Source organism: Marmota marmota, unplaced genomic scaffold (genome assembly GCF_001458135.2).
Source record: "Marmota marmota marmota unplaced genomic scaffold, marMar, whole genome shotgun sequence".
Lineage (NCBI taxonomy): Eukaryota > Metazoa > Chordata > Mammalia > Rodentia > Sciuridae > Marmota > Marmota marmota.
Window position 1 is genome coordinate 18,007,381 of NW_026000229.1, and position 72,089 is coordinate 18,079,469.

The 72,089-nt window shown below is 41.6% G+C and overlaps 1 protein-coding gene and 2 long non-coding RNA genes across 3 annotated transcripts; 1 reads left to right on the forward strand and 2 right to left on the reverse strand.

Moving 5' to 3' along the window:
- Positions 1-12,365: 12,365 nt before the first annotated feature.
- Positions 12,366-20,118, reverse strand: LOC125613312. The gene is made up of 2 exons (XR_007343840.1): positions 19,464-20,118; positions 12,366-12,588 (listed from the first exon to the last, which is right to left on the reverse strand). It is a non-coding gene; the product is annotated as an uncharacterized LOC125613312 (long non-coding RNA).
- Positions 20,119-21,502: 1,384 nt separating this feature from the next.
- LOC125613313 lies at positions 21,503-29,768 on the forward strand. The gene is made up of 2 exons (XR_007343841.1): positions 21,503-22,060; positions 28,163-29,768. It is a non-coding gene; the product is annotated as an uncharacterized LOC125613313 (long non-coding RNA).
- On the reverse strand, positions 28,993-55,707 carry Tpm1 (tropomyosin 1). Its single transcript, XM_015480585.2, is given in 10 exon segments — positions 28,993-29,835; positions 37,649-37,718; positions 38,028-38,090; positions 38,513-38,588; positions 39,361-39,431; positions 40,629-40,746; positions 42,943-43,076; positions 54,397-54,547; positions 54,549-54,640; positions 55,454-55,707. Coding segments are annotated over 10 exon segments (972 nt in total). The 5' UTR covers positions 55,568-55,707; the 3' UTR covers positions 28,993-29,752.
- Positions 55,708-72,089: the final 16,382 nt, after the last annotated feature.

Here is a 72,089-nt window from a genome sequence, read left to right on the forward strand (position 1 = left end):
TCCATCTGCTAGCTCAAGGGAAGAATTGATTTCCTTGCCTTTTCCTGTATCCAGAGACCACCCTTGTTCCTTGGCGCTTCACCTATCTTCTCCCCCACTCCTTTTATCGTAGTCACATTTAATTTTTTAAATTCATTCTTTTTAGATATACATGACAGTAGAGTGCATTTTGACAAATTATACATATATGTATGTAATTAGGATCCCATTCTTGTAGTTGTACATGATGTGGAGTTTCCCTGGTGGTGTATTCATATGTGAACATAAGGAAGTTTTGTCAGATTCTTTCTACTGTCTTTCCTAAACCCCCTCCTTTCCCTTCATTCCACTTCGTCTAATCCACTGAACTTCCATTCTTCCCCTCTACCCCCTGGTTGTCTGTTAGCACCCGTATATCAGAGAAAACATTTGGCCTTTGGTTTTTATGGGATTGGCTTATTTCACTTAGCATAAAGTTTCCAGATCCATCCATTTATGGGCAAAAGTCGTAAAGTCATTCTTTTTATGGCTGAGTAATATTCCATTATCTTTACTTATCTTCATGCCAGCAGCACATGTCTTCCAGTTTCTTTCTTTCTCCAATTCTGGTGACCCTTTTCCTTTTTTTGTGACATCTGTCTCATCTGGATAATCCAATATAATCTCTTTTATTTCAAGATCCTTAGTTTAATTATATCTGCAAAATCTGTTTTGCCACATAAAGTAAAATATTCACAGGTTCCAGGTGGATGAAGATGTGGGCATTTGAGGAAGCTATTCTTCAACCTCCACAGTTTGTCATTTTTTTCTCTGCCCTAGAGTAGAAAAGGCAGTCTATGATCAAGGCTGCCTGGGAGACCTGAAACTAGAGCATAGGGGTGTGGATGACTTTGGTGGACAGGGTCATCAACTGATTGTCAATAAAATTAGCTCTAATCTGCCTTCAGCCAACAGGGAGTGGAAAGTTCTGACTCTTGGGTTTCCTTCCTTTCTTGTAGAAAACATGCGTTTTTGTCAGATAGACTCTGGTTGAATTGTCAGGTTGCTGCATTACTTACTTCCAACTCTCCATTCCTGACACATTTATAAATCATCTGTTTTGGTTGCTTGATAAAAATTGTCCCGCCCTGGGTTCCCTTTAATTGTGCCCATTAACCTCTCTGACAGACTTTGCAAAGTAGTCTCTGTTGACAGAATGTGACACAGGTTTGTGCCCAGGACCTCACTGCTCTTTGCCCTTCTCTCCCACCTCTCTGACTTTTGGCCAAACATTCTAGTTTCTAACAACTGCTCAGCCTTTTCCCTGTAGATTTGGAAGCCTGTTAGGACTTTCCCCTCTGGATTTTATGCACAGATAATCTCATCCATTATGTGTTGAGTTTTATTTGTCTTGAAGTTTGGGAACACTTGCCTTCAGTCTTTCATTTGTGCATTTTTTTTTTTTTTTAAGAACTTGTGGACAGCTGGGGTTGTGGCTCAGCGGTTCAGTACTCATCTAGCATGTGAAAGGCACTGGGTTTGATCCTCAGTACCACATAAAAATAAATAAATAAAGGTATTGTGTCCAACTGTAACTAAAAAAAAAAAACTATATAAAAAGAAAAAGAACTTGTGGCTGGGTGAGGTGGCACACACCTGTAATTGCAGCTACTCCAGGAGGCTAAAGCAAGAGGATTGAGCTGGGGCCATTTAGTAAGATCTTGTCTCAAAATAAAAAGACTACAAAGGGCTTTGGGGTGTAATTCAGTGATACAGTGTCCCTGGATTTAATCCCCAGAATTGTAACAAGAAAACAAAACAAAACAAAACAAAACCTCACAAAACTTGGATTCTCAGTTTTCTGTGTTTCCCACACAATTTCTTCTTCTCTGAAAATCACTCAATAAATGTTCTGTGAGAAACCCAGTTATGTGCCAGGTGCCAGGTAAAGCCCCAGAGGTTCAATGGTGAAGGCACTTGGCCCTGTGCTCAGGGAGCCTAGGGACCAGTAAGGGAGGCAGATCTTCATCAACTAATCACACTCATAAATGTGTAATTATAAATGGACATAATTGCTCCTAAGGGGGAAAACATGATTAATGAAAGCTTAAAACAAAGAGAACTGCCCTAGATTGGGGGTCCTCAAGAGAAACTTTGCTAAGTACCATGTGAACTGTGATCATCAGACAGGGAGGGGATGGAGAGAGTGAGGGGAGCTAGGAGGACAGATGAGGAGTGGTCCAGGTGAGGCTGTGGAGGCATGAGGGGCCAAGGGAAGGGCTTTGAGCTTTAGCCTTAGAGCAGAACGTTTTCAGCAAGGGGAGGGTGGTGATATGTGATCAGATTTGTGTGCTGAAACCATCTTTCTGATGATAACCTGAAAAACAGATTTTGTGGGGAGGAGAGGGCAAAATAGGTAGAGAGAGAGAAAGAACAGTAGGGAGGTTCTGGTGGCTACAGAAAAGAGACATGAAGTTGACTTGGCCATGGTGGTGGCAGTGGAGGAGAGAAGTAGTTTGTTTCTTGGTGGGTAATTTAGAAGTAAAAATATAACAGGACATGGTAAAAGTTTGAATATGGGGTAAAAAAAAGTGGAGGTTTCAAAGATGAAATCCAGCTTCATGGCGTTGTAAGTTACTGTTAACCAGATTGATGTTTACACTGGATTGCAATGAAACATTTTTAAAAGAAGGAAATGCCAGCTCTCATGTATTTCACAACAGGCCTATGAGCAAAGCTGCCTCTGGCATGTGGGGGTTGCTCCATCCTGGAAGCTTCAGACATGACTGTGGTGGTGACTTCTGGGAGAAGTTTATATTTCCAAATTCAAGTCTGTGGGTGGTCAACATTGTTGATGCCTCTATCATCAGAATCCCCCTAACATTCTTTGTAGCAAGAAGAGGAACTGTCTCTAAAACCAAACCACCATGGAGAGGGGCTGACCTTATAGAGAGAGGCTTACAATAAATTAGAGAATTCTGGGAATTCAACCCTAGGAATGCTGGCCCCTTTTCCCAACTTGTGATACTCTTTTGAATTTCAGAATTTGGCAGTCAGTCAAACCAAATAACTCTGAGTGCAAGTGTCAATGGAGTTCAGAACAATCTGCCTCCCTGCTTCAGACTAGGTGTCTCTAATGGGCTGGTCTTGGAATTCTTGTCCTTTTCCATTTTCAGTTGGAACAGATTCTTTGGTAAAATGAGAATCTACACAGACATTTTTGTTTTTTCAACATACTTTACTATAACTAAATGTTTAGTTGCTTTATTAGGAGAAAATTTATTTTATTTTATTTTATTTTAAATTTTTATTGTTGGTTGTTCAAAACATTACATAGTTCTTGATATATCATATTTCACACTTTGATTCAAGTGGGTTATGAACTCCCATTTTTACCCCGTATACAGATTGCAGAATCACATCAGGTACACATCCATTGATTTACATATTGCCACACTAGTGTCTGTTGTATTCTGCTGCCTTTCCTATCCTCTGCTATCCCCCCTCCCCTCCCCTCCCCTCCCCTATTCTCTCTCTACCCCCTCTACTGTCATCCATTTCTCCCCCTTGTATTATTTTTCCCTTTCCCCTCACTTCCTCTTGTATGTAATTTTGTATAACCCTGAGGGTGTAAAATTTCTATGATCTCAAATTTGAGTCTCTGATTCTAAGCATCCTGGTGACACTACTTCGATGTCCTAATTAAAGTGACTTGTTAAAGCAAGTGGGCCCTGTGGAATGTCCAGTCAGATTCTGCTACCCAAGGGTCAGAGACCTGGCCTCCCAGCTCAGTAGAGCGGCATTGGGTGGGGACATTGGAGTATAAATGTGCCTTGGGAAAAGGCTGAAGGTCCACAACCAGGGAGCCTGACCAGTGGGTGCTGAACCTGCTGGTTATTTTCATTCAGCTGTGCATTATGGGAAGGGGAAAGGATGAAGAAAACAAATCAATGCTTGATAACTATTTTATCCAATGCACATCCAAGGAAGTTTCCAGAACCTCATACCCAAGTCCTGATACCACTCCCCCTACTTCATCATTAATGTCTATGATTCTCAGGCTTGCCTGCACCTTGATTCACTGAAGGAGTGGAGTTGGGAGGTTTGTTTTTAAAAATAACAAATTCCCATGGTAATGACTTTATTTAATACCATGCTATTTGAGTCACCCCAACTTAACTCCATTTGCACTTTACCTGGTGGTCTGTCTATAAGGCAAGTTGTGGCCACTTCTGCTCCATTTTGTCATTTGTTCAGCTTGCCCAGTACATACCTCCACCACAAGACACTGGCAGTATTCGAGGTCAGTGCCTACATGTTATCTTAGCACTGGAACCCTGAACCTTTGTGTTTGTTTACTGAATGTTTTCTTTGATAGAAGGAGGCTGACTCATAGCAGGATAGGGAGCAGGAGTATGGGAGGAATAGAGGAACTCTAGATAGGGCAGAGGGGTTGGAAGGGAAGGGAGGGGGTATGGGGTAATTACTGATGGTGGAATGTGATGATCATTACTATCCAAAGTACAGGTATGAAGATATGAATTGGTGCGAATATACTATGCATACAACCAGAGATATGAAAAATTGTGCTCTATATATGTACTAAGAATTGTAATGCATTCCACTGTCATAATTAAATTAAAAAATTACATAAAAATTATGGACCCTTACCCTCTGCTCTTTCCTTTCTGGCCTCCCCTAATTCTGGGCTCCAGGAATAAGATCTGGGCTCTGCAATGCTTGCTCAGCACCTACACTTCCCATAGGGGACCGTGGGTAGATGTTGATCCTTATAAGCAATCTGTGAAATAGAACAAATACTATTCCTGTTTTTCAGTTGAGGTCATCAATGCCCAGAAAGATTAAGTGATTCTTAGAAGACTCTGGAGTTTACTGCTTTTGATCTTGTTATCTGGAGAATCCATTATTCTAATTTTAGCAAAACCCAGCAAAAATTGTCATCAATTTACTTGGGTGGTAAGGATTAAAGAAACATAGATGTGTGGCCTGGTGGCACACACTTATAATCCCAGTGGCTACGGAGGCTAAAGCAGGAGGATCATGAGTTCAAAGCCAGCCTCAGCAAAAGCGAGGTGCAAAGCAACTCAGTGAGACCCTGTCTCTAAATAAAATACAAAATAGGGCTGGGGATGTGGCTCAGTGGTTGAGTGCCCCTGAGTTCAATCCCCGGTACGCTTCTCCCCCCCCCCAAAAAAAAAAAAAAACCAATGGATGCAAAATTAATGAAATTACAATAAATATGGCTGGAGTTATTGTGAGTCAATGAAGTAAATTGGGGGTATCAGATACTGCCCCAAAGGTTTTTATTCATCACCTTGGGCTGCCCTAAGGAAACACCACAGATTGGATGGCTTGAACAAAAACCAGTTACTTTCTCACAGTTGCAGAGGCTGATAGTCTGAGATCAGGGTGCCAGCATGGTCAGGTTCTGGTGAGGGCCTTTTTCTGAGCTTCCAGACAACCACCATCTCCCTGTATCCTCACCATGGCAGAGGGAAGGGAGGAGGAGAGAGAGCTTGTTGGAGCTCTGTGTATTTCTTCTGATAAAAACTCTCATCCTCTCACAGAAGGCCCTTCCCTAGTAACCTCATTTAGCCTTAATCCTTAATTGCCTTCTTATAGGCTTTATCTCTACATATAGGCATACTGGAGATTATCACTTCAGCACATGAATTTTACATGACACAAGTCCTGTAAATCCAATAGCACATTTCTAGAGAAATCACTAAATCTCAGAATTGAAAAAGAACACAAAGATCATCATTTTATTTGCACATTCCTCCCAGTAACTATATCTCTGCTCAGCCTCTTTCCTGAAGATGGTCCAAGTGGGTGGGAGGGCAGAGCCACCTTTGTGTCTAGAATCTGCACTTGGGCCCCAGGAAAGGCTATCCAAAACAGCTTCAATTATTCCTTTCAAAGTTCTCTTCAGGTTGGTTTGGTTTCTCACACACATGAAAATGATTCAGGGATTCCTCTCCCCAAATCCCCAATTCTAAAGATAGTGGTTTCCACTCAGGAATAAAACCTCTCTTGGCTTAGCCAATCTTGTCACCTTAAGAAAAGGGAAAAACCAAATTGCAAGGCAGGTTTTCTTATTCCCAGAGCTATAGGTGAAGAGGATGTTGGAAAAAAGATTCCAAGTAAAGGCTTGTAAGATTCATCCCAGTGATAGTAACGATCTCCAAATGCATCCTCCACAGTTTGAGGTTTGTGAAGTTCTCTGAAGAAGGTGGAACTATATTGAAGATACTGCAGACTGCTTGACCTTGACTGACTAAAACATCATGATCATAGAGAGATACAATGTTATAGGTTGAGAGCCAACCTTATCTTATGTTATCTTAGGGTCTTTAGTAGATATTTACCTTAACTTTTGTATCTGGCCTAACATTCTCATGACTATTATGTAAATTTCTAGGAATGTATCACTAAGCTTAGCACACCTCTAGCCTCTGCCAACCCTCATTCTAAGAATATTACAACATCTGAAACCTATAGAACTGATTTCCCCACATTGTGGTAGCCTTCAACCTAATGCTTCCACCAATGTAATTGGTAAATATATCAATTCATGACTTTCTTTTGTCCAGGTAACTTGAATCCTTGTTTCCAAGTCATGATTGCTCATATTTGGTTCAGAATTAAACTGTTTTCTTGAGTTGTTATTTTACATCAGTGGATTCAAGACTTAGCTTCTCTCTGAAAGAACATAACTTCCCATTCTGACATGTGATGCTTTCTCTTATTAAATTGTTAGAATTGGGCATAGATAGCTTAAGATGACTGTGATGCCAATGGACTTATCATTTGATTTTCTACCCTTTTTTAAAATTTAATATTATAGCAAACATTGCTCCACATTTCCATATGGCCTCCATGTTTATCATCTTAATGGAAAATTAATATTCCTTGAACTTAATCATGATTCCCTTTGGGTCAGGATTTAGGTTGTCTCCAGGTTTTCCTTTTGCTACTATGGTATTAATTCTGTTGTGACAGTTTCTTATATACAATTTTTTTTTGCCTTTGTTGAATGATAAATTCTCAATGGTGGATTCATTAGCTCAAAGGGTTTGAAAAAAAATTGTTTGTTTTTTTAAGATATACATGACAGCAGAGTATATTTTGACATATTATACATACATGGAGTATAACTTATTCAAATTAGGATTCCATTCTTGTGATTGTACATGGTGTCAAGTTACCCTGGTTGTGTATTCATATATGAACATAGGAAAATTAAGTTCAATGCATTCTACTGTCTTTCCTATTCCCATCTCTCTTCCCTTCTCTTCAATACTCTTTGTCTAATCCAGTGAACTTCTATTCATTCCCCTCCCCAGCTTTATTGTGTGTTTGCAACCACATTTGGCCGAGAGAACATTCAGCCTTTGGTTTTTTGGAATTAGCTTATTTCATTTAGCACAATAGTCTCCAGTTCCATCCATTTACTGGAAAATGCCTTAATTTCATTTATTATGGCCAAGTAATATTCCATTGTGTATATATACCACATTTTCTTTATTCATTCATCAGTTGAAGGGTACCTAGGTTGGTTCCATAGCATGGCTATTCTGAATTGAGCTGCTATAAATACTGATGTGGCTGCATCACCTTAGTATGCTGATTTGAAATCCTATGGGTAGGGAGGGGCTGGGGTTGTGGCTCAGTGGTAGAGCTCTCGCCTAGCACATGGGAAGCCCTGGGTTTGATCCTCAGCACCACATAAAGATAAATAAAATAAAGGTATTGTGTCTAACTACAAATAAAAAAATAATTATAAAAAATCCTATGGGTATATACTGAGAAGTGGAATAACTGGATCAAATGGTGGTTCCATTCCAAATTTTCTGAGGAATCTCTATCCTGCTTTCTGGTGTGGTTGCACTAATCTGCAGTCCCACCAGCAATATATGAGTGTACCTTTCCCCCACATCCTTACCAACATTTATTGTTTCCTGTATTTTTGATGATTGCCATTCTGATTTGCATTTCTCTAATTGCTAGAGTTTTTGAACATTTTTTCATATATTTGTTGACCATTTGTATTTCTTATGTGAAGTGTCTGTTCGGTTCCTTTGCCCATTTATTAATTGGGTTATTTGTTTTATTGATGGTAGGTTGTTTTGAGGTCTTTATATATCCTGGAGATTAATGCTCTGAGTTACGTGTGGTAAAAATTTTCTCCCATTCTGTAGGTTCTCTGTTCTTTTTTTTTGTTTTGTTTTTAGTTGTAGGTGGACACAATACCTTTATTTTTTATTTATGTGGTACTGAGGATCGAACCCAGGGCCTCACACATGCTAGACGAGCGCTGTACTGCTGAGCCACAGCCACAGCCACAGCCCTCTCTCATGTTCTTGATTGTTTCCTTTGCAGTGAAGAAGCTTTTTAGTTTGATATTAGACCCTTTACCATGAAAGGGTCTGAAAATTTTTTAGTGTTCTCACAAATGTTTCAACTGTTTTCCAAAAGGATCTTATAAATTATAATACCATCAGACATACTTGATTTCACTACAAACATTCTAGCGATGAGTGATTTATAATGAAATTTTACTAATTTAATAGGTATAAAATGCTATCTTTAAAAAAATGCTATTTTTATTTCCACAAAGGATAGAAAATCTTCAAGGGCTACTTTTTAGGGAGCAAACTTTGGTAACACAAAGATAAATCCAGGTAGCAGAAAAATATCTTCACTTAGCTTTTTTGTCTTGACCAAGGAAGTGGGAAAGCAGGTTGGTATTCAACCTCTTTTTAGAGGGTAAGAACAAGCATGTTGGCTCTCTCATCTCCCTCACATGGAGGCCTGAAATATCTAGTAGAGTGGATAGTACTGAATGTTTATATATAGTTTATATATATATATATTATATATATATATATATTATATGTTTATATATATAATATATATATACATATTATATATACGTAATATGATACATAATTTATACATATACTTGCTGCAACTCACTGATAGAGAGTTTGAGTGTTGAACTTTTAGACCACCAACATAAGTTAAGAATCCAGGAAGGAATATAAGATTGGCAACATGCAAGTTGATTACCATCCAACGACTGGCATCTAGTCTCAGTCAGAAGGAATTTTCAGGCAAACAATCTGGTGTGATGTTTAGAGCTGCTTAGAGGGAGCCAGGTCTCTTAGCATTACCATTTGCATCAGTTCCCTAGGGAACTTGAGTGGCAACAGCCCACTCCAGTTTTCTCAGTTTTAGGTTGCCCATTTGCCTGAAAAAAGTGATGTGAATTTTGAAAATCTGAATCTTGAACATATTCTGATAATCTCAGGTGGAGGGGACAACTATAATTGGGGAAGCTTTCTTCCTTAAAAAGAAAAATCAGATCCCCTTTCCACTATTTCATATTCTGGTTCAGATACTCTTAATTAAATGCAAAGAAAATGAAAGAGACTTAATTTTGATAAATGTAAAGTCAGTGGAAAAATACAAAAGGAAATAATTTATTGAGAGAAAAATTGGTAAAAATTGCTAAAAAAATGGTCATGTAAGCAGAAGTCAACATTTTGGCATTCAGGGAGATTTGTGCCCCATCCTGGCTTGTCCTTTACATATTTAACTCTTTGTTTTTGGTAGAAATGTGGATATAGGTGGGAAACTGTGTTCATTTCATCTTAATAGTAGTATGAGGTCGAGATTATTACTGTGGTTTTCATCTTACAAATGAAGAAACCAACAGAGAGACTGAAGGCCAAGGTCGCCTGGTCAGAAGGCATATCTTGACTCTTATTCAAGCCCTTTTTTGGCTAAAGGTTTACCCTTTCTGCTTTTGAATTTGAGCAAAGGTCAGAATTCTTTTTTTTGTGGGGGTGGGGGGTACTGGGAATTGAACTCAGGGGCACTTGACCACTGAGCCACATCCCCAGCCCTATTTTGTATTTTATTTAGAGACAGGGTCTCATTGAGTTGCTTAGCGCCTTGCTTTTGCTAAGGCTGGCTTTGAACTCGTGATCCTCCTGTTGCAGCCTCCCACTTACAGCCGTGTGCCACCCCACCTGGCCTTGAAATTCTTGTACTTAGGCTGCAGAACAGATCTGGGAAAAAGAGTGTGAAGATCTTGAGAGGATCATGTGTGAAAGTGTTGGAGAGAAGTGGTTGGATGGAGAATGTGTGAACAGCAGGTGGCAGCAGTGTCTTTGGAATTCAGGGTTGTCCCCCACAGTCCTTGGAAAGCAAGATCAATATGTATGCACCAGCGAAGGCATGAATAATACTTGACCTCTCATCTCTGACCTCTCACCCCTCATTCACCAGCTGAACCAGGTTCATTCTAGAAAGGTGTTTTTCATTCTCTGCAGTGTACCCTCTGCAGTTCAGGGAAGAAGACTGGGAAAGATGATTCAGTTGACATGTACAGTGGAAAGTCTCCTCTAGATACTTACGTAATACACAGTTTTGTGACCTTGGCATGGTATGTACCTTCTCTATTCCTTCATATTCTTTAATGTAAAATGGGGATAATAATGGCTACCTGACTCAAAGGGTCATTGAGATGATAAACCAAAGTTCTAGAAATAGCACAGTGCCTGGCACACACTCTGCACACAATACACATTACTTGTTGTTCTTCTTCTTTATAGAGGCTTTATTATTTGCAGTGGAATTTCATTCTTATCATTTCATTCCATTCTCCCACCATATTTTGAGATGCAATTATTATACCCATTAAAAGGGAATGACACTTAGGTTGGGCCAGAGGAAGTAAAAATAAGTACCATCTTTGAAGTCAGGCAGACTGGAAGTCAGACTCCTTTGAGGTGTTTATACAAATTACTTAATGCTTTGGAGCCTCAGTTTCTTCATCTGTAAAATAGCAATACTATTAGTTATCTTGTGAGTTTATTACAAGGATTAAATAAAACCACATATGCGAAGCCATCTGGTGTTGTTCCTTTCATATAATGATCATTTAAAATTGCTACAAGAATGTCTTAAAACAAAATTTATAAGGAAGGCAAGTAAAATTACTTACAATCCTATCACCCAGAAATAACCTTGTCATTATTGTGGTGTGTCCCCACTCCTCACCTGGAATTTGTAAGTGACATGGCTGAGATTGCAACACACATGATCAGGTAAATTGACCAAGGTGTTGCAGCTGTGCAAGTGGCAGATCTGGGCTTACCAATCAGGATAGCTGTCTCCAGGACTAGGCTCTTCCTGCTATATGATGCCTCGATTAAGTTAAGCTTAAATGCCTTTTGAGAAATTGATAAAAAAAAATACTTGGTCTTTAAAATGTGAGAATACACACTTCAAAAGCATGTAAAGAAACCAGAAGTAGCTATATAGTTAAAGGCTGGAATTTTGTCCAGAAAACAGTGTTTTGAGTGGAAAAATATTTTTAATTTCTATATATATTTATTTAGCCAACATTTTAATTGTTAAAACATTACTGTTCAAGCATTTACAACTACAATGGGTAAATCTTGTAAAAATCCGGGTGAATTAATCAGTTGACAATTTTATTAAATTGACAATTCAGTGGATTGGGTGTTTAGTTATACTGATTTTTTTTAGCGAATTGGCTTATATTTATTGGACATGAAATGGTGCTCAATATGCTTATACATTTGTTAAATTTATAGAAGAATGGATGGATTGTGGAATCTTGCCATAAACAGAATCATCTTTCCATCTAAAAATCAATGTCTTTGGGGCTGGGGATGTGGCTCAAGCGGTAGCGCGCTCACCTGGCATGCGCGGTGCTGGATTCCATCCTCAGCACCACATAAAGATAAAATAAAATAAAATAAAGATGTTGTGTCCACCGAAAACTAAAAAATAAATATTAAAAATTCTCTCTCTCTCTCTCTCTCTCTCTCTCTTTAAAAAAAAATCAATGACTTTACATGATGTCAGCACTTTTATTTTTTAAACTGGGGATTAAACCCATAGGTGCTTTACCACTAAGCTACATCCCAGCCCTTTTTATTTTTTGAAACAGGGTTTCATTCAGTTACTGAGGCTGGCCTCAAATTTGCAATCCTTCTGCCTCAGCCTCCCAAGTTGCTATATGACGTCAGCATTTTAAGAACCCTGAAAACTTCCTGAGACAGTTATTCTGGTTTAGGTTCATGAATACTCACTGCATGTGAACCCCTACTCCAAATCCACTCATTGCTCACTCAGCTACACTTAGAGTGGTGCTTCCTTGTTGCTTCTCAGGATTGAAGTCCATTCCCAGAAGGGCTTGGAGTCAGAGGACCCAAGCTTGGCTTATATGCTCACTGGCCCCAGAGCATGGTCAGTTCATCTTTGAGCTCATACGTCATGACACACGACCAGTCAGGGTCACTCCATGTGAATCTGGGCTGACTAAATAAAGACACAGACACAGAAAATACTTTTCTTTGGGTTCAGTGACCGCTCCTCAGCCACAACTCCCACAAGCGAGGCAAGGCAGGCAAGAAGGAGAGCCAGGAGCATGTTCTGAACCCTTTTATTGGGGAGAACCCATTCAAATGAGGCAAGGGGTCAGGTTTCAGGGCGTTGAGTCTAGCTTTGTGATGTCTTGTGGGTCAGCAGGTTGACTGACATCTTGGAAGGCCACGCCCATCTCATGTGCTGTATGGGGGTCAAAGGCAGAGCAAGCGAAAGGACACATATGTGCACAGCCCGGACAGAGTAACATCATCAGTCCAGTCCACTTTGTGTGCTCAAAATGCTCACAGCTCACACACACAGCCCATGGCTGGCTCGCCACACTTACAATTCTGGTGTCTGCCCTATTTTATTTCCAGCATTGCTACAAATACCAAATAAAATATGCAAATGTTCTCAGTGAGCAGGAAAGTGCTAGATGAATGTTAGTTCATTATTGTGAAAACCAAAGTGACCTGTATGCTTTGTGCAGTGGAGGGAGGGGGTTCCTCAGGAAGAACAGCTGGGCCTGTTCCCTGGGAGAGGGTTACTTGTCACCACCTTTGCTCTTCAGTCTCTACCTTTCTGGTCATTGACATCCATAACAGAGAGACAAACATAGCCATAAACTATCCCCGCCCCCACTTCTGCCAGTGAGGAGCAGGCCAACACCAGTGGCCCTACAAACACCTCCTCACTGGCCATTTCATCGGTGAGGTCAGGCCAGGAGCCATTTGGGGTTGATGGGAGGAAGGAAACCTGGTTTCTGTGGCAGCCAGGTTAGGGGGCACCTTCTTTCATCTGGCCTGTCCTCACTACCCCTCACAGCTCTGTACCCAGCCTTTGAGGGGGGCTGAAGGGCCATATGCATGTCACCTTCCATGCTGCACAGAAAGAAGTTTCTTGACACCCTGAGGAAACCTGGCTGGTGAGGGCAGGGGAAGAGAACACAGTTGGGCGTGACAGGGAGGGCAGGTGATGGTATAAGCCTGGAACCACATCAAAGACAAAAAGTGAGATTGGAAGAGAGATGCTTGGAGAACACTGTTTTTTTTTCCTTTTCCCTTTTCTCAAATATAAGAGTGAAATCATTAAAGGAAGAAAAAGAAGCCCTTCAAAGGAAAACTAGCATCAGTGTCAGACTTGAATGGGTAGCAGACATTCCAGCTGCAGTCAGGGACCTACCATCGCTAGGGGTCGCTGCCAGCCAGCGCGCTGGTGCCTGACCTCACACCCAGGTCACTTGCCACCAGCCACGCAGTGAAGCACTATTCACTCATTCTGGTTCACTCTCTTTTATGGGTACATCAGCCCCAGAGGGGACTTAACATAACTTTTCATTATACCTGAAAGGCATTTCTTCCTTCCGGAGAATTTCACATCTGCCGCTTATCCCTCTGAATGCTCTTCATGGGGGAAAGCTGTGTTCAGACTCTGAGTTGGAATGTTCTGAGGTTCATCTAATCCAGTTATTACACAGATATAGGGTCCCCATCTCACCCCTCAGAGATCTGGTTCAATTTAGACTGAACCCCAATTCCAGGGTCTGTGACCAGGGCTGATTTATTAAGACCTCTACAAGTGTTTCTTAGCTTTTTGGCTAAGATCAAATGTCTTGAGACCATTATAGGCCCCAGAGTCTTCTAATTATAAACTCCACATTTCATAGCACATTAACACACCAGCAAATACACATATTTCACATTAAATATAGTGTGTGTGTGTTTGTGTGTGTGTGTTTGTGTTTTGGAGAGAATCCAAAGGATTTTCACTATTCCTGCTTTTGGAATTATTTAGCTACTCTGGGTTACCATTGTACATGCACTGGAAAGTTTATACAGTGAGAAAATCAAACCTTAGCCTTATTTCCAAACATAGAATTTAGAAATGCTGAATTTACAAATGAACAAGATTGACATGATTATGTTTTATAGACATTTAATTAAAATGTATTGATTCATTTTTTAATTATTTTTGTGTTTTGGAGCCCAAAACCTTTTTTTGCACATGTCTCACATGTTCTCACAGGCCTTTGAATAATGCTTGTCAGCTGGGAGCTCTGTGCCAGGGAGGTCTATTGACCAGATGACTCTGCTTGTGGTTAATTGAGAGCCCTTGCCAAGATTTTGGACTGTCCCTTACCTCCCTTGCAGCACCTTTTCTAATTCCTTGCTCCTGATTACCTGCCTGTATTTTGTTGCAGCTGCTAAAACTGTAATAACCATTGTTACATTGTATTATAAGGTTAATAGCAAATTCTGAGGGCCATGGAGGGCAGTCACTTAGGTACCTTGTGACCTTCTACCATCTTGTTGGCTCCATCCTTCCCAACCAGTGTCCACCTTCTCTCATTCTGCACCCTCCAAACTGCCTCTGCCTGCAGCATGGCCACCCTGCCCAGGGCAGCTCTGCAGGGAGCCTGCACCACAGTGTCCTCTTCCATTTTTTGGCTGCTTCTTTCTCAAACAGCAGATCTTCCAGGAACACCTGCATTGCCTCCCTCTCTTGAACCTGCAGAATGACATTGTCTCCATCTCCTTTCATAAGAATTTGCTGATACATCTTATCTCCAGGGTAGGAGCTGCATCTGGACACTTCCCAGAATGGAGACCTCATCATCTATCAGGACAAGGATTTTACTTGCCCTCTGGCCTGTTCTCACTGATAGAAAGTAAGATAAATCTGAATTCTGGCTTCATTTTCGTCTGCTCCTAATCTGGTCTCTGGGCTCCTTTGATGTTCATCCTACCCTGTGAGCCAGAGCTGTGTCCCTGTGGGGCAGCTGAAGAGTCAAGTGGTAAAGCCCACTGAGATTCAGGCCTCTGGTCCCCAGGCCTGGGCTCTCTCAGGTTCTCCCTAACCGCAGCCCCACCCCACTCCTTTTATTACTGGGCTTTCTTTGGGAACACACTGCATTGTGAATTTCCTTCAGCCAACACAGGCTCTTTACTTGTTGAAGTCAATAGTGCCATGAGTGCAGGAGGAAGCAAAAGGGAAGGGAGCAGGGCAGCTTCTCCATTTGCTCCAGGAAGCACTGTGTCCGGGGCCTATCATACTCTTGGAAATATTTTAGGTTCTTTTAAAGTCAGGAGGAAAAAAACCTTTTAGGTTAAAGAAAAAGTTTAAAAATGTTCTACTATATGATATTGATTTATTTGTTTTCTTACCAATGCAGTATAAAATATAATTTATATATGTATGTGTGTGGGGAGGGAGGTATATTTTATGAAGGAAGGGACCCACAAAGGAAAAAAGTACCCATGGTCTATAATGTCATAATATGATCCTAGTGAGCAAGTGTCTTCTCTATGTATTTTTCATGTGAGGGTCTATTTAATGGATAGTTATGCTATGGAGGTGACAGAGCTGGCACCTCCTGGTCTATGAGTGACAAATAGCCTCTAGTAGATGAACTAATTATAAGGCCAGTTCTGCCAGTATGATCTGCATGCATTGGGTCTAGATGTCCAATGCTCCCAGGGAATTTTCCTTAAAAGAGACACCATACAGAGTATATAGAAGTTGTTTTTCTTCCTATAAAAGGAAAATAGCATAAAGCTTTGTTGTAGTTTGGGGTCAAATTGGTTCCTCATCTCATATCAAGGAAGCAGGTATGGGTACAATGTTGTGCTCTAAGCATCACAGGTGACAGAAGTGAAACCAGAGGCCATGCTCTGCAGGAACTGGCATCTTTGCTCTGGGCAGTTTACTTTGTCCTTCGAATTCTACACAGTGACTGCTCAGCCCAGGGCTCTCTGAAGAATAGACTGGCAGTCCATCCAAGGCATAGCTCATCCTCATACTGGCCACCCCCACTGGGCCCTTCCCCTCACTCTTCCTTGCAGCTCACCTGCATTCTCAGAAGAGAAGAGCACTAAATAGCAAAAAGGATGTGAGCTTTGCACCCCCAGCTCTACCATCCCCCAGCTCTGTGTTCTTTTTGAGCTTTAATATTGTTATCAATTAAAATGGGGGTAAATTGCCTACTCATATCATTGTTGTATTAAATAAGAAGCTATACAAAGCCCATAGAACCAGTGGGAGTTTAAGACTGGCAGTCTGAAAGCAGGGTCCAGGGCATGCTTCTTGGAGCTGGGTTTTCATGCTTTATATAATATAAAGAAATAGCAATAGCTTATATCAAAGATGGGAAGGGATTGACATTAGTATTTCCTGGCATGTAGGTAGCTCCTGTCTTCTTTTTCTATTTCTCCATTCACCAGTTATCTGCCTTCCTAGTTCTACCATTCTATCCACAACCCATCTCCATCAGCCAGGAAGGGAAGACAGTGCAGCCTCATGGGAAATGCTCTGGGTATCTTGTCAGGCACCCTAGATCATAATGTGCACCCTGCTGTCCCTTAGCTATGGGATTTTGAATGACCTGCCTCAACAATTTGGTCTCCTCCTCCATATCTGTAAAATTACTTCTCCCTTCCAGTTCTGACATCTTGAACTTTTTTTTTTTTTTTTTTTTTGACTCTGGGCAAATTTGAAGTTTCTTCATGTTAGGAAAAGATTCTTTGTCTAAAGGTATTTCATGCATATGTTCTATCATGCTTTGAAAGCAGAGATTGTACCCTGTATTCCACCAAACTAGATGGGGCAGAAAGAATGAACATTTGCTGCCTTCCATGAATTCTCTGCATCTCACAGTTGAAGGTGGAATTGATTTTTAAATTGCCCACCAGCAATTCTGTGTACCGCTAGAAGGCTCACATGCTGTTACAGACCCAAGAATTCTCTTACATTCCTCTGCTGGGACAGTCTAATGTGAGAAGGGAAAATGGAGCTTCATCTTCCCGGTGAGACCAATAAAATTCCTCTGGCAAATCCACGAAAATCTACAATTCCATGGAGCCTGGGGAAATCACACTGGATCAGACTTCATCAGCTTTCCTCACTGAGAGGTGATGTCTGACTTGAAAATCCTTGAGCTGGCAACTCAGCCCAAATTTACTGTCCTTGAAGTTGACCAGCTGCAAAAGCAGGAGTTTGGGGAAAGAGTTCATGTGGGGAAATGGGGTGACTAACACAACAACCACACATTTACCAATAAACTTGGGGTGGGGAGGATGGAAGAAAACCCACTTCTGGAATTCCTATCCTTGCCTGTTCTTTTCCCCTGCTCTTTGCAGCATGGAAACCATTTAGCTGCAGAGCGATGATTTCCCAGGCATGTAGTCGGGACTACCCAGAGTAAATCACTTCCTTTTCTACTCCTGGGAAAAATCTCTCTTTGCTTGGGTCATAATTCAAACAGTCTGCTTCCACTGAGCTGAGACTCAGAGATTGAGTAAGAAGTGCACCATCACTAATGGACCTGGTCTCCAAGAATTAGGAGCAGTGAAAAGACAAGATGAAGAGGAGGTATCCTGGGCTAGCATAGTCACTGCTTCTGACCAACCTGTCTCCCAAAATTCAAGCTAATGTTTTTATCCTCTAAACCTAAGTAATTATTTTTAAATAGAAGTATAAAACTATTTTTAAAATACTATTTTATTAATAAGACTTCTATTTACATAGAATTTCTGGAAATCAATGTACCTCTTAAAGAACCATTTCCCCACTAAAAAGAGATTATACACAAAAGTCAACTCAAAGTAGATAAAAACCCTAGGAATTAGACCACACACTCTGCAACTACTAGAAGAAAATATAAGCCAACACTCCAACATGCTGGCACAGACACTGACTTCCTTAACAAGACTCCTAAAGCACAAGAAATAAAGTCAAGAATCAAAAAGTAGAATAGCATCAAATTAAAAGGTTTCTGCACAGCAAAGGAAACAATTAAGAGTGTGAAGAGAAAGTCTACAGAATGAGAGATCTTTGCCACCTGCTCCTCAGAGAGGGGATTGATATCCAAATATATAAAGAACTCAAAAAACTTAACACCATGATTCATACCCCATAGACAAAGAAACCAATCCAAATAACCCAATTAATAAATGGGCAAAAGAACTAAATGTCATTTATCAAAAGAAGAAACACAAATGGCCAAATACATGAAAAAATATTCAGCATCTCTAGCAATCAGGGAAATGTAAATCAAAATTACACTGAAATTTCCTCACACTCCAGTCAGAATGGCAATTATCAAGAACACAAATAAGGGGTGGGGTTGTAGCTCAGTGGTAGAGTGCTAGCCTTGAAAGCGTGAGGCACTGGGTTTCATCCTCAGCACCACATAAAAATAAATAAATAAATAAATAAAAATAAAAATATTGTGTCCATCTACAGCTAAAAGAAAGATAATTTTCATATATTATAAACTATTTTGAGTTTTTTTATTTTGAGTTTTTTTTCAGCCATTTAAAAATTGAAAAACCATTCTTTACTCTTAGGTTGTACATGGTAGGCTGAATTTGACCTATTGACCATAGTTTGCCAAACTCTGGTTTACAGGGTTTCCAAGGCAAAAACATGAAGAAGTTAATATTTTGTTTTTATTAGTATCCCATTTCCCTAATGGCACTGATGTTTAAAATAAAACAACTGGGTAAGAAAAGTTAAAGTAAAATAAAAAGCATCATCATCATCATCATCATCATCATCATCATCATCTGTGCTAGAGGTGGAACCAGGGGTACTTTACCACTGGGGATGAGTACATCCCCAATCCTTTTTTATTTTATTTTTTTATTTGCAGACAGGTTCTTGCTTAATTGCTGAGGGTCTTGCTAAATTGCTGAGACTGGCCTCAAACTTGTGATTCTACTGCATCAGCCTCCCTAGTCTCCAGGATTATAGGAATGCACCACTGCACCTGTAGAAAATTTATTAATAAAGGAATTTCAAGAAGAGTGAGGGAAAGGGCATTTTGAAGAAGGTCCCTCAATTGATACATTGTAATTAACTACCAACTTCACCTTCAGGCAGAATGAGTTTCACCTCTATCAAATCTAGCAGACTTCTGTTGATTTCTATTATATTTCAGGGATATACTAATTGTAAAAGTGATGAAAAAACAACCTCTGCCCTCTGAGAGGGCAACTGCTGTTAAATAATGAAGGATCCTGTGGTAACCAGCTTTCTGTCTGAGATAATTATAAACAGACAGGTTTCATTTGACTTACATTTTTGGAGGTTCCAGTCCATGACCTGTTGGTGCTGTTGATTTTGGGCCTGTGGCAAGGCATCACACCATGGTGGGAGCACGTGAGAGAGCAAACCTCATTGCCAGGAAGCAAAAGAGAGAAAGAGGAATTGAGGAAGTGCTTCCTTCTCACTGATCACAGTTTCTGGGGATCATGGGATCTTGGACAGGGGCCTGCCCTGAAATGCACAACTCACTGAAACTCAGGGAGGCTCAAGGCTGGCCCTGCTTGTTCAGGAATCCTCAGCTAAGTGCTTCTTAGACACAATCACCTGATGCCCCATTGATGGCTGACTCAAAAAAACCCAAAATTATTTCAGAGAATTACCTTTAAGCAAACCTCTCTCCAGAGAAGCCCCTCTACTTCAAATATTTGAAACAATGAAGGCTGAAACTTATGAAGATAAAGTTTCCCCACAAAGTCCATCAGGCTAAGATGTGATGGTTATGTGCTTATTTCCTCTATAAGGGGCTAGGAGTGAAGAGAGAACATTGACAACCCTATTTTTATTTTTATTTTTTATTTTTTTGTACCAGGGATTGAACCCAAGGGTGCTTAAGCACTGAGCCATATCTCAGCCCTTTTTTGTATTTTATTTAGAGATACAGTTTCACAGAGTTGCTTAGGGCCTCACTAAGGTCACTGAACCTGGCTTTGAACTTGCGATCTTCCTGCCTCACTCCCCTGAGCTGTTGGGATTACAGGTGTGAGCCATGCTCCAGGAAACAACCCTAACATTTGTAAATTTCACCATATAGGCCCTGTTCATGATTTATCTTTTATTCTTTAATATAACCATAAGAGGCAGGTGCAGTCTTTTTTTTCCCTGGTACTGGGGATGAAGCCCAGGGGTGCTCTATCTCTGAGCCACATCCCCAGCCCTTTTTAAAAATGTTGAGATAGGGTCATTGAACAGGCTGACCTTGAACTTGTGATTCTTCTGCTTCAGTCTCCAGAATAGCTGGGATTACAGGCGTGCACCACCAGCCCTACCGAGGCATGCTTTTATAGAGGAGAAAACCAAAAGTCAGAGCCAAGTAACTTGCCTTACATTCCTCAGTGGTTAACTGGGAAGCATTAGGGATTGAAGCATACTATTACAGATTCAAAAAACAGACACATAATGTATAAATGTGGTCGGTGTTTCCTGTAGGTGATTAGTGGTGGCAGTGATGACAATGGCTCTGTGTATAGATATGTGGCCATATGTTGAGGGGAAATGAGGTGGGTCCTCGGGAGAGTTAGGGCCTGGGTGAGAAGCTTGTGGAAGAGCCCAGCACTTCTTGATGGTGAACTGTGACACTGATGAGATATGCAGTCAGTTCAAGACAGCATTTTCATGAAAGGCATTCATAATTCCAGATACACTATTACTAAACTAGAAAATATTTACAAGACAGCAAATTTCTATTTTTCAATGATGGCTTTGTTAATACATCATTTTGAAATATAAAATATAAATATTAATTTGCATTAACTATTAAATTCTATCATACTTTTTTCTCATTCTTTTGGGTGCCCTGATTGTGCCAGCTCACTCAGTACCCAGTCCTATAGGATAATCCAGCTCTGAGGTGCGCAAACTGACCTCCCACTTCTCTTTAATGTCAAATCTGAGGTGGCAACTGGCTCCTTCTGCTATCTGGAGGTTGCAGTGACCCCTCCATCTAGAAGACCAGGGATGTGCACCATTGTTAGGGTGGCAGATAGGGTACAAACTTATGTAGTCACTGCTCTAAGGATTTCTGGAGTGTCCATTATCCCCATTCCTGGGCTCCCAGTCAAGAATGTAATTGAAGCCCTATGACAATAGAGTGTGAAAGATGTCCCCTGGTGTCAAATACCTTGGCCAGCCAAACCTAAAAGCACAGAGCAGATGCTTGGCTTTATTCCTGGTGCTGGCTGGGTCCCTATGTCCTGCCCCATACCAGAACTACTCTCTAGGCAAAAGTCATAGCCAACTAAGGACTTCAAGCTCCTGCCTCCTCCAGAATGCCACAATCTGATCCAGTGAGAACAGCCTGCCTCCTCCTGCTAACCCTCCTGTTTAAAGGCTAAAGATATGGAGGTAGGAGCTGTAAGTCCAAGATAGGGGACCATGAAGCAGCATCTTATATGCTGAGGATTTCACCAGAGGAGGACCAGGATGTTGCTATCTGATGTCAGCTTTCAAGTGCTTTAGAGTCAGAGAGTAGAATCAACAAGCAGGTGAGCTGGGTTTTCATAGTGTCATTGAGAAGTCCCCAGGAAACCTAACCTGGAAAGCAAACCCCTATCACCTGGAGGAGACACTGGACCTGGGCACTCTGTTCTGGATGCCACAAGGGGAGATAACTCCCTGGACAGATGCTGATGGTTGCTCATTCAGGGTCTATTCAGGCTCCTCCTCTCTTTCCTGGAGGGGGGCTCTTAATGCTGTTTACCTGTGCTGGATTTTAGAAGCCTTGCTTCCTTGTGATTTCAGGGGAAAGATCTATGAAGCTATCTGGCCACTGCCCTGACCCATCATGATTTTCCTGAGGAAATGAATGTCAATGGTGGTCCTGAAGAGGAGAGCAAAATATCGCAGCCTCACAGTGAGTAGGGAAGAGGCAAAGGGCAGCCTTTCCTTTGAAGCCCGGGGAGGGACTATACAGGATGATTGTAGGGATGTAAGATTCAGGTGCGTTTCAATAACAACACACCAATGGGAGTTGTTCCTTGTTGAGTTTGCTGTGTCGGGGATTATACTAAAAACTTCATATGCAATAACATATTTAACCGTGTCCCAAATTTTATGATGCAGATACTATTATCTTTCCATTTGGCAGATGGGGAATCAATCACAGAGAAATTAAGTAGCTTACTTAAAGTCACAAAACCAGTATACAGTAGAGGTGGCTTTCAAATTCTGGTCTTTTTCAAAGCCTGGATTTTACCCAGTACCTAGGCTGCCTCCTCAGCCTAGGTACTGGCTTCCTTTATGACTGCTTCCTCCCACTATCAATGTTTATTACCTAGCACTTGAGGGTTCTCCCCAAACTGAGTACCTGGGCAGTGCTTCTGAGTCCACATAGCACATACCCATTATTTACTCATATCAGTTATGGGTCTAGACAAGGTTACAGGCAAGAAGAATAGGTAGCTGTGGTGAACACGTGGCTTAAAGTTCCATTTTTCATATTTGTGTTTCATAGAGATGAAGAGAGAAACAGAGAATAACCTGTGGAGCTAGATTTCTCTACCCCAACCAGTTTGAGAACAGTGTTTTGTTTCTTTCTTAAGAACCCAAAGTTGGGGGGGCCGGGGCGCGGCTCAAGAAAAGGCTGTCTAGTCCAGGTTGAAGCAGAAATCACACACAGTTGAGAAGCAGCTTAATTCTATATTTTACATTATGTCTGCAACTTAAAAGAAAGTTTTTTTTTTCAAAGTGCATGTTTATTTCCCACAAGTCATAAAATATCCGCATTACAAAGAATCTCTAATCAGCCCTAGTTATGAAAAATTAGAAACGACCCAAACGATCAAATATGAGAGAACAAATTATGGCACATTAGCTAGATGAATATCATATAATGATATAATGAAGACTAGCTTAGCAATATAGGAAAGTACTTATGCAAATGTTTTTGAATACAAAAATTTGAATAAAAAGACATACACACACTAGCAAACTACATGGAAAACAGAAAATCCTTCTTTTTAAAAGTGTTAAGATTACAGGTAATCTTTTTTGCTTTGTAGATTTTCTCTATTGTATGATTTATAGCAAATAAAAAACTCAAAATGTATACATATGGTATAGTATATGGTAGCTTTTACTTTAGGCTCACATTTTGCTTATTTACCTTGCAACTCTGTAACCAAATAGCTTTTCATTTGAACTTGCAAAGTATTGCATGAAATTTACATATTCCTTTAAATAAACAACACACATCTATTCCTGTTATACAAATTGGGATTAATTCTTTAGGTTGGCATCTTTTCCAATCAAATTTAATTATCCATGTTTATCAGTAAAATTTTCTTTTCTTTTCTTTTCTGTTTTGGATAGGAATAATCAAAATTAGAAAAGCAAATGGTGAGCTCCCACCCCAGCCCAGCAGTTCCTGCTAAGGCAGCAGTGAAACCCAGCACACTGCCCTACTTTTCATCTCTCTTGAAAGACTGGGAAATGGGTTATCTGGAGACACCCAGCACTCCTAACCTGTTAGGGAGGCTCTGAACTTGGCTGAGGCTTCTAAAGTCAGGCAACCCAAAAGGATCAGATCTTCATTATTCCAAGAAATAGAGCTAGGACATATCCCATGGAAGAGGATGTTAGTGAACATTCTGTTTTTGGTTTTTCCAGAGACCCAAGGCTAACTAGTGGTGTAGAAAGCTGATTTTATGGTCTCGGACAGTTTATGCAACTGTTTGCTTATATTCTATTCTTTCCCCTAAAGATTAAAAGTTGCCTTAGGACAAAAGAAAAGGTTTGATAGGTAAGACCAAATAATGGGAAATAGGCAAGAGGGAGTGTTAAAATGAGACTATGGGAGAAGAAAGCTACAACAATGAACAAAAACCTAGTGGACAAAGTAACTAGTAAAAACCAAAGCCTTTCTAAGCCAGTAGAGCTCATTTCTAAGATTTTAGAGGCCAGGGTGAGTCATGATTTGCCTGGGACTGGAGTGCCTTTGAGGAAATCATACAGCATGCCCCAGGGGTCTTGTTTTAGGGGTATAAAAACCTTCCCAGAAGGGAGTATGTCCGTTTCCCTTGTACTCCTGTATCATCTACTTTCAATTTGCCATGTCATCATTTTTTTAAGTGTGTGTGCATATATTTAGTTGCTTCCTCTGGATTTCACAGACTCCTTGATGCCAAGAAGTCTATTTTATACCTTTTCTGTATCATCCTGCAACTCCCAATGTACAGTTCCTCAAATAATGTCTTTTAAAAATAGAAATGGAATTTAATTCTTAGTCTTTTAGACCAAATTATAAAGCTTACTTTCCATATATTCCCTAATTAATAAATGACAACATGGAAGCTCTTTTGCATCTGATAGTGAGTAGAATAAGAGGTTAGAGTAATAAAAAATTTCAGGAAATGGTAGGGGAATGAAGATGTTCCAGATGGTTTTTAAGAAGGGGGTTAGCAACTCAAGAGAGGTAAGCAACTTTGCCAAGATTTGACACCAGAAAAAATTCATTGGGACTCATTTTTTTTTTTTACTTTATTATATTCTTATTACTAGACAAATTACTCTGCCTTTGTTTCTTCTTAATTTGGGGGGCAGGGGAGGCACTGAGGTTTAAACCTAAGGGTGCTTAACCACTGAACCACATCTCCAGCTCTTTTAAATATTTTAGAGACAGGGTCTCACTGAGTTGCTTAGGGCCTCACCAAGTTGCTGAGGCTGGCTTTGAATTCACAATCCTCCTGCCTCAACCTCCTGAGCCACTGGGATTGCAGGTGTGTGCCATCGTACCTGGCCCTAATTTGTTGAGAAGGGGCTGGACAGTCCTGAGTTGTTCTGGAAAGGAGTGTTGGTGGACTACAGCAGGAAAACAAAACATGGCAGTGAGCCTTCAAGCAGAACAAGCTAGCAGTTCTCATTTTCGAACTGCCTGGTCTCCCAAGAGGCAGATATGCCAGCACCTCCCTAACCCCGCCCCCTGCCCTGCCTCTCCCCCACCAATCCCATTGCATTGTTCCAATTTTTGTGTGGATCACTGAGCTTTTAGCAATACTCAGTCCTTTTGGGGGATAGATAGTGAAGACGTTCACATTATGCTCTTGACCAAAGCATGATCTTTTAAGTAGTTCCTTGACAATTGTTTTATGCGAACCATGGTTTTCACGGAGGAACTGAACTTGAGACGGGTATGGTGTGGGTTCTGGTGCAGGATCTAGTAAACCCACTGAAACTCAGCTCACTGGAACACTGAAGGGCATTATCATCCCCAGGCACCTGGGAGTGGATTTTCAATTTTTGAGTGTAAAAGAGAGTTCCACTGGAAAGGCAGTATTCCAAATCCTTAGAGTTGGAAATAGATTGAGACTCACCATCATGCAGTATGCTGGTGTCTCTGTACCCTTCCCCATGCAGCATCCACTAAGAGGAGGTGGCTTTTCATTCCTCTGGCCCACCCATGCCCAGCAGGCCCCTGGGAAAATGGAGGGAGAGCTGCTCCTCTGTCACACATACAAAAGACACCTTACCTTTTATGCCATCAGCTTTCCTCTGAACAGGGGCATGGATTCCACAGTGGTCCCCTGATGACTCCTCCAGAAAGAATTAAGGCTGCACTGCCTTCCTTTACATCAAAGCCAGACCTTGGCGCAGTATCCTGTGTTCTGTCTACTTGCAATCAGCAGAAAATCCAAATATAGTTTGAGAATGGTGTCACAGAAACCTATTCTCAAGGGTAGGCGTTTTGATTAAAAGTGAAATATGAACCTGTGACGTTCACCTCCTGTGCACAAATGAACAACTTTGAAGCTTTTACTGGCGCTTGTTTCTGGGTCATTTTTCCAATCAACAAACATTATATCTTTCATGTATGGGGCATCCTGGCCATACAATGAAGAGCCTCCAGGTCAATGGTACTGGGGATTTTCATTTCAAAAGAAAAAAGTAGTTTCAGCTTGGCTAAGGGCACAATGCAGAAGGGAAGAAAGCCCAGGGCTGAGGAACACATTGCCACATCTAGTTCTCAGCTAGCCCTGCTGCTGAGCTGAACTCAACCAGCTGAATGTCTTGGAGCAAGCCACTTAATCTCTCCAGGCCTCCTTTTCCTCTGGCCTTTGTGGTCAGAAGGGGCAATGTTTTGCTGAATCAGCATTTCATTCAGGGCATCAGCATTGGCAGGCTCTGATAAGGCCCTGACTCAACTCTTTGTTCTCCATGGCCTTGGAAACAGATGGAAATAAAATTCTCACAGGCAGCCAGAACCAGCCTTATCCTCTGGGTTGATGCCCATTTGTCATAAATTTGGCAAAGTTACATTCTTATTAGTGAACTCTCAACATAGCTTCATTCATTGTGTGACACACAAAATTTATGACATCTGTTGGAGGAATGTAGCTCTGAAAACCCTCAATGTCAAAAAGTATATATAGTGGAGGGAACATTTCTCATACTGCCTGACATTTCTGATTTCTTTCTAAACACCTGCTAATTTGGGAAATGATGACAAAAACTAATGGTTTTTGTTTTGAAGTGAGGATTCAGAATATTCTTTTCCTGTATACACATCTGATTGTAGACTTTTTAAAATTACATCTATAAATATTGTTGACAAGTTGAGAAAATGGTTAAGATACACTCAAATATTTGTTTAAGAAAAAATGATTTTTTTTTCCTGGAGAAGAAAAAAAAATTCAGGCCCAAAATGTTAAAATTATGGAGTATAAATACCAGCATACACAAAAGGTGAATTTTGTTTCTGTTAATGAATCTCTAGGAAAAGTAGGGGAACTGTTCTCTTCACTGCTAATTGCAAAAAAGTTCAGAATGTATTCACCAATGCTTTAATTTCCTCTTACTAATGGATTATAGAAGTCTCATAAGGAATTTATGTTTTTTGAAGATGTTTATATCCTCCCCTATACCCTTTTCTCTGTGGGTTCTATTGTTTTGCGCTGAACAGGGCAACTGCTACAGCCACTCATTCTGGAATTAGGCCTGGTAAGTTTCAGCAATTCAGATTCAGAGTTGAACCTTGAAATCTCTCTATATACTTCACGGGTCTCTATACCTGGTGGCCCTATCAGCAACGTTAGCCTTGGTCCTTCCATGATGGACTCCTAATCTCCTGAACCTGACTGCACAGGGCAGCCTGCTCAGAAGTTATCACACTGAGTCAGTGAAGGCGTGTGCCATATAAAAACAGGGCTGTTTTTAAAGTTTAATTTTGCAGATTAGGTAATCATTCTTGGAATTGGTATGATGCATAATTAATTGATCTCATCTGATACATAAAACCCATAGAGGAAGTTTGATGTTAAACCAGTTGTGGTCACAACAGCTGCTGAACAATAGACTATCTACATCTTCCGAGCCTCCTCTCCTAACTATTCTGCTTCAACTGTCTTCACCTGTATCTAGTCATTGCTTTTCTTCTACTGAATGTTTCCAACAAGTGGTACAAACCAAATAGAACTTTAGAGTCTGAAAGACCAAGTAGCTCACAACCTGTGAGCTATGGAACTGAGAAAGTTGACTTGGCCTCCTGGAGCCCCTGTTAGTAAAATAAGGACTGATGTGAAGTTTAAATGAAATAATTTAAATATATATGAAATGAAATAATTTAAATATTTATATATGCTCTTGCATATATAAATGCTATCTGAGAATATTAACTATCACCTTCATTTAGGGTAAAGGTAGTATAAGTCCCTGAGGTGGTCTTTAGAGCACACATAGCAAGTAGAGGGCAGTAGTAGTATGAACCTGCCTAAGTGCCAAGACCTGTGCTCCACCATTCCTTAGGTTACACATTACAAAAGAAACCTGTGTGCTAAGTGTTAATCTCACCTCCATTTTACACAGAGAGCACTTTAGATTGAGGTCCCTGACAGGTAGACAGCTAGTAACAGTAAATCCTGATCTGAAGTCTGAGCTGGCTCCCAAAGTGAAAGAGTGCCAGGTTTAAGAGAGGTTTCCATGACTATAGTAAAGTAGAAGCACTTTTTTTTTTTTTTTGTAGCTAAGGACTGGCAGAGTGAAACTGTGGACCAGAAGACAGTTTTTTGGAAGTGGGACTTAGAAGCCAGACCTCCAGACCTCCAGGCCTTTTTTTTTTCGCTTTATAGTCTATGTCTTTCTGCAGAGAGGAGCTACTTGATTAAAGATCACGAAGGACGCTAAAGAGATATTTGTACTTTTGAATGAAAATATTATACTTACATGCAAGTGAGTTTTCATTTATTTCCATTTGATTGTTTGCTTTTGGTGAGAACATTCTTTTTTTCTCCTATAGCACAACTTAAGCCAAGTATTATTGTTTATCACCTGGGTGTATTGGCTTAGTGTCTACAAAAGCTATGGAAACAACCAATGATATTTTCAGTTTCCAAGTCTAAGAAAGGAAGATGCAATGGAATTTGCAACCCATTCAATCTAGAAAGCAGAAAATCATAAAGACTCATGAAAGCAGAACTATTAAGTAGAATCACAGGGGTGTGGGCCAATAGCAGGTTTGGTATATTAACCCACCACTAGTTGATGTGTACATATTAGGGCTAAAGACTTAGCTGATATTTGAGCAAGAAATTCCCAAAGCAGTAAAAGCACTGCAAAAGATCTCTATGTCCATGCAGATACATACCAGTAATATGGAAAAACAACTTCTGGAAAGAGCCCTGCCTGCTTGCTATAACTTTTAAGAGACCAAAATCATGCTGCCTTTACTGCTTCTGAGAGTATAACACATGAGACCCCACTTCCCTCTGGCTTATCATTTTAAGAAATCTTGAAGGTCAATCATGCAGTCTAAACTTCACAAAGTAAGAACATACAAATGACAGGACCACCAAATTTAGAAAATGTCCTACAATGTGCATTTTATTTCATATCATTATACAATGTTTACATATAGTTATAACTCTCAAGAAAATGTATTTTCTTTACCAATTGTATGTAGTGCCTAAACCTTTCACTTTAACATGGACAATGGGAAAGAGTGGAAATCCACACTGAATGCTATTCTACAGTAGTTGTAATGGGCTGCAAGTGTGCCAATCAGAAAGGAATGGAAGCCTTAGAAGAGCAGTGTGGCTTTCAAACCCTTGGCTTCAGTGAACACAGGCATACTGGATCATAGTCTTATCTTGCAGTAAAACTCAAGACAAAATAGTGTTGTTCAAAATTCTAAATTGTACAATATTGAACAAAAGACCACAGGGGACATTTTGTTTAAAGTAGCACCAATCCACAACTGATTGTCTCTGACATCAATCTTCCTGTTGCCCCTATCATTGGCACTTTGAGTGGAAATCTTTCTGCTTCAGTGAGGAGTCTTCCACTGACTAAGCAAACTGTGTGGCTAAACTCTACGTAAAGTGTGGCAATGTCAACCTGGGAAATGGCACATTTAAACCATTATTGCCCTAACATGGGCTTGCCTTTTTTGGTGTTTTCTCCCTACCTCCTGCCCTAGCTGGTGTTTTGTGGATGTTTCTGTGATGGTGGTAAAAGTAAATAAAAATGCATTTAAGGGGTATCATGGTAAGCAGGTGTTTAGAAACAAAACAACAAAAAATAAAATAAAAGAATGTGGCCGCAGCTAAGGAGGTTTTCACATGTTGTTTAACTCCAGTAAAGTCTGATCCAGCATCTGATGCATACTAAGGTTTTCTTCTTTGGCATGAGCCACTTTCTCTGTGGTGGGATTAGAAAATTAAGTCATGAATAGCTGCACTTTGGACACAGTGGTGCTTTGTACATTCAGGCAGGCAAACATCAATCACAAACACAGAATGAGATGATTAGAACTAGGCATGCTTTTAAGACATTACTCATTTCTAGACAAGAACCTAAGATGGGGAAGACATCTTTAACCCAAAGGAACCACAGGCACAGCAGAGTCTTAGTGTGGTCAGAGATACCAGCACCAACAATCCACCCTGAGAATAAAATGCAGGGTGGGTTTGGTGAAGGTTCACCGATTGTATGCTGTGGGAACACAGAGAGGCAAAAACCAAATACAGCTTGCAGCATTATTATACAAACTGGAGAAGTTAATATCAGCAGATGCTTCTGAGTTACAGGCAGTTAAAGGTCTGAGAGACGTGTTGTAACACGGCCTCACAGAAAACAAAGATGACATAATAGGTTTTGGACAACTTTTAAAATGATTTATTTCTGTTGCTCATAAAGTTATCAACATGTTTCATGCACACTTCATTAGGACATTCTCTTAATATTTTATAGTATTCTATTTAGTAGTAGCAAGACATTCTCATCAGATTCCAACAACACTATTAAACTGAATAAAGCATACCTTTCAGACAACCAGGGACTTCTGATATAAGCTCCTGTTTTCAAAAGCTATTTTGCCCAAGCATAGGTACATTTAATTATATTTCAAACACTATACCATATATGAATAAGTTAGGAATACAAACATGTAATTATATATATACTTAAAGCAGGACTCACAGTTGTCTCTGTGAAATAGAAAACAAAAATTTTTTGGTCCTCATTATTGAAAGAGGAGGACCTGCTGTTGCAAAAAGAGTGCCGACTTGATTGTTATAAATATTTATCCACATATATAATATATGTATTTTATTTTACCATAAAAAATTGTTTTGGGATTAAAGAGAACTCAATTATTCCTGATATATAGAGGAAAAGACAGGCCAAGCCAGCGCCTTTCAGCCGATTCCTTTCATTTGCATTTCTGCAGAAGAAAGTACCGTTTTCCACCCTATTAGCTGAGGGTTGGACAGTCTTAGATTTCCTGCACATGGGCTCCATTCCTAGAATTCAGCCCAAGATTTTTTCACACTTTTTAATCCTCATTCAGGGCCAGCTTTAGTTCATTAGTTAGGCGGCGGTTTTGCTCAAGTTGCTGGTAGAGCTGGTCTGTACAGGTCGGCAAGTAGATTAGCAGAAAAGAAGAGGCAGAAGAGAGGTTAGGCAGACTTGGTGAGAGACAATTAATAGAGAACACAGAGATACCTCAGGCAGGACAGCAACTGGTCACTTGCTGAGCAGTCTACCCTCACCCCATTGTCATCTGTCCAGGTTGGTAAAAGGCCTGGCAGAAGGGTCAGAATTTCTCTCTTGTGGGGAGAAGGGAAAGGGAGGCACAGGAAATGAGGAGAAAAGAGTTATATTCCCCTTGTACCTTACTAAAATCATCTTATGAACTGATCCATGTGCAGCTTCTGGCAACAGATTTGGGAACTGAAACCAGGCTGGAGGCAAGTCCACATGTCATCCACCCCTTGCTAGGGCTCAGCAGAGATCCTAGGCGGAACTGTGACCTACCCATTTCTGCCCACTCTTCCAGGACCCCTTCCTCTCTGCTCACAGTGCAGGCTTTTCCCTCAGGTAATAGCAAGCAGGTGCCACTACTTCTGCTGCATTGAAACTTTTTGAAATGCACAACTGAGCTCCTGTTCTTCGGTCAATCACCAGGATACAGAGTACACATTCTCAGCTCTTTGGTAATGTGTTCCTCTATTCAAGTAGCAAAATAACAAGCATTTATCTCTAATCAACATTGATTTAGGAGTTATGTTTAAGAGGATGGCATTTATGTTTGGTGCTAATGTACGTGTATAAAATGAACAAAACCTCAAACATCGCCACAGAGACCTGTGTGATACCATTTCTATATACTGAGATGCAATCTGCTCAGGTGGCATAACAATCCGTTACCTGGTGATATAAGGGATACCCAAAGACAACCAAGAGACTGGTATCCACCAGTCTAAAACTGAGAAACATGATTAGAGTGATGGCGATCACCTGGACCTAAAAATTCTACTTAATCATCTTGTAAGCTAATAGTTTTACTCCTTGGGGAAAACGTGCTGACTATAGCCCCCAGGCCTATTGGGAAATTGAGCAGATTTCCTGTTAACTTTCTTTCCTAAACAGCAGGTGATGGGTAAGATGTTATGCTCATTGTTTACTAGCTCACTGTGAGATGCTATGCCCAACATCTGTTGCTTTTTTTCTCTTTGCCAATTCAAATTTTCCGAATATTTACCGTTAATTGTCACCTCCTCCAGGTAGCTCCCAGTTACAATCATTTACTGTTCCTTGCTGACTCAAAACACAAAAAGTCTATTGGACTCACCTCACTCATCTATCTCTGCACAAGATGGCTAGCTCATGGAGGGCAGAGAACACTTTCAGCTCATCTTTTTCCATACCCCTACTACCTTCCAGTGTCCTGCATGTAGCATGTGCTTTCGAGTTACAAAAATGTACAATCCCCCGCACCCCCCTCAGTATTGGGGATTGAACCCAGAGGCACTCTACCACTGAACTATATCCCCAGACATTATTTATATTTTGAGACAGAATCTCACCAAGTTGCCAAGGTTAGCCTCAAACTTGCAATTCTGCCTCAGTCTCCCAAGTCACTGGGATTACAGAGATGGGCCACCACACCCAGTGGGGGGTTGCAAAGTGTAACCCCATTACTATGTTCACACTATCTTTATGGGAAACTGACGCCACAGGCAGACAGGCTGCTGAGCCCAACCAAATGTTTGATCCAGCAGGAATGAAGAACTTTAGAGAAACCCCCGAAGATTCCGGAGGGCCAATGTAAATTCAGTTTCAATGACAGTGGTCCCTGTTTCAGCTTCTTTTGGGCTTGCTCCACTTATCTGTCATGGAGCTCTTGTGCCTATCTGACCTGAGGGCATATGCATTTGGAAGTACTTTCCCTCCTGTCTATTGGACTCCCAGATGTCTGAGGACTTCAATGCCCAGACTCAGTAATGCTTTTGGTTTGGTCCAATAGAGGCTCTTGCAGCAGCTGCAGCTTTGGCCTAACCCTCTGAACTAGAAGCCTGGCCTCAACAATTTCTTGATTAACTCAACTTGTGGTTTAACTTTCTTCTGCTCACCTTCTTAGGCTACAAGATCTGCTCTCTTGATCCATTGCCTTCCTATTTCCTTTGTAGACAATACTTGAAAAATGTGGGTGAAATCTCTGGTAGGTTTTTCAATAAAGAGTTGTGCCTCCAGGCTTTAGTGAACATCTGCTCAGCAGAACTTTCAGACTTGTCATTTTGTCTATAGCAGGATTACTCAGAGATGGGTCACTTTCATTATTCTGAATTTAAAAAAAGAACAAGGCAGGAATCATGGCAAAAACAGGTCTAAGAAGCCTTAGCAAAAGAAAAAAAAAAATTCAGAGGCATTTGTATTCCCAAGGGAAAGACGTTGTCCAGATTCTAAATTTAAAAATGTCTACCGTACCATTACTAAAATACTTTAATTCGGAGTCTTAAAAAAAAAGTACTCTCTCTTTGCTCTGAAGACTTTGTAAAGGGACTGACACCATTTTCAGAGTTTTCCAAAAATTTTTAAGTACAGTGGTATATGAGTCCTTGAATGCTACCAAACAGTATACAAAAAATAGATGAAGATGACCCATGTTTAAAACACAGAAGAAATAGAGCCAGACTGTTAAGGAAGGAGAAATGTTGAACATTTAGGAGCCAAAGTCTCCCATCTGTTTAAAGTTCTAATTTTGTAATTAAAAAAAAATTCACTTAACTGCTGTTTGTGAATTAAAATAGTGAAGCCCAAATAAAATACAACTGTGTTCTCAATAATTCCCACCAACTACTTTTTTTGGGATTAAAAAGAATAATAATAATCAACTAATGGCTACAATTTAAAAATGTTCATAAATGAAGAAAAAGCTCAGCTACTAAACAGGAAGATTATATAGTACATCCCCTAAGAAATACATGATATGCTTAAGAACACAAAAATAAACCTTGACTCAACCACAGCTGCCATATTTAGAAAACCTATCATGTCATTTCATGATCAAAATGAAGGATTCAGTAAGGAATAAACTAAGAAAACCTTGAACTTGTCTTTGTGTTATAAAAGGATAATCAACAATAATAACAATTTACATTGTTTGAATCCAAGTTCCTTTCCACTTTCCCACTATGGAAATTCCTAGCTCAGTGGGACAGCTGTGTAGCCATTCATCATAAGCCTTTCATTAGTGAGCCATGTCCTCTGTATCTTGCCATGGCCCAATCTAGACCTCTGGCAGAGGAAGACACTGCTCAAGCCAGATCTTCTGACTCCCAACAAACACTGTCCCCTGTGCAGAGATTCTCAACCCACACTTCATGCCAGAACTGTTTCAGTTCCTAAAACTCACAGAGGCCTGGCCCTCACTCTAACTTCTGGAAAGCAAAACCCTCAGAGGGATGCAGGCGCGTGTATTTTTTTTTTTTTTTAATATAAAAGTTCCAGAAGGAACTAACTGGTTTAGAAACTCTTGATATTAACACAAAAATGTTCAGAATAAAGAAAACAAAAACAAAAAACAGAAAAGCAGCAGCCAAAAATCAACCCTCATTATGAATGAAGCAGAATTGTAGTTTTATTCAGTGTTGAAACCAAAACGTCAATAAATAAGAAGTAAAAAGAATAGCAAACAGCAATAGCTTACACAGTGTTTATTTTACACTGGAACGAAGAGCTTCTATACAATAGAAAGCACAGTATGTGCCTGGCCCTAAGGCAGGTGCTAAGAGAAAGAACCAGGTCAGCTGGAGAACAGATAAGTGCAGAGCTGAGAGGTGGGATATCCAGCTTGATGAAGGAGTCTTGGGAGAAGTGAAGCAAAGAAATTTATCTGCATGAAGAAAAAAGGTGGGAGAAAGAGAAAAAAAAAGTGGCATAATGGAAAAAAGGAAGACAAAACTTACAGAGGAGAGCAGCACTTGAATCACAGGCAAGAGGCAGACATGCTTGCAAAACCCACTGCCAGCTGCACCCTGTGGGAGTCTGTACTGGCCCTAGTCTAGACTAGGGGCTATCTCGGGTCAACTTTTGGGGAAGACCCATGAACAGAATTTAAATCCTATTGTCAGGACTTTTCTTCATTTTTAACATTTAAAGTTTGTCCCATAGAATCACATTTTAGCACTAGAGAGCACCCCAGAGAAAAATGATCTGCCTCATCCCCTCATTTGCAAATGAGGGAGGAGGTTTTCTTTCTAGTTTCCATGGTGACAGCCATTCTATAAGGGGGGGGATGTGCCCCTGCCCCCCAACCCCACCCCAGTGTGGAGATTCTATACCTCTAAGGCAGCAGGCACATGCCACACTCCTAAAGTTACTGCTTTTCTGCATGGGTAAAGAAATGACAGGTGGGCCTAGAGAGCAACTTGTCCAGCTTTACTGGAAAATAGTGTGATATTAGAATGAAGAGCCCTCTGTGAAACATTCCAGGTTAGAATTTAAAGAGGCAGATAAGTTTAATGTTTAAGTTTGGTTAGTGATATGCAAATCAGTTGTGTATGCTTATGGTTCTCCTGAGAACAAGCTACCTACTCCAACTCTTTATAGCCTCTCAAGAGTAAAATCTGGGCCATTAACCCCCAAATTCATAATGTGTAAGCTGTGTTTTATTTACCACCTCCCCCCTTTTAGGTCACAGCTTGTAGCAAATGTTTACTGTGGGCATTTTAATTCCTTTTCACATAAACATAGAAATTAAAGGTGTGGTCACATATTGGAGCAATCACATTGCTCTAGAACTTTTATAAGTGAGGAAGAGAAGATCATTTTCAGAATCACTCCTTAGGCTATACTGGGTCATTTCCTTTTCCTCAGATCCTCAATAATCTGATATTTTGGGGTTTTCTTAAATTTACTTTTCTTTTATGAAAATGATCATATTGTACTTCATGGAATCTCAGGAAACTAAATTTGATATTTCTTGAAAAATCCCCGCACAATTACCTAGTTTTACTCAAATCTAGTTTAATTTCTTGAAAGGATAGTATTCAAGGTCATTCATATTCCAGTTCATCACTTGATGGGGACAATCTAATTCAGTGTTTACCAAAGAAAAGGATTCTAAAAGGAGAATGTTTTCCACAAAATGAATCTTCTTGGCCTTTCTATTAGTACGATGGTTATACAAGAGAGCAAACAGAAGAGTGCAAAGATGGAGGTCATGGAGCAGGAAGGGAGCGGTGGTAAGGCTATCACATAAGCATGAGGGCACAGGTGCGAGCAGGCGGATGCATGAGCATTTACATGGAAGTCATATCGTTGAGAGCGTGGTCCAGCTCCTCGCTGATGGCCTTGTACTTCAGTTTCTGAGCATACAGCTCGTCTAGGACCAGGAAGTGGAAGGCAGAGGTGCAAGGACATGGAGAGTGATCAAGAGATGGAGGGTGAGCGAGGGTGGCGCAGGCGCCATCCCAACACAGCAGCAAGGAAAGGGCAATGCATGAAGGGGTTGGTGCCGCAGCAGGTGCCAACGCAGGAGGCGTGCGTTTTGTTTTTAAATAAATTGAAACAAAAACAAAGAGAACAAAACCCATTAGAAATTAAAATGAGAAAGACTCGATATGAAAATCATAAATACTGTAGGCACATCAGTAAACCATGCTAAATCCTAAACAAAACTACAGAAGGCTGTCTCTCCTGGTGGGAAATGGAACATCTTTCTTTTTATAGAGCTATATTTTAATTATACCAGAGTAGTCAGCCACCTGTCGCTATAAACAATGGAAAAAATATCCAAAGGCAGTGTTTTGGAAGAACAACTTGGGATTAAAGCCTATAATCCTTATCTAGCTCCACCTTCAAACCACTGACTTCCTGACCAAACTAGACCATGGGATATTAATTTTTTAGTGTCATTTAAACTACTCCTGTGGTCTTCCCTCCAGAGCTGCTTGTACCTTAGTCCAGGAGCCTTGAAAAGCAAAGAAAGCCACACTTTCAATTGTACACCAGCAGACTGTTTGCGACCATATGTCATTCTTTTTCTCCACTATGGTTATTATTATCTATACCAGCCTCCAGTCCCTTCTCCAACTCCTTCTGCCCACAATAAACATTTTTTTTCTTCACAAGCCTCAGAGTTCAACATTTAGGATTTCTGTGAGATAGAGTCAGTGTCACTCAAATAAAACCTACATGCCTTGGGTGAGAAATGCTTAAGCATAATCTCAAAATATTATGCCCTATTGGTTCCTATCTTCCTTTTAGGATACAGATTATTGTACCAATGAATGACTGACAATACCCAAGCCCTTCCACTGAATTCATACTTGGGAGAAGATGGGTTGTGTCTAAAACCAATGCACATCATTCTGACAATTAGGAGGTATCACTAAAGAAATAAAATATACCAGAGTCTCTCTGATCTATAAGCATCTCACTCACGATGAAAATTAAACCCACTACCTTCTGAGGAGTGTAAAATGCTGGGGGGCATTTGCCATTTCAAAAAGAGACATGTGCTGCCTGGTGGCTAACCAGTCACCTGAAGAACTAAGGACTCAGGTCCAAGAGTTTAAGAGCCACAGATGAAAATCCCAGAGGAAGTTGGAAAAAAGTGCAGGAGCAAAGAAGTTTATCCAGGTAGATGCACCTGGATTGGACAATTGTATGCCAGGTCAGTATTCAACCATGAGGATTAAATGAAAAACAATATTTAAGATCTTACCTTCTAAGTCATCAATGCTTTTCTCCAATTTAGTTACTGACCTCTCCGCAAACTCAGCTCGAGTCTCAGCCTGTAATGATTTAATTTATCTAAGTCAAAGTTTAAGAAGTTTCACAGTTCTAGTAGCCACAAATACAGGGAAAACTAGAGAATGGACATGAGGCATCTCACCCATGAAATGGATTTAAAACTATCTGTCAGTTTTAGTCACTACTGTGAGCAATGGGAACTAGCATAGTATGTTAATTCCAAGACTACCTCTGAATAACTCTGGCTTGAATCAATAACTTTAAAAGCAAAAAATTCCTGACCAGCTTCATGGACATAAATGTGATTAAAATCCGGTTGACTTCATCCAAAATTCTCATGTTATTATTACCTCCTTCAGCTTGTCAGAAAGGACCTTGATCTCTTCCTCATATTTGTCTTCCTTCTGAGAGTACTGTAATTAGAAAGAGCATTCCAGATGTCAGGCTGTAGCTGTTTTCATCCCTTCTAACAAAAAGAACTCACCAGCTCAACCAACAGATGTTAAGGATCTCTGAGGCAGTAACAGAACCTCCAATATCAAATGGCATACTATAATACATTCTCTGCTTTCTAGCCTATTGTTTTACATGGGATAAGAAGATAACTTATCCACCTGGCACTCTGTTTAAATTAAATTGATGACTCACATACTCAACATAAAATATTCTCTATGAAAAAAATTATAAAAATACCCCCTGTATCCAATAACCACTAGAAATCATCTAAAAAATTTGCCATTTATTAAAAGGTCTACTGTGCCAGTGCTTTCATCAGCAGGGCCTCTTTTGAGCAGCTCTTAAAAGATGCCTTCCCCACACCATGCTCCTGGCCTACCTTCTCAGCCTGAGCCTCCAGTGACTTCAAGTTGTTGGTCACAGTTTTCAATTCTTCTTCAAGCTCGGCACATTTGCTAATGTTTTCGATCAGAGGCAGAAAGGGTGGGAGACAAGCCAAAGGAAGGAAGAGAGAAAAAGGAGAGGAATGGGAAAAAATGAAAACCAAGTCCTAGAGATGAAGGACTGCCTTAAAGTAGCCAAACTATCAGGTATGAAAATGCTCAATTTTGCCATGGACATTGCCTCCCAACTTTGCAACAGTGGAAAGGCAGGATCACAAAATTGAGCAACTGAAGTGTGATAATTTGGCTTCTTATTTGGCTGCCTCTAAGAGCATTTATAAAGGGAAAAACAAAGGAGCATAAAGGACCAAGAGAAAGCACTTAAAGCAAGATATAAATAGCAGAGGGTGTAGTGAAGGTGCAGTCGTTACATCAAACCAACCAGTAGGCATTGGAAGCTGAAAGACGCCTGGGTTTCAGTTAAACCTAAAAACCACACATGAGCCATCAGTACCTTATCCTCTGCAGCCATTAATGCTTTCAAGGTCTGATCCATTATTCTTAATTGTTCTTCCAGCTGTCGAACTTGGCTGTTAGTGGACACAGGAAATGCACAAGGCCATTCACAAAATCAGTGTGCAGGTAAGGCATGCAGTGATACACGCATTCATACATAGACACCCCACACGAGTCCTCCGTGTTCCATACTCGTGGCTCATCCACAACAAATGAGCACAAAAGGAGCCCGGAGCTGAAATAGGTAAATGTGCAGCTGCCAGAAGGTCATGCTGTTTAGTCACTGCTCTGCAGCACCCCACACGCTCCTGTTGCTGGGCCCACTTACCCTTCTGAGAGCTCAGCCCGCTCCTCTGCACGTTCCAGGTCACTTTCAATGATGACCAGCTTACGGGCTACCTGCAGCAGGACAAACACAGTACACACACACATTGTGGGGCTTGTGTATTTTGTATAAGGGTTGTTTGGGTGGGAATCAGGCTGCATCAGCCCCTACAGATTCCTGTCTACATATAGGATCCTCCCCATTTGGGGAGACTGAAGAGAAGCAACTTTCCCTCAGGAGTGCTGACAGACAGGAGGCCAGAGTCTTTGCTCACCAAGACCCAGAATGGACAGCTACAATTTTGCAATATCAATCTGAAGTCTGACCCAGGTGAAATCTACATAATTACATAGCAGCCAGACCAGAGTGTGCAATGAGAGAGAAATATAAAATCCAGTCTCAAAAAATAACAAACTGCTATTAGTATGCAGACATACTGCTCACCATACTTCTCATTAAGAAACCCATTTAATACTGAAAAAGTAGGGACTGCCAAGAAACCATGAAAATAAACCTAGGAATTCCACCAATACAGAGTTCTGTGCCACAGCCTCCTTTTTGTGGAGGCAATTTAAGAAGGCAAAAGAAATTAACATGAGATGAGGTGGTGAGATGACTAACAAGGTCAAATCTGTATTCAGTGGAAGAAAGAACCTGAGAGAAGGGATCCTCTGAAGCAATTCAAAATTAGCAAGCACAGTATAATCTGGAGAAAGGTCAGTGCTGTTTCAGGCAGTCATGATGTGATACAATGAGGAAAAAACTAAAACTTTGACAGTCATGTTGACTCTGTCATGGTAATATGACCAGGAGCTGATTCTCCTGAGAACCTGTGCTAACAGAGGATTTCCAAGACCTGGGAGGAGAGGCCTTCATGAATCTATTAAGTAGATGCTACTCAGTTGCCTGAACTGGACTGCTAGGTGGATCACACTGAAAGAAATACTTGCATAAGGACAGCCTGAGCATCCTTTCCCAAGGGTTCACCTTTCCCATTTCCTGGCCAAAGACCTTTTATCCTGGTCATTAGGGAAGGGAGTTTTAATTCTTCTTCCCAGTGCCATTGACTAGCTTCCTGATAAAGGCTGGGATCCCCTAGCTGGATCAAAATAAGAACCATTTTCTGGAGTCAAAGAAATTTGCTTCTCAAAACTACCCATTTCTACCAAGGAAGCAGACTGCTTCCCTCAGGAATCAAGGCTATGTATGCTCCCTGAACCCCAGAAGACCACTGCTAGGAATCAATGAGGCTTTGGGCGCTAGGATCTGACCTCTTCATATTTTCGGTCGGCATCTTCAGCAATGTGCTTGGCCTCTTTCAGTTGGATCTCCTGAATTTCCATTTTTTCTTCATCCTTTTGGGCTCTACTTTCAATGACTTTCATACCTCTGGAAAGAAAGACAAGTACAAAACCCAAGATTTAGAGTTGATCTTCCTAGACTCAAATTTCTTTGACCTTCCTAGAATCATACTGTCCTGCTGTGGTCTGAGAGGTTTAGATCAAAATAGAGCACAGATCTACTTTTAATTTTTTTTCCCCCAAAACCATGAAGCAAGACCTTCTAGTGCTAAAGGCAGAAAAAAAGACACATTTCTCTCTGCTCATTATGCTTATACTTTGGGTACTGCAGAACCTGTCCAGGCACTTTGTGTTAAATCAAAGGAATAATATTAGGGTCCCATTTGAATCTGGAAGGCATGGAAACAAGAAAAGCCAAGATTCTTTATTTGTTAAATAAATAAAGGAATTTCTTTCCTTTCCTGAGGGAAGTCTGTTTGAAAATGAACAAAAGCTACAATCAAAGCAAATTTATTTTTGTGTACCTCTTTCTACAAAAAAAGGGTCTTAACCCATCAACCACAAACAAAAACAGTAGACTAGCCCATAAGAAACTGCTGATGTTTGAGCATTTTGGACCTATAAAAGTAGCAGTTTTAGTAGAGTCAACTGAATTCTTTAGATAAGAAACCAAGTTTTACTTCTAATGGAACCCTCTCTAAATAGGGAGGTTGGGAGGGATTGATACTGGCTTCTACATCGATGTATATATTAGGGTCCTATGGCATGGTGTTACATTTCAGAAAATGTTAACTGATCTATGATATATTAAAGATTTATGGAATAATGAGTCATGTTAAAATGGGACTCATTTACAAAATTTAAGTAGGCAATAAATAAACCACTATTTTTTGATCTAGTACTAGAATATACTTGAGGAGACCCAAGGTCCAGCTTTGGCTTAGACGCAAATATGCTATCAGCCTTTGGGCAGTGACAGTCTCTGAGCCTTAGTTTTCTTATTTTTCCTCCAGGGGACTGGAGTAAATGATCTCTAAGTTCCTTTTACTCCACAGTCTAACATTATTAGACCATATTTACAGTTCACTAACAGGTATATTTCAGGAGGAAGTTAGCTACAACATTACTGTTATATATACACTGTAAGAGATAATTAGTCATCATGAAGAATTTCAAAACTCTTGGCCAGTGAAAAAACACTAACTAGTAGTGAATAATGAGGTGACAACTGAAGCTAAAAACCTTCTTGAACCCTAAAGTCTGAAATCACTTTTATACATGGTAGCAGGGAGCAGAGGCTTGCTGTAAAGATGCAGAAATGGACAAATGACTGACTACATTCTCCTGCCCAGGTTACAACACAGGCAGTCACACTTGTAGTGTTCTAACATATCATCCCTCAAGCAGAACTCTCTTACCTCACTGAGTCTTTCCTGAAGTTCTTCTTTGCAATGTGGCAAATACATTAACTTGAACAGTTGAGCACAGAAGAAAAAACCTTCTGGGATGCATGAGGTTAGTTGTGTTGCTGTATATGAACCATGGTTTCCCTTTCCTACCACAGGTGGCATCTTACAGTAATAAGCCAGGTAGAGTCATGTTACAATGGAGGTGGGCTCAGAGCACACAAGTTCCTGATTATATTTGTATGTTTGGCAGTGTCTTGTCTGCAATTAATCCTAGTCCAAAACAATTTACTTCTGCAGATCACATTTCTGTTTTATCCGGGCTTTTTTCTTCCACCTATTTGACAACTAAGAGCCCACAGTTTCTGACCCAGTCCCAAGACTCCTTGGTGTATTTTAAAATAAAGTAGTTATTATTATTTTTTTTTAAATGCACAATTGCTCTGTGGTCAGTTGGAATGAAAGAACCAGTGCATATCCCTGGAACTTTTCATTTCCAAGTCTGTCTCCCTTGTTGGGTGGTGCTCTGTGAGGACCAGAACAGTATCTGTTTCTTCTCTATAACTCTAGAGCTTAGAATAGTGCTTTGCACACATTCAGTATTCCATTTATTTTATTATTATTATTGTTTTTGGTGGTGCTGGGAATTGAACCCAGGGCCTTCTGCATGCTGGACAAGACCTCTACCATTGAGCTCCAGCTCTAGCCCTTTTCTACTTATTTTAAAGAAACAAAATCAAACTACACATGTGATCAACTGAAGAGATGACTTCACTGAGGGCTGTAAAATTGTTAAACCTCAAAGATCAGAGGAGCTTCCTGTTCATCCTGCCAGGAGGAAAGGCTTGTGTTAAAATGGCTGGATGAGACGTTCTCACCTCTCGCTTTCATCTGCTGCTTTTTCAGCCTCCTCCAGCTTCTGCAAAGCTGTTGCCAGACGCTCCTGAGCACGATCCAACTCTTCCTCAACCAGCTGGATGCGTCTGTTCAGAGAAGCTACATCAGCTTCAGCCTAGGCAGAGAGAGTGGAAGGCCTTTCAGAGCTGGAGAGAAAGTGAAGGTGGCACTTACAGAAAGTGGCTGATTTTAGACAGGACGTGTGGTCCTAGTGGTCAATTAAAAGTGCATTACAAGCCCTCATCAACTCTGGAGTTCTCAGAAATGTACACATGTTGAATTACAAAGTGAGCATCCATATTTACACACAATTTTTATCAAATAAATGTTCCATTAGCAAAGACTCATATGGCCCATTTCTCACCCTAGCATTACTTGTCCATTGAAGGAGAGTTTTATCACAGCCACCTCATTCACTAGGGGCCTGAGGTGTAGATAAAGACAACAAGACTTACCCAGAGATTCAGCCACTTAAGACAACAGCAGTACCACAGAAATTGGAACCAGCAGTTTCATTAAATTCTCTTTTTTTCTGAAAACACTTTCTCAAAGAAGCCTTACAAAGGAACTAAATACTCAAAAATCCAGTAGTTTAAAAATACATACCACATGGAGACCTAACACAATTTTAGAAAGCTTCCTCCTCTCACCCCCGCCTTTTCAGGAACTCCTTCAAAATAAGTGGTCACACCAGAACGAGGCCAAGACAAATCTCCCAAGAGTTTTTGTCCTAAGCCTACTGGATATTCTTACAATTCAAGATTGCTACAAAAAAGGTTTCAAACTCTTATGGAGAAAAGGAATACAGATAATGTTTTTACTTGGAATCTATGCTTCTTTTTGGGTACTGGGGACTGAACTCTGGGGCACTCGACCACTGAGCCACATCCCCAGCCCTATTTTGTATTTTATTTAGAGACAAGGTCTCACTGAGTTGCTTAGCTTCTCACTTATTTGCTGAGTCTGGCTTTGAACTCTCGATCCTCCGGCCTCAGCCTCCGGAGCCGCTGGGATTATAGGCATGTGCCACCTGCCCAGCTGAAATCTATATTTTAAATAAAAATTTCCTTCCTGGATACAGAGACTACCTCCTGTCATACACATTTGTTACTATATTTGAGAATACTAGAAATGTTGTAAAGGTGGCCATTCAAATTTTTACTGCATGGAAGTGAAGATGGAACTTACTAATTAGGTACTATTTATTCATCTTTATCCACTTTGAATATACATCTATCAAGGGGTGATGGGTTTTCAGGACATGTAGATTTCTAAATATTACAATATACACCTCAGGACCCACAGTAGTTCTTTATATACATCTCTGTCTTTATTGAACTATAAGCTACTCATATTTTATTTATATATATAAATACACATGCGCACACGCACACACACACATATATGTAAATATGCAATTCTCTGCAGAGTATAGACTCAACAAATGTCTACTCAATCAAATACGTAAAACCATTCTAATTTAAACAATAGCAATTTTCTTAGTTCATGGCCCCATGACAGAGTTTGAAATGCACATGTAGTTAGAGAGAGGTTGTGGTCATGGCCTTGAGTCAAAGGAATATGAAAGAACATTCAGCTTTTTGCTCATTTAGATTTGTAAGATTTTAAATGCCAAGTTTTATCTGGGAAGAGAGGTGAAAAAGGCACTTCCAACCATAAACACATTTAAATATACTTTTATCTCAACAAAAAACTATATGGTAATTGACAGATGGAGGCAGGGAGCAGAGCAAATGTGAAATGAATCCTAAAAGGAACATTTACAACTGAACTGGCTCATAAAGTCAATCCTTATCATTGTTCAACTAGCAACTAGGTACAGCTAGGAATGACTGGCAGGTAACCCTTGATTTCTGCTTGTTTTTGAAGGGTGAGGGCAATAAGGTAGGGAATTTTCAAAGTACAGGGAACTGCCTTTTAAAGTCATAGTCCTTTTTTTTTTTTTAATTGTAAGAATGTATATACATTAAAGGTGCAATTTTGGGCCAAGTTAAATTTCTTCACTGTTTTATATTTTCCTTTTCCAATAAAGTTCTATTCCTTTTATGACTAGAGGTGGGGAACAGGGACAAGCAGTCAATCCTGAATGTTGAAATAATAAGGGTAAATATCCCCATTACAGATGCTGTGGCTTATCAGATAAATGGCAACAAGATTTTCAAAAACATTTTTGTAGACACCAAAGTCTGAGTTTCCTGATCTGCTTTAGATCTGGGTCCAAACCTTGAGGACTTGGTGCTCACAAAAAGGTGACTGTTTATTCTTTGGGGAAAGAACCTTCTGGGTGACTACTGGGTCTATGGCCCCAGCTCCTCACACAGTTGAAGTCCCAGAGAGGAAGGAGCGGGCACCCTGAGTTCATGCTTGCCTCTGGTATGCAAGACTACCCCACATGAAAGGCTCACCTCAATCAATCTCTACTTCCTACTGCCCCCACCAGCTCTATCCTTTCTTTTCCTTAGCCCTTGACTCTGTTTAGAAGAATATTATTTTGAAAATATCACTTACACTTCTGCCCCAGGAGCATTTTGTAGAACCCTGATTCTCTGACAGTAGGGTATGTCCTCCAAAACTAGTCTTCAGGGACTTACATAGGGTGTCCACACAATGGCATGGAACGGAGACCTGTCTGTAGAAGCCAGTTTGACACAAAGATGGGACTGGTGCACACACAGAGAACCTACCTATGGACAGCTGGCTCTTCCTGAGAAACTGATATAAGTAAACAAAATGGGGATCTCATTTTTTTTTTCTTTAGCTGGAAGAATCCATGAGCATCATCTAGCTCCCACAACTGGCTAGGTGCCAGAATCAACTAGAAAATGTGTATTAAAAATATAAACTTCCAGAGAGTTTCCCATCCCTTCCCCATGCCTAGAGATTCTGATTTAGGAGATCAGAGGGGCAGGGCAGGAATTTGCACTGTAAATAGGCAATCCCCTCCACTCCTCCAGCACCACCCCAAGAAGCTGTCAAATTCAGTGGATCAAATAGGACTATTCATCTACCTCTCAGCTTAAAAGAAGAGAGGGACCTCTGACCTAGAGTGCTGAAGCAAGCTCCTATATAGCCCTCAGTGGAAGACAGGACTAAACTCTCTATAATACTGATCCAACAAATTTTGTACAGTTCCTTGGAATTCAGGAAAAGTTTAATTTCATAATTTAATCAAGGTACTTTCTTTCTTTTTACTTTTCCTCCCCTTATTTACTATGCTTTGTGTTCAAAGGCTTATTCTCTCATTTCTGGTATTTTTTTTTCCCCTGAATTTTGAGTCTCCTCTAGATATTTTCTCAGGTTCTTTTTATCATAGCCTGGGTAGTTTTAAGGATCTGCTGCTACCTGTTAATACTATTTCACAGACATGATCATTTGCTATTTAAAAGCAGTCAAATAACAAGGCACTGGGGAGGGTCAAAGCCCTAGATACAATTTTTTTTCCCCAAGGCATGTAAGTTACCCTTAGAGTACTGAGTTAGCTTTCTTCCAACAAGGGCCTATGTGTCCACACTGCAAGTGAAGACTTTCAGTTTGGGTTGCTAGTTTCTTTTATTTCAAAAGTGCTATTGTGTCCCAACATGTGATAAACTTCTCAGAAACAGACTGCTGCATTAGTAAGGCTACCAATGTCTTCTTGCAGATCTATTGTTAAACTACCACCTAGCACTCTGAACTTGTGAGGTCCTTAGGGTTGCACATGCCCCTCACCCCAGCAGGTACAAACTACCTATACAGAAGTCAAGCGCCTGCTCACTATTCCCACTCTTCTGTGTCCACCTACACAGAAAACAAAGGCACACATACCATTATCCCACCTCAACAAAGTACAGAAATCAGTGCATGCCCACCCAATATAGCAAAATGTTATTCCAAATAGGATTTGAAAAAATCAAAAAAATAAAATATCTTTATAAGGCCTGGGATTTTGAAGAGATCCAGATGTTTTCGTCAATACAAAACCAACAATTTAAAATTGCAATGATTTTTACTTTAAAAACAATGCCCCAGTTAGGGCTAGTCACAAGAAATAGAGGTAGGAGAATAATATTGTATCCTTAAAATCAATCCTCTGGAATATATTTTCAAAGTCCTGCCTGAACCAGAGTGGAGCATGGGATGACCAAAGTTCATATCTTTTTATTCATGTCAACTGTAGTTATACAGAGGTTTCTCCCAACTTGCTGTGTAAGATCAAGTGACTACAGCCAAGTTAAACTTCTGCCCTTATATGGTAAGGAAAAGGGGGAGGGAGACCCAAAACACTGATGACATTAGTGGCCACTCCCATGGATAGCAGATAAACACAACCTCTTCTATTTGTGCCAAAGCCTGTAATTTATGAGGCATATTTGTATAATGAGGGAAAACAGACTTGAACAAGGCACTGTGGTGCCTCTGCTGTGCTACAGAGAGTGGAAATGGAGGGTACTGTATACATTCCAATTACAGCCACTCTGGGAGTGCCAATGCAAGCACAAAAAGCACGCTCAGTTTCCTGGTCCCAGAATTATTTACCAACTCTTCAGAGGGAAAGGGCCAGGCATTTTTGAAAACTGGTTATTTCCCATGACTTAATAAAGTTACCAACTAAGAACTTACTGGCTGCAACTATAAGCCTCCTCATTTGCTGGGTACTATCCAGAAAGGAGGAAAATCTTTTTCTTGTTATCTTTTTTTAAAAAATAATAATAACAAACAAAACCCTTGTAGATCACAAGACCTACAGTCAACCATTACATCAAGCAAAGTAGCCTCATTCCAACATTTTGAAGGGCCCACACACCTTGGAAAAACAAACTAGGAGGAAATAAGGGATGGCTGCTTTTTCCAAGGTAAGTGTTGGTTTAGTAGGGCCAATTAATGAGAGCCTGTCTGAACCTCTGAGTATCTGAACTTCAGCCAACTCTCCAGTCAAATATTTTTTGCAGTGGTTCATGATTTTGTCGCTAAACCTTTATCTTTGTTGCCAAGAGAAACTCTTGCTGCTAGCTTGATTCATGGATACCTAAATTAGCTACACTGAAGTTCTAGTTTTAGAAGTTAGGAACAACTCTCTATCGGAAATTCTCCAACTGTTAGGAACAATCCTCAACCAGTGTTTAAGTTACTGTTTTATAAGGTGTTGTGTCTACTCATCCAGATAGACTGTTTTTTGAAAAAAAAAGTCTTAAAAATTTTTCAAAACAATTTATGCCACTTTTGACATAAAATCTTAAAAAGAAAGCCTTGTCCTCAGTCAACTAGCAAAGGAGGAATGCTGCTATAAAAATGATGCATAAAACAGAAGGTGAATATAAAAATCATAACATAGCCTTCATAAGATCTGGTGGTTTTCTGGTGTCTAATATCAGTCACTAGGCCTGGAGTTGATCAAGGCTCTCTTGCATGTGATCACATATTCCCTTTCTTGTTAGGATGAGAGTAGTTCAACTCACATCACCAATATATTAACCCACCAAAATTCATTCCAGTCTGCTCATTTCCCCTCTCTATTCAAATTCCAAAAGGCAGGGGTGGGGTTGAGGTTTGATTAAAAGCATTAAATGAAAAGTTTTACGATGTAGTGAAATGAGCAGGCAATTTGTAATAGCCCTTGCAAGGTGGTGAAATGCAGGTAAGGAACACTGGGTTAGGCAGTATTGTGCAGAGTTAATAACAGGGGAAATAGCACAACCTCTGTTATGCTGAGTCCCACTGTGATCTCTTTACATACCAACCCCTTTAACCAGCAGGTGTTATTGTTACCCACATTTTACACTTAGGAAACCCAAAAACTAAAAGATTAACTGTCTCCAGTTAGTATGTAGTAAAGTCAGGATTCAATTCTTGCAATCTGGGTCCAGAGTTCTTGTTCTTATTCATCATGTTCTATTAGGTCTAATGGTTCAAGGACAGCTGCAAAACAGAGAGGGAGCTGGAATTAATCTATCACCCAGCCAAGTTCAGAGGCATTCGTGGGGTGGGGGCACCCTGTTGACTTGTCCTCAAAGCAAATACTGAAAATTATCTCTTGCCTATTGATTTCCTTATTTCTGTATTTCATCTGGAAACTTCTCTAATTAGGACTTGAAAAGGACTTTTTTTTTTTTTCTGTACTTTCTGCAAAACGTGTCTTCAAGTTTCTGTTGTAAGCTACAGTCAATACAAACATTTAATCTAAAGGATTTATTCAGTTCAGAAAAGTCCCCGAGTATATGACGAACAGCTGGTCACCATATTATCTCTTGTCATAAAATTCCCAAGGTGTTTTGAATATTTTGATTTAAAACATACTCTCAAAATGGACAAATACCCCAAACTAAACTCCCTATGAAATCCTGCTCCTGTTTGATACATTTGCCTTAGGAGAAGAAAGGAAGCCAGGTATTACATTCAACAAGAGGGGAAGCCAGCCAAAAGAATATACATCCAACAACCCTTGACATTTACCCAACCCTTTCAAGACTTGATAACAAAGGAATATCTATTTGTATAGACAACTTGGGAGGAGCGATGGTTAAGGGAAAGATAAAAGGGCTGCATACTATATAAGTTGGTTCTTCCATCAGAATCCAGAGCTGTCAATGTCTTAACCACCACATAGAAACCGCCTCCAGAAAAACCACAGGATCGACGGGGACAGCAGAGTTTAGCATCCAGGCCCCAACGTCTGACAGAGCTTCAAGAACTTAACCCCTTCTCCAAAGGAGGGATCTCCCTCTTCCCCATTGTTAAGAGTAAATAATGCCAGCAATGCAAAGTGCACGTTCCCGGGCTCCCGAAAGACCCGGACACAGCGCGACCACCCCAGAAATGGAACCCCTTCCTGAGAAAGTGCTGCTTCCAGAACGTTCACAACACCGTTTAGGCTTGCCCTGTGGGCTTTTAAACCAGCGAAATAGAAAGGGCTGAGGAGAATGGGCAGGGCTCCTCCCCGGAGCCGGACGCCAGCTGGCCCAGGTGCGCCAGGTGCGCAGCGGAGGCGTGCGTCCGCCAGCTCCCGGAGGGACCCGGGGGGCGCTGCGGGATCGACTGGAGAGGTAGCGCCTCTAGGGGATTGCGGGGTGATGGTGGGTGCCTTACGGTCTCCCTCAGCTTCCTTTCAAGGTCCAGCTCGTGCTGCAGGCTGCCCGCCCGCTCCTCCGCTGCGTCCGCCTGCTCCTGTAGGCTCCGGATCTTTCGACGCACCGCCTCCAGCGAGCTGCTCGCCGCCATCGCAAGGGCGGCGGCGGCCGGCGGGTTGCGGTGGAGAGGCCGGCTGCTGCGCTAAGGCCACCGCGGGTGTTGCTGCAGCCAAGCGCCCGACCGCCCCGCCCAGGCCGCTCCGCGCGACGGCGGCGCCCCCAGCCGCCCAGGAGCAGCCCGGAAGTCACAGCCTCCCCGGCGGCGCCGACGAACCGCGGGCGGGTGCGCGAGCGCCGGGGGCGGGCACCACCAACCAGCAGGGCGGGGCTGGGTGCGCGCCGCGGACCCCGGGAACTTGGGGCCCGCCGGAGGCATTGCGCATGCTCGTGGCCGCAGAGACTCGGCAGTGGCTAGCAGCCCACTGAGATCTAGAAGGAGGCGGGAAGGAGGCCACAGCGCTAAGTATTTTACTTGGACTGGCAGTGCCCCTCCCTAGCACCCGGGAGGTGGTAACTAGGGTAACGGACCAGGCCGCTAAGGGCGATGGAATCCAGATTACCACGTCTGGAAGGAAGAGACGCTGAGAGCGAGGGTTGAGCCTGAATGGGGCCTAAAGAAAATGTTTAGAACCCTAGACACACAACCTCCTAATCACAATCTCACCCCCAGTCTCGAGCAAAACCCACTAATAAAGCATAGTGTGGTTGGCCCTCCTGTTCTAAATGCAGTATTCCTATATTTGAATCTGGCTCCTATTTCTCTTGACTTGTCTGGTCTTCAGCTGTAAAAATAAAGGTAATAGTATTCATAGGGTTGTTATGAGAATTATGATATAATTAAAACACTTTTCACAATATCATATATGTAGTTAAAAACTCGAATGATAGCTGTAATTAATAAATATGCAAGCACTGCTTTGAGAGTCAGGTTGGGACCCATAACTAGCTGTGCAATCTCAGACAAACCAAGAGTCGCTTCTAATTTCAACCGTCCCTAGTTTTAGACCAGCCAGGGTCTGAAATCTGCTGGAATTAGATGGATTCTGGGCTGGACTAGGATGACTTTAAAAGGCACCCCAAAGAAGGTCACAGAACCCTAGGAAAGAACCTCTGTCTACCACCTAGAAAACCATTCTGGAACAGAATTTCTGGGGACTGACTTTTGTAGGTTCCCCTCTTGGGCTGCATTTTTGGCTTTTTCCCTTCACCTTTGTCACAGGGCCATTGAAGTCAATTTCTGACATGTTTTAAGAATGATAAAGTGTTGGGGCTGGGGATGTGGCTCAAGCGGTAACGCGCTCGCCTGGAATGCGGGGCGCTGGGTTCAATCCTCAGCACCACATAAAATAAAGATGTTGTGTCCCCCGAAAACTAAAAAATAAATATTAAAAAAAAATTTCTCTCTCTCTTAAAAAAAAAAAAAAAAAGAATGATAAAGTGCCCGGGATGGGGAGGATAGGAAGAGTCAGTAAGAAAAAGAAAACATGCCTGTCAACATCCTCATCCTCCAAAGTCCTAACAGTGAGCTTCCTTTGCTTTCCTAACACTTTCTGTGGAGTTCCTCAGTATTTACTGAGATGCTCACAAATCCCAGCTTGGGTCCTCTCATCCTGTAGGTGGAGCCTCTGGCTTTGTTTCCACACAGTTCAACTGGACAGGCCCAGTGGTTACAGCTCCTCCTCTAAGAACACAGACTGAGGGCCTCTGATATTAGGGATGGGGAAAGAGGGCATTTGAGAACCTTCAGGGGCAGACAGGGAAACTGCTGGACACTTGCAGATGCTCTAAGCCAACTAATGACTTAATATCCTGCTTTTCAAACACCTGAGGAATTCAGTTTCAGGTGAGTTCATTTTCAAACTGATGTCATTATACAAGAGTTTGGGACAATTGTTCTCAGCCTTGGCTGCAAGTTGGAATAACCTGAGTATTAAAAAAAAAAAATTCTGATTCTGCCTCCTGGGTTCCAACCCCAACAATTCTGACTTAATTGACTAGGTGCAACCTGACTTGATTTTTACAACTTCCCTGGGTTGTAAAGCTTTACTTAAATAAGGTTGAGAATCAATAAAGACCTAAGTAGGGATAAAGACCCACTGGAAATATTAGATCACAATTATTGGGGAAAAAGCTGGGCCAGAGGCAATGGAGCCCTGACACTCCCTTAGGCTCACTTAGCCAATCAAAAATTCAAAACAAAATCATCATCAGGGGTGCTACCTCCTGAATGAGACCCTTATAATCTAGGAAAAACCCACTTCTGGAATTGAATTTGTAAAGCATGTTGGTAAACTGGAAAAACATTTTTAGTAATAGTAATCGAAAAATATAAAAATTGTTTTTATGTGGGGAAGTAATGACAGTGAAATTTTTTAATCCCACTTCCTTAGGACACTGATTTCTCTCCCAGCTCTCTTTTTCTCTAGTGACGTTCTCTTTTTCTCCTCAAATTTTAACTATTTTTACTAGTTCAGGAATTATTCTAAATATAGCATTTCTTCACAAACTTCTTCAACATCCCTACAGTCTCCAAACAACCTAAAATGTCTTAAAGGGGAAGACGATCAATATATTCACCAAAAGGAGACACGCCCCCCCCACACACACACCATATTTAGGGTTTTCTGAAGGATAAAGAACCAAAACAGGATTAAATAACCTTCTCCCCTGCTGAGCCTGCCCCTACAGCTGAGTTTAGAGTAGTCTCTTTCCATTTCTGCCCCACCTTATTCCAAGCCCCTCTAAACAAGACTTTTCAATAAAGACATGATAGCACTACATAGTTACAATAATTATCATCTTTTTTTTCCCCTTAAGAATTGTAGTAGCATTTTTCTCCTTCTCTTGCTTTCAGTCTTACTGGGCTATTTTCAAATTCTTTGCATTCTTTTCCTTATAAGGAATATCTCTTTCTTGATCTATCAGCGGCTCTTTTGAAAAAGTTAAAGAAATGTCCTGTTGGAGAATTTGGGGGAGACAGGCATCCTCCATTTAGCCATATACAGAGCAGACATTTGATCCTTAAAAACAGGCTTGAAGTTACATGTGGGTTGTTTTTGTTTGTTTATGACTTTTTCTAAGCCAGGTAGTTTCTAACTTAAATGTTTTAGCTTAAATGTCAGTGCTTTCCTAAACCCCCTATCTAGGAATCTTGATATTCACCGAAAATTTCTTTTTGTAAGATTCTAAGTGTTGTACATCTGGATTTCTCATTTATAGAACACATATGTATTGCAAGCTTTTTATGCTACAAAAGCCTGTGGAGATTTCAAGACCTGAGACCCTTCAGTAATGCACATTTTACTCCCATACAAAAAATTCTGCTATTGCACTTGGAGGTTAACTTCTGGGCATAGCTTTCCCTGGTGCTCATGCATTCTTGGAATAGTTACCAACTTCCCAAGGAATTCTTTTCTAATTGGGCCACTAGGCTTAATTGGCTTCTAGAATAGAATTCAACAATGTGAAAAGAAGTCGGTTCTTTGGAAATCTAATCCTTGTCTTGACTTTTGGAGGCAGAAGAGGCAAGTTCTACAATTAAGATTCCAAAGGGCAATGGACAAAGTGCTAGTGAGATTTAGCTAGTGTGTATCACCCCTGAAAGTATGCAGTGGTTGTCAAAGGGCTGACAGGTGGGGGTGGGGCAAGCAGGAGGGGCAGGGGGCAGCTAGCTCACTATACCATATAAAGCACTGAGCTATATATAACTTCCCACTTATTTTCTGGCTCCAGTGGCCTCAGACTACCTACCCAAGCAAGTATCATCTTCCCAGGCAGATCTTAAAGGCAGGGTTAAGACTTTGCTACTGAGAAAGGAAGCCTCAGAGTGTTCCTGTGCCCCACCATCAAGCTCAGCCCAAAGTATTACTATGTTTGGAGGCCAGCCTCTCTGTACCCTGACTGGGACCACCATGAAAAGACAGATTAGATTGTCCCACACACTGGGGATGGCAAAAGGAAAGAAATAGAAGAAAATTAAACCTGATGATGACACCCACCTTGGGTTTTCTGCCACTAGTAGCGAAGTTTCACCTCCAGAGTCCAATCCAGCGGCTCTGCTCTCCCAGCTTCTCACCCACCCACATCCAACCCGAGGGGTAAAGAAGAGGAGAAAAAGAGAGGAACGGATGAAATATAAATGAACGTGTGCAGTGGCAGTCAGAGGTAGCATCCAGTGCTCTGGGCTATAGTAGGGCTGTGTACTGGCATCCAGCAGGAGGTTACCTTCCTCCATTACTTTTTAGCCCCTGTGGTGACTCCAGAGTGGCTATGCGGCAGGAGGTGAGGGAAGCAGTGTGAGCGTGCACTTACATCAGTGGCCTTTTTCTCCGCCAGCTCCAGTTTCTCCTGGGCATCTTTGAGAGCCTCAGAGTATTTGTCCAGTTCATCTTCAGTGCCCTTGAGTTTCTTTTGCAGCGACACCAGCTCATCTTCCAGCTGGGAGTTGGCGGTGGCGCGGTATGGGGNCCGCCTTGTGCAGCTCCTCCAGCACCCGGTCCCGCTCGTCCTCCGACACCCGCAGCAGCTTCTCCTTCGCCGCGATGTCCTCCTCAAGCTAGGGAGCAGCGGCGGGCGGGCGCGGGCGACCGGCACGGACCGGGTGTTAGACATACACACAACACATGGGCGCCACATTGGCTGGGGAATCCCTGGGCTTGGGGCGCCACCAAGTTGGGGCTCAAGGGACCCTAGGTAACCTCCTGTCACCAGAAGCTGTAGCCATTCTCTGGTGTCTCAACAACCCCCCCCACCCCCACTCCGCGCGCCCTGGACAAGCCTCCAGCCGAGGTCCCAGCTGGCTCAAGTCCACAACTTGGGGGCGCAGAAAAATGACCCTGTTTGCCTGACTTTCCGGCCGCATCCTACCTTCTGTCCCATCTTTGTTCTTAGGAAACATCCCCGTGACTCCGTTCTCCTCCCCTAAAGTCTCCATCCCAGGTTGAGGTTCCTTTCTCCCCAGTCAAAAGTCCAAAGAACTGCAAGCACTTTCTGGAATTTGAAGCTCCCTCTCTCCTGCCCTTTCTTCAAACGTCTTCAAAAGACGCCCCCACCCCGCCCGCCGATCTTAACAGTATTGATTCCCAGCCTAGAGAATTAAGTGCCTTTAGGACTCGGATAGCTATGGGAACCAAGAAGGGAAATAAGCCCACTCCAGCGAGACTGAAAAGTTAGAATAAGCCTCAGTCTTGCGCTAGCCCTCCCTCTTTTCCAGACGCTTGCCCCGGCCGCCTTGGCCTGGGGTGGAATGGGAATAGAATCCTCGGGGTGGGGGCAGGAAGGGATCCTAGGCTCTGATCCCCCGGCCCCGGGGTCGTGCGGGCAAGCGCAGCGCGGGCGACTAGCGGACGCGGTCCGGGGAGGCGCAGACCTGTTTGCTCCTGTCTTCTGCCGCCTTCTTGTCGGCCTCTGCCTGCTCTGCTCGATCCAAGGCGTTCTCCTTGTCGAGCTTCAGCATCTGCATCTTCTTCTTGATGGCGTCCATGGTGGCGGTGGCTAGGGGCCCTTGGGCTGCGGCGGGAGCTGAGAGGCGAGCAGGAGCGCGGTGAGCCGGCGGATCCTGAGTGCGATCGCGGAGCCTCCTGCTGCTCCCAGATATGTACTTTCCCAAGGGGACGACCGCATTCCTCAAGACAGCCAATACTTTTTTGGAAAAGCTTTTTTCTCCTGCCCCCTTTCCCCTTCTCCTGCCTCCGCCCCGTGCCCCCTCCCCGTTCCTCCCGCGGGGGCCGCTCGCCCATTCGCTACCTCCCGCCGGCCTCTCAGTTGACGGTGGATATGACTATATATGGGGACCCGAGCCGGGGAGGCGGCGGCCAGGAGAGGCCGCCGGGTTTCCAAATCTGCGCGCTAGGGAGAGGGCGCCGGGCCTCGCTGGAGTGGAGCCGTGCTCAAGGCACTAACCTCTGCCCTCTGCACCTCTTCCTCCCTGGGCCAACCTTGCCCTTTAGGGTCCTCAACCAACCCGACCTGAACCATCGGAGGCCTGGGAGCAATTGTTCGGTGCGCGTGGACCCACTGGGTCGCCAGACCCTGGCACTTAAGGCCACTTAAGGCCCAGGGATTCGTCCTAGTAGATGAGCTCTGAGCACCCAGCTGGTCTTCTTGGCAGCTCGCAGCCTTTCAGGCTCACTCAGGGCGCTAACTTTCTGGAAACTCAACTGAAGCAAAGGGAGAGCTGAGAGAAAGGTCTGGGATCACTCCTGAGAATTTCTTGCTTGTGCAGGTTGGAAAGGTAGGGTGTAGCACAACCACAGTTCGCAGTATCCCCCGACCCCCTCAGGGGTGGCCAAACAATTTGTAAGTCCTTCAGAGAATGATCAAGTTCCCCTCCAGGATTTTATCAGGTTTCTTTCACTAACCCCACTGCCCAAGAGGGAAAAAGTACTCTGATCTACTACTCAGAACATCAGGAAGGGACAAATACAATAGGGAGACAGGACCCAATTGGCTTAATTTTGAGTGTGCAATTGTATGGTGCTTCCGGAAAGGGTAGGGCATGTGTTGGTGTGTAGGTGATGGGCAGGAGTTTCAGGGGGAAAAATGTTGAGTTTAGACTCAGACAACTTGGTATTTGTTTGCTACTTAGTCACGAGCATCTGTGTGACCTTGACTAGTGATAGCATTGTGCTGTAGATTAAAACCAGAGGATAGTTGATTTCCTGAAGTCTCTCTAAATCTCCCTTTTCATAATTTTCCTTGCACTGATTTTAGGGAATCAGTCTCTTCCCATGCTAGGCACTCAGGTGCCAGGTTGCCAAAACATGGGATAAACAATATCCTAGTTAAGTCTTTGTATCCACAGTCACAACTGTGAAGAGGGAATAGAGCCAGCTCTGCATTGTGAGCTCAACTTGAAAGCAGGAGAATTTCCCCTAGTGCCTCTCAAACTCCCATTTCTCCATCCCCCAAGGGAGAAAATTCTGCTCTTTCCAGAACTTCAGTGGAAGAGCAGGAAAGGCCTTTCCTGAAACCAGCAGAGGCAGGGTTGGTAAGGGTCTTGTTAACAATCCCCACAGAATAATTCACAGCCTGTACTACATGGATACTGAATAGTCCCTGAACGGTATCTGAGCAGATTAGGCAGGCCAAACAATTTGTAAGTCCTTCAGAGAATGATCAAGTTCCCCTTCAGGATTTTATCAGGTTCTTTCATTAACCCCACTGCCCGAGAGGGAAAAAGTACTCTGATCTACTGGTCAGAACATCAGAGCTATGGGCATAGGTGCTGCATGGCACAGGAATTTACCAGAGTCTTTTAATTCACCACTTGTCAACAAAGCCACTGCAGCACTGACACATTTCCAGGCCTGTGGGCACTACACAAATGTGTGGCTGACAGGGAGCTGACTCCCCAGCTTGGAGTTTAGCAGAGGAGGCAAGAATAAGAACTCAGGAGTTAGACCTTGAGACTCAAACTTGGCCTGGCCACTTGCACCTTATTACATATTACAACCTCTCTGAGCCTTAGTAGTTTCTTTGCTATAATGAGACATCTGAACTAGAGACCTTCTTTAAGGGACCATGTTTTACTGACTTTTCTTCTTTCATTGAGCCAACATAGCTGAGGAACTCATTAAGTCTTCCTTAAATGAGCCAGTGCTACAGACAATTAATTAAAAAGACCATTATTGAGCACCTACTGTATATTAAGCTCTGGAATCCAAAAATAAGTAAAATATATCCATGTCCTCCAGGTGTTCAACATGAGCACAGGTATAAGAATTCAGAGAATGAAGAACTAGAAATGATGAGGTCAGAGCAGACAGAAAAAGCTTTTCTGAAAAGGTGGTGACTTTTGAACTGATTTTAGAGGAAGGGTATCAATTAGAAAGAGAGGGGGGCCATTGTATGAACTAAGGAAAGAAAAGGGAATGTTTGATGGTGGTTGGATGATAGGTTTTTTGGACATAAGACTGGAAAGATAGGATAGGGCCATATAATAAAGAGCTTAGAATTCCAAGTTCAGCTGTCCAGACCTTATTGTGTGGTTTGAAGCCATTGATTTCTGTTCTTTCCGTATCTTCCCTTTCTTCCCCTCTCACCTAAAGTTATTTCAGAGCCTATAGTATTCAAGTATAGAAATGGAGCTACACACAAATCTAATTTTTTAAATTCCCTGATCCCTAGACTGATGGGTTAGCATGGCAGGTCCCCTAATTCAAATCATTTCTATTTCATCCTTGTTGAGATTCTACCCCATCAGCAACCCATGGAAAATAGCCTCTGCTTCCTGGAGGGGTTTGGAGCTCTGAGAAAAGTCTTTAGGCCATTTGGATGCCTGTCCTCATAGTTAGTGACATTCCTGGTCACTAAACATCCCAAAGCTCAGATGTGGCCCTTAGGCTTGAGAAGGCACCGGCTACTATTCTGATTCTGCTGAGAATGCTTGCTACCTGGAGAGTTGCATGGGGGGAAATAGTTCTTCCAATACATTAAAAAAAAAAAAAGTAAGTCAAGCATAGGCATTTCCTCTTATTTTCTATCAACAGTAGCATCTCTGTGTAGGGTTAATCAAATTCAATTTGCAATGGAATTTAGCCACCTCAAGAATAGAAATTGGGACTGGGTTGTGGCTCGGTGGTAGAGCACTTGCCTAGTTTGTGTGAGGCACTGGATTCAATCCTCAGCATCACATAAAAATAAATAAATAAAGGTATTGTGTCCATCTACAACTAAATTTTTTTTTTAAAAAAGGAATAGAAATTGTCTCTTATGTATGCAAAATTTTAAAAAGAACTTTCAAATTCATTACTTCCTCACAACCACTTTCCACAACTTCAGTATGAGTGCTGCAATTCCCAGTCTGTAGATTAGAAAACCAAAGGCAGTGACTGGTTTAAGACTATCCAACTGGGAGGTGGCAGTTCAGGGACAAGAATGCAAATGTTTCAGTACCCAGCAACAATGCTCGTTTCACTCATTCATTCCCAAGTCTGTTTTTATATTCACATTTTATTTTGTGTTTAAAATAAACATAAGGTCATGATAAGAAGAGAGGGGACTACCAGAGGTCTTGTCTAAATATAGAACATAGTGAAAACATGATATAATAAGGCTGAGGCTGAACAGGCGTCTTGAATTTCATGGGCCAGCTCAGTACCACACCCTAGCTTCTAAACCCACCTACCCACTTTCAGCTGATGGGAGAACCTAGCAAAGAAATGAAACCTTTTCCCATTGTCATGCTTATGGCTCAAGATGGGATAATTCAGACATCTTCATGAGGATTGAAGGCTGGATGTATTAATTTTATTCCCAGGAGCTTCGAGGGAGAATTTGAGGCAATCATTAGAAATCTATATACCTGCTTCCTTCAAAATCCTTAGGTGGGCAATGGAATGAACTACAGTTAATTCAGGTAGTATATTTGAGGAAAAAAAGAAGACAAGACCTATGGTTAGGACAGCATCTCTTGCCTCCTCAAGCCCAGCTTGCACAGCAATAAAAGGGCCTATAGATCTTGCAGTCCAGAGACTGTAGCCAGCCTAAGGGGCCACATCTGAGGTTTGAAATGGTTTTAATCATTACATTCCAGTAAACTTCACATTCTTTTTATATTGAATGCCACCTGTTCATTTTTAAGTTTTTATATTTGGTTCTCAAGTTTCTATGGATGTCCTTAACAGGAACACATGTGGAAGTGACCTTTGCAGACTCCTGAATGGCAAGCAGAGCTCCACTCTTATTCAGCAAACCATGAAACCTGACCCCAAAATGCTGGTAGGAGCAGACAACCCCAGGGGCATCTTGCTGTACTGGGCAGCTAACTATAACTCATTCAGGTGGAAGGGGATGGCTGAGGGCCCTCTTGCTGTATTTTTTGTTTCACTATAGCTAATTCAGGCTTTAGAGGGATGCCATATTAGATGAATTCAAAATTATTTTTCTAAAGTTTTATTTCTATGCATGTTAAACCCACTGCCAACAGCTAAGTTTTTAGTGCAGATGATTTGGCTTGGAGGCCTGTAAGCGGCATGAGGTCATTAAGCAAGCAATGGACTTGCTTTTTGTTTTTGTAAAGATTCTTTCTCTACCGACCAGTAAAACCTTTTCCCTAAGCACTTTCTACTGGGACACTGGCCTCCCCTTCAGGGTATCAATTCCTCAGGGTAAATGCTTCTTCTAGGGTTTTCTCCTGAGAACCATTTCCACCCCAGTAACTTCAGTGCAGGAGGGAGTCAGAGTTTTCTTATGACTTGAGGCAGAGGAAACTTTCTGCTCCTTTTCTGGGGACCTGCCACTGAAGGAGGAAGCTCCATCCAGTCTGTTGGCCAAGGTCCAGAAGAGGCTGGTATTTTTAGCATGGCCTTCTTCACTTCCCAGCACCTGCCATGATCTGTAACCCAAGGGGCTACTTAAATGCCAGCAAGATGACTGAGGACAAGGCAGCCTGAGCTAATGTCCTAAAATTACCACCCAGGGGAGGCTTTCTTATGGGAGTCATTTCATGCCTAGCTCTTCTCCTTTTCTTGATCCTTCCTAAACGGTGGGGCTGTTACAAATCCTGGTTGAGATGTATAACATCAGCCCTTCCAAGAGGTCAGAGAAAACCATCGACTTGATTCGGCTAAAGTTGTGATGACACTACTAATTGGCTCTCAACTTCAATCTTTCCCTCCACTGTGCATGCCAGATGGAAGCACCAAGAGAATGTCTACACATAAAGCAAAATGCTTTTTTGATATCTGAACATATGTGAAGATGAGAGACAAAGCCTAGGCAATGTTTCAGATCAGATATTGGCAAAGGGAATGCAAACCTCTTTCCCATAGCAGGTAGAACTCATGGAGCTCATGATCCCCTAAAGACAGTGCAAGCTGGAAATAGAAATGTGTTTTCAAGAAGCCCAGTGTGTTTGTGGAGGACAGATGCACCAAGGGTCATGAAGCATAATGAGAATGTCTTAGGAAATCTCTAATCCTGGAGTTTGACATCAGTTCATACCATCCACAGCATTCCTTGGTGTCACTGTCAGTATGATATGGGCTGATAAATTCTAGGGCTGACCCAGTGTGGAAATATGTATGTGCTTTTCTCTGGTAACTTTATTTATTTATTTTTTTAATAATAATTGTTTTTATTGTTTTTTATTAGTTGTTCAAAACATTACAAAGCTCTTGACATATCATATTTCATACATTTGATTCAAGTGGGTTATGAACTCCCATTTTTACCCCGTATACAGATTGCAGAATCACATCGGTTACACATCTACGTTTTTACATATTGCCATACTAGTGACTGTTGTATTCTGCTATCTTTCCTATCCTCTACTATCCCCCCTCCCCTCCCCTCCCATCTTCTCTCTCTACCCCATCTACTGTAATTCATTTCTCTCCCTTGTTTTTTCCCCCCCCTCTGGTAACTTTAAATTCTTCCAAATGCTCTGCTATGAAATGCCATTGAAATGAAATCAAGAACTTATTTTGAAAGGAAGTGAACCAGGAGCTGCGGTTGTGGCTCAGGGATGGAGAGCTTGCCTAGCATGTGTGAGGCACTGGGTTCAATCCTTAGCACTGCATAAAAATAAATAAAATAAAGGTATTGTATCCATCTACAACCAAAAATATTTTTTAAAAAAGGAAGTGAACCAGAATATTAAATATTGAAACAAGTTTTATCTCCTTTAAAGTGGTAAGTTTTCATTTTAGTTGCATAAAAATGTTATTGACAAATCATACATATGGTGATCAAGTTTAATTTAAAAAATAATAAATATACATATACATTTCATATATGTGTATGATTATACACCCACACATACTAACATAGATTTGGAAAGTTGCACATCAATCTGACAACTGAATTCACTTCCTCTAGGGAGGTGGGTGGGAGGGGTATGAGGATCAGATATGGTGGCAAAAAGGGAGTACAGACATATCAGTAAAGTTTAATTCTTAAAGGAGGCTATATTTATGAATTATATAACTAAAGTATTAACCACCTCTTAATTTTGCTTTATTATTTAAATATGTACTCTTGAGTTTATTACAGAAAATTTTATAAGGTTTATAATTTCCTGAGTCTCCTAAAGGAAGAAAAATCCACGTTAACATGTATACTGGCCCAAGCCTCACAGCAATGAAAAATTAATTTAAAAATAAAGTGATCAATTTCCTTCAGCGTGCTTGATTTTTTAAAAATGCCTACTATTTGTCAGGCATAAATCTGGGCACCAGAAATTTAAAAGTGAGCAACAGAATGCTGGCCTCCTGTGAGATCCTTTATTACTAAATTAGTGCTTGTGGCAAATTCAAGTTTCAAACTACCTACTGGAACTGTCATTAGTGCTCTTTTACAACCCACCCAGTAAAATTAGCTTCATTATTTTGCCATTGTATGTTTGGACTAAAAGCAACATGCCCCCAGCTTGATCATGTTTCAAATTTGCCACACCTGTTTCCTGATGACTTACGGGTGTTTCCAAAACTCCAGCCTACCTTCAAAGGATGGAGATTTGCCTCACCCAGCAAAGTCCAGAGAATGTGCAACATAGTCTAAAGTCACGGAGGTTCTGAATGTGGAGATCAAAAATACTGTGGGGAAAATATGAATAAAAGAACATGCGGTACAATGTTGACTTGTTTTTGGATGATAGAATTGTAATTTCAGAATAGCTTTCTATATTTTCAAAAATTTCAAAGATGAGCATGTTTTATTTTTATTATAATAATAAACTATTTAAGTGTTGTTTAATGACTCTTTTAATCCACAATGATTCCTATGTAAAGATGAGGCTTTCCAAATGTTTTGAAAAGGGCAGAGCCTATAACTCTGAATTGCCTCTGGGGTTCCAAGTCACATCCTTCATATTTCCTAGGTTATAAGCACAGGCACAGTGTGCTTGCTCTAAGGCCTCTCCTAGAAGGAATGCTCCTTGAGTATTGTGCCCTGCTTTTGGCATCCACCTTGGGAATCCCACTGAGTGTAATTCAAGTAATGATGGCAGCAAACTCTCACTGGTCTAGGCTTGTGTAAGGCTTGGACTTGAACCCAATTCAGACAGGCACCAGAATTCACATTCTTAACCGCTGGACTATATCACCCCTCTTCATGTGTTCTGGGAGTAGACCCACAATGCTTGTTTACCAAATGGGCGAATGTCCCCACATGCATTAAAAAAGTGCAGCCCCTATACCTTGTAGTTTCACTGACAATAGTAGGGAAGCCAGAAGCCAGTATCTTTTCAGCTAGAGAAGGGAAAAAGCAAAGGTCATTCCTGCCTGTGTTCACCTCTACTCCCTCCATCAGCATGAACCTGAGTACGGATAATGACCCTGCAGCTGGGAATGATGTTCTCTGCATGCACGTGGCAGCCAGGCAGCCATTACTCATGCACTGCCTTTTGGGGAAGCTGGTTTGCCTTTTGACTTCTCCATCATTAGCCAAAGTCTTCCAAGGCACAAGTGCTGATGGTTGCTCTTGGGTTCCTGGGTTCCTCCATCAAGGAACCCCACTTGGGTTTTCTCCTTGATGTTATCATTTCTTGGTGTCTGTGGAACTGGTGAGTTTGAGCACCCTGGAATGGCCAGAGACAAGCTCAAGCACTCAGCGCCCCTGTCCTCATGCCAGGCCAGGTCACATGTGAGTCCTTCTGTCCAACCAATAGCCCAGCGGGGCCAGTTCAGAGGCTAAAGTAGGACATAGATGCCTTCTTGGGCTTTGGAGTCACCAGGCAAGAGTTTAGTGAAGGCCCTTTATGTTCCCAGCCTCAGTGTCTGCTGTAGACTAGGGATAAGAATATTTAACTTAAAAAATGGTTAAGAGGGTGAAGTGTGGTAACAGAATTATCACGTTTGCTGCCTCCCCTCCAATATTTTCATATGGGAAAATGATCAGCAAATTAATTATTCTCTATTTAGCCCTTGAAACAAACACGCTCACTGGTCTTTATACCAGCTGTGTCTGCAGTATAAACTATCCATGAATGAAACTGAACATTTCCTGTCATATTTCATACAGAGGAGTCAAGCATACAAACCTTCTTACCTTTTTGGGAAGTTGAATTTTTCCACCTAGTAGCCATGTGACATTAGCTGAGTCACTAAACCTTTTTAAGCTTCAATTTCCTCATCTGAAAACTAGGGATGATAATATTACCCACTTCATAAGGTTATTCTCATAATTGAGCCACTCAGTGAATATAAACCACAGTGCCTACCATTAATAGGATTCAATAAATACTACCTTTGTAATTATCATAAATTTATTAAAAGGTCCAAGGCAATATACATGTGTATGCACATATTTGTATGCTTTGGGTGTATGTATAAAACATTAGCCCAAACACATTACAGTTATTATACCATTTATGTTGTCTTTGTGGTAATGAGATCTCTCTCCCCTCTTGAATTCCAAAAATGCTGCCCTTCTGTGACTTGGCTTCCTGATTCCTATTTTACTTTCTTTCTTTTTTTGTGGGGAGGGGGTACTGGAGATTGAACTCAGGGGCACTTGACCCCTGAGCTACATCCCTAGCCCTATTTTTGTTTTTTATTAGAGACAGGGTCTTACTGAGTTGCTTAGCGCCTTGCTAAATTGCTGAGGCTGACTTTGAACTCGTGATCCTCTTGCCTTCGCTTCCTAAGCCGCTGGGATTATAGGTGTGTGCCACCACGCCCAGCTAATTGTTTATTTCAACCAGATACCACATGTATGGAAATGCTAGGGAGATGGAACCTTGAATTCCTGCCAGGACTATAACAGGCAGGCTCTGGGGACAAATCAAGACCTGACCCCTGTTTGTTTTACTTTTGAACTTTTTGCTGACAGAGACCATATATGACAGATGTATATATATCACACACATGCAGCTCACTGAATTTTTACAAATGCAACAGACCCATGTAACCAACATCCAGACCAGGAACCTGAACATTCCAGAACTCCTTGTATTCCCTTCCACATACTATCTTCACTAGGGGTAACGAATGCCTGACTGTTTTTTCTTATTTTTGAACTTTTTACAAATCTGTCCTCTGATTTTAAGCAGCTCAGTGACCTTTTGTTTTTCCCCCAAATCTCCCTTGTGGCCAGGCTTCCACAGGGGAGATAATTAATTCAAGTGGCAACAAACTTACCCAGCCGCTCCCATGTACAAGGACCCTGTGAATTACCTCAAGCAATGAGGTCAAAGAAGTTCAGAGTCTCCAGCTAGTGTTTTTCGCATGGGGCTGCCTCCTTGAGCTGTGTCTCTCTGGAATGAGGTTCAAGTTTTCCATCTTCTCTCTTTTCTGGCTTCCAATCTATCTTGTATCTGTGAAAGCCAGGGTTCTTGGATAAAGACCCCATCAGAAGCTGATCAGGGTGTCCAACACTTCAATTCCAGAACTCCAGGAGAGAGAATTGGCTGGCCTGCCTACGTCTACTCTTGCTTATGTCAACCACGGCAGAGGATTTACGAACATATGATGCTAACAGGCCATGGGACCCACCCCTGAAAAGTATAAACTGCTGAGACAGAGAGTGGGGCGGGACTTGGGGGTCTACTGTAGGGATATGAGTCAGAACTGTCCCTTCCAGGCTAATAGTCTATGATACCTCTCCTTCTCTGATTCAGATACTTGACCCAATATCTAGACTGACTTATTATTCACCCAATGCACCAATTTTGAACTAAAGCAATTAGATAACTTGGTTCATGGTGACTAAACCTGCTGCTTCGCAAACTGCCTTTGTGGGACTCTTCTGGTGTGATGCAGCGAGGGCCACTCAGAAAAGCAATTCTTTCACAGGGCTCTGAGGATTAGCTGGGATTTTATAGACACACATGCTCTCCAGTCTCTCCCTTAGAGGGTGGGTATGTTCCATCACAGCACAGACTTGGCCCCTGAAAATTAATTTCCTGAATGTAGGGACCACTGACTGTTTATGATGATGATTATTATTACAGAGCATTGGAATTCCTGCCCTGGTTCCAAAAATCACCCCCATGTAGGAAAGTTTGCAGCAGCATCCTGAATTCTATACAACATTGTGGTCAGGGTAAAGAATATAATGTTGGGTCTACTGTCCAGACTGTGGTTGTGATGTGTGGGACCAGAGATGGAAGCAGGGAACTGTGCTCAGTTTGCTTTACAAACATGATCTCACTTCATCTTCACTGTGAATTCAAGAGAGACACTATTACTGCTTTGGTTTTTATGGGTGTGCAGATTGAGGCAAAGAGAGTTGAGTATAACACAAGTAAAACTCATTATCATTTGGAAAGTGGATTGCTTCTTATCATCTCATTTCATACTTATGAAATGCCACTTTACATATGAATTCCACTAGTCTCCCAACTTTGTCCAGGTCATGAGTGCCAGAGATTGGACACAGACTAAGAACTCAGATTTCTATCCCCTAAGGCAAATCTGCAAATAGAAGACTATGGTAATATCTTTACATGATCCAGGTGAAATTCTATGGTGTTTCCAAGAAAGGTGACCTTACATTCCCAGGAGAAAATTTGCGAAAGGATCAAAGGAGGAGGTGACAGTGGTGCCTAGTTGTACATGGACAGTAATTGGACAAGGGTAATTTGGGATAAGAACAGTCCAGGAGGGGGGATCAACATAACTGAAAGGTTGGGGAGGGGATGTATGTTGGGGAAATAGTGGGAAGTCATTCGATGCACCAGGGAGACCGATGGGTGGAGTAGGATGTAAGACTGGTCCATGGGCTACGCTGCTGTCTCCTTGACAGGTTGGGGAAGACAGGTGATAGGTTGACAGTGCACAGGTAGAGGCCTGTAACCTCAGAAGAACTCCCAAGTCTGCTTAGCTGTCTCCCTCACCTTACTGTTTAGGGACAGGGTGGAGGTAGCAGTTGGAGCCTCAATTGTTTACAAGTGCTGGGGAGATCCAGCAATCTTCAAAAAGAAGGAACAATAAAACTTTTATAGACTATTAAAGAATCAGACTCCACTAAAGGGGAGTCACATTTCATGTGCATTTTGATGTTTGTGGGTCAGGGAGGGTAGAGAGCAAGCCAGTCAGGGAATGACACCTGGGCATGGCCTCCTTTCCCATCTTTAGGGGCAAGGCTTATGGGAGGATATCATCCCTTCTCTGAGCCTCAGTTTCCTCATCTCATCTCATCCACAAACGGGAAGAGCATAATACCTATGCCGAGGATTGCTGCAAGAATCCAGTGAGATGTGTCAATGTGTCCTGTGACATTGCTTTCATTGTTATTTTATACTTCCATTTTTTGGTACTGGAGATTGAACCCAGGAGTGCTTTGCCACTGAGCTATATCCCCAGCCATTTTTTTGAGACAGGGTCTTCCAAAGTTATGAGGCTGGACTTGAACTTGCAATCCTCCTGCCTCAGCCTCACCATGTTATTGGAATTAGATGTGTGTGCCACTGCACCTGGCATTATTTTATACTATCATTAAACTTAAGCCTCCTCATGAGTGTATACCTTCCCATCTAGAAAATAAAAGTCTTTAAGAGTAGGGCCTTATAATCTACTTCTTTTTAATCTTTGACAGTGACACACACACACACACACACACACACATACACATCACACTGGTTCAACAAACAAACAAAAAACACATTCTAGTTGAGGTTCCTTTGCCCATGGTGCCAGATATCATTGAGCTGATAGAAGCAAGATGGGTTTCTCCCAGTCCTTTGATACTTGTAAAACAAACCTAGATCGAGTCCCCATTGTGTGCCTGCCTATATAAATCCTGGACATGAGTGAGTTGTATTGAACCTATTCTACTGTAGAATCTATTGTAGAGTAGATTATTTTGGAATCTGGAACATAAGATTTGTTTAGGTAATGATAACTTAAGGGACCATGTTATTGAAAAATGAGGTTCTTGTCCTTCCTGGTTCTCCTGCAGGATCATCAGAAAACAAAGGAGAGTCATTTTCTCTTGAGACTGGTGGGATAAGGCCGCCAGCCCTCCCATTCTTAAGTTCTGCACACCTTGCCCTGGTAGATGGACTGGAGAGGCTGATGATAATCAGCTTGTGTGTGCGTATGTGTACATATAGGATTCCAGACACAAGAGGAAAGCATCTGGGCCTTTTTTGGAAGGTCTAGACCTAACTATGAGGCCTGACTATGTGTCCTGTAGAAAGTGAGTCAAGGCCTGACTATGTGTCCTGTAGAAAGTGCCAAAGTCTTGCAGCTTGGGGCTTGGGACTTGGGTTTGGGATGACAATGGGAGTCTTTCAATCCTGAGGGTGGCAGAAGCCAGGGTGGGATGACTGCCTGGATGCTTAAGGATAAAGACACAAATTCCATACTGGGCTTCTATCCATGAATGGGCTTGTGGATAGTGGTTTTGGATATGTTTGTGGAGCCCTGCACATTTGAAGGGAGTCCACAAGCTTGGACCAGAAACCTCAACAGTGACCATGATGGACTACAACTACCAGTCTTGCTATGGCTTATGAAAACCTTAGTGGGAGGGCCAGGGAGTCACAAAAAAGATGACCCACATGGGACTTCACACTATCTTGGAGGAATTAAAGCCTGGCTTGATTAGTACAGAAACATTTGCAATAGTAACAATTCTTACACCTCAAGCAAAGTGCAAAGATTCATGCCAGTTCGTTTCATAATGGTGAACATTAGGTAGAGAAATTGCTATACAAACCTTGTCCTAGGACCTGCATATTGGGGTGATAGAAGAGAGAGAGCTGACAATAACATGGAAGAGATCAGGATCCAGCTGCCTGATCTTTGGGTGTTAAACTTTTTGGGGAAAGAATATACTTTAGGTGTGAATGCCTGGAAAAATATTTTTGATGTATTTTAAAAAGTAGGAGATGATACAAAACCACAGGTAATTTCTGTACAGTTAGGAGAGAATCTGGATCTAAGCCATGACACAGCCTTGGGAGAAGTTGAGAATATCTATGGGTAGTGAGGGCTTCTTCTTCTCCTCTTTCTTTTCCTCTTCTTCCTTCTTCATGTTGAGGATTGGACCCAGGGCCTCATAAATGGTAGGCAAGCTCTCTACCTCTGAACTACCATCCTCAGCCTGAGGATTTTAAAAAATTATTTTGTATATTATTTTCATCTGATTATGCCCAGAGATCCTGTGTTGAAAAGTTCTTCTTGGTTCAGTGCTGTAATAATGCCTGACATATAGTTACTTAATAAACATGTAGTGGATATATGATTGAATGAATAATATCCATTAGTTTCAAGAAATGCTTTATAGTTTATAAATTAATTGTCAGGCTTTATATAATTTGACCCTTACCCCTATGAAATATGTAGGATTGGGATTATTAGTGCTCTCAAAAGCATTAACATATGGTCAATATGTGAGGCAGTGCTCAAAGTTACACAGTCCCAAGTCCGATGTTCTTTTCTTCATACTCTAATCACATGACCATGTTGTGACCTCAGTTCACTGGACTTTGTCCATACTCATTGGCTATGAAGTGAGTATTTTGAAGTGTAGATGAAATGACCTTTGGGAGGCTGGGCCAACCAAACCCTTTTTATGGTCACAAGGCAGATTTACTATGAAGCCAGTGCTGTTTGAGCCTTAAGGCCACTTACTTGTTCTGGATCTTTCAGGACAATTCCTGACCCTTTTGCCAAGTGAAAACTATGTATGTGTGACTTCATTCAACAAACCAAATCAAGTTCTAGAAGAAATTAAGTTTCCATTTAACATCCAGAGTCACAAGTGAAAATAGAGCTGCAAGCATTCTTTAAAATCAATAGGAGGGATGAGACTGCAGCTCAGTGGTAGATCACTTGCCTAGCATGCATGAGGCACTGGGTTTGATCCTTAGTACCACATAAAAGACATAAAAGTAAATAAATAAAAGCATTCTGTACATCTACAACTACAAAAAAAAATCTCAGAATAGGTGTCAGAGACCTATTCTAGTTTCCTTAATCTCACAGGAGAATTCTCTTCCATGACTCCTGAAGTTGACATTTTCAGTGTTTTCCAACAGTTACATATTTTCTTTTCAAGTTTGTATTATAGACATAATATTTAAAATATAGATGCTAACCTGGATTTTGCTTTAGCTCAAGAACTGAAAAAAAATTCAGACTCAAAAATTAATATGTTGTAAGATTGATGACAAATTATTTTGATATCAAGAAACAAACTGGGGGCTGGGGTTATGGCTCAGTGGTAGAGCTCTCGCCTTGCACGTTCAAGGCCCTGGGTTCCATCCTCAGCACCACATATAAATAAATAAAATAAAGGTATTGTGACCAACTACAAAAAATAAATATTAAAAAAAGAAACAAACTGTAACCAAAGAATTTCAGTGCTCAGAGTAGTAATTTATTAAGAAGAAGAGGTACGTTTTGAAGATAAGTAATAAATAGAGTCTCAGCCAGCTGACAGTTCTATCTTTAAGGAGGGCTCCTCTGGGTGATGGAGGCTTTGGTTAGAAGACACGTCTTCCTCTCAGCCCAGGGCCTGTGGAGTGCAGCGTCTACTAGCCCCGGCCAGACAGGGGACCCAGTGAGCTAGAGCTTCTCCTGCAGGCTCCTGACCACCCAGCTCCTCCTATGCCCCATGTGACCCAGCCTCCCTCTAATGAGCCAGTTGGAGTTCCTAGGCACGAGCAAGTAAAAAGAAACCCAGAAGAAACATTCTGTGTTTATTTAAAATAAATGTTTGCTATCCCCCACTCTTCTATCGTTCTTCAGTTTCAGAAAAAAACTTTGTGTCTGGATTAGTCCAGCTGAAGTTATTTTTCTTACCATCTGTATGGGGAATTTTCTCATTTTTCCAACAAGAAAATAACCCCTGGGTTAAGGGAACTGTGAAAATGTTTAGTCTCCAGGAAGGCATGCAGACTCTCTGGGCGGCAGGAGCCCTGCAGTTCAACTTTGGAGAGGGCCATCATGTCATTATGAAATAACCTTTCCTGCTTCTCCTTTGCACACTCAGCGTTCAATTTCTGAGCCCAACAATTCACCATTAACTGTCCTTTGGGATGTCAGGGGAAGATTTATTGGGGTCGGGTGGTGCAGGAATGTCACACAATTATCCCAATAGGTGGTGTGGAATCAAAGAATGGATGATGGGTTTAGTGCTGAGAGATTGGCTCTAGTCTCAGTTCTCTTGCTGGCTGATCAAGGACAAGTAATTTCTATTCCTTGTGTCTTAGTTTCCCCAATTATAAAAAGAATATGTTGAACTGATAATCTCCCAAGTTTAATGATTTATATGAATTGCCTTGAAGGACACAGGGCAAGCCTAGGATCATGCTACTGAAATGAGCAAGGGAAAATGCCAGTCTGTGTATTCTTCAGGGGAAGCAGGGAAGAGCCTTAATTGGGGGAGGGGGGGGCTTGCACATGCTAATCACATGCTTTACCATGTAGCTACACTCTCAGCCATGCCTTGATTTTTGAAATGTATATTCAACATTAGTGAACTGTATCATGCTAGGCCAATGGATGTCAGGGGCCATTTGGTAAGAAAGAAGCAGACATTGTGATCATCAAAATAAGGTTAATCTTGACCAGAATCAAGAGGACAGTGACTAAGGCAATCAGTTAAGGCAGATCAAGAACCTGGTGATTAGTTAGATACTAAGAGAGAGTCCAAAGACCAAAATCAAAGCAAGGGTTGGGCATGGTGGCACATGCCTGTAATCCCAGTAACTTGGAAGGCTGAGGCAGGAGGATCTAAAGTTCAAAGCCAGCCTCAGCAAAAGCAAGGTGCTAAGCAACTCAGTGAGACCCTGTCTCTAAATAAAACACAAAATAGGGTTGGGTATGTGGCTCAGTGGTTGAGTCCCTCTGAGTTAAATCCCCAGTACAAAAAAAAAAAAAAAAAAAAAATCAAAGCAAGACAGAGGGAGGACATTCACAGTGTACCTAGCAGCAGCTAAGGTAGCCTGTAACTGAGGGTCTTCCTGCCCCAGCCAGGAAGAACTTTACATGCTTCCTGCTCAGCCAGGCACTGAGGACAGGCTCTACACCTGGCTGACCTACTGTTTGCTGGCCCAGGAAGGGTTTCCAGGGAGGTGAGTATGACTGGAGTGGAGAATGAGATTCACCTTA